The 72089-nt window shown below is 37.1% G+C and overlaps 1 protein-coding gene and 1 long non-coding RNA gene across 5 annotated transcripts; one reads left to right on the forward strand and one right to left on the reverse strand.

Annotated features, from left to right (window-relative positions):
- Positions 1-1814: 1814 nt before the first annotated feature.
- Positions 1815-14888, forward strand: LOC145113769 (uncharacterized). Its single transcript, XM_079049826.1, has 8 exons — positions 1815-1819; positions 1950-1970; positions 2057-2060; positions 2113-2183; positions 2272-2443; positions 2521-2724; positions 14286-14319; positions 14403-14888. Exons 1-8 carry the CDS (start codon positions 1815-1817, stop codon positions 14879-14881), a joined length of 990 nt encoding a protein of 329 aa, XP_078905952.1. The 3' UTR covers positions 14882-14888.
- A 388-nt stretch (positions 14889-15276) lies between these two features.
- Positions 15277-16654, reverse strand: LOC145117032 (uncharacterized). Of its 4 annotated transcripts, XR_013712463.1 has the most exons (5): positions 16451-16654; positions 16241-16331; positions 16030-16164; positions 15823-15950; positions 15277-15550 (listed from the first exon to the last, which is right to left on the reverse strand). It is a non-coding gene; the product is annotated as an uncharacterized LOC145117032 (long non-coding RNA). The 4 variants fall into 4 exon arrangements; XR_013712462.1 differs by having other exon boundaries at positions 15280-15550; positions 16030-16167; positions 16241-16654; XR_013712461.1 differs by having other exon boundaries at positions 15282-15550; positions 16241-16654.
- Positions 16655-72089: the final 55435 nt, after the last annotated feature.

Genomic DNA, 72089 nt, shown 5'->3' on the forward strand with positions numbered 1-72089 from the left:
ACCAAAGATACAAAATCACTATAACTAATTTACTCAGAAAATATCAAAGCGAATTCAGAAATACCTCCATGTGGACATACGTATTCCAGATTTGTTTCAATAACTTGTCATCTCCCACCGGTTACAAGACAAACCAAATATTCAATCATTTTTTAGAGAGATTTTAGAGAAATTTCCTAAACAAATAACAACTAAACTGATAATTTTCTACAAAAGTTTATATATAGTAACATTATTTCGTAGTCAAACCAATTGATTTCATAGTCAAATTAAAAAAAAATTAAAAAAAACGTAAAATCGCAGATGGAATACAGAGAACATCGCAGATGGACTGTGTCCATCTGCGATTTAAGCCTGAAAATGCCCTATATATAGAAAAAAAAATTTAAAATTAATCCACCTTCGAATGTACAAGTGGCTAAAGCACACTTGTGCTTTAGCCACTTGTACATTCGCAGATGGAATGTGCAAATCGTAGATGGACCATTCCCATCTGCGATTTTTGTGGCCATTTTTGCAATTTCGTTTTTTTTTGCCTATTTTCCGCAAAGTGATTAGGATAATTGGCTATTTTTGTCATTTTCTCTTATATCATCATATGGTCCCTGTGGTTTGGTTATATTGCGATCTTAGTACCTGGCAGACCGCAATTCTAAAACGATTGTATTGCCATTAGGGCTGTTCACTATTCGGATAAAACCAAATTATCCAATTAGATAATTTGGATTGGACTATTTGGTTCGTATATTCAGATTTTTGGATATGTTTTCAACAAAACCGAATTATTATTTTGGATTTCGGATTGGTTTGGTTTATAAAATAAAAACTGAATAGTCCAAAAAAACCGAATAAACATTTATTATTTATCTGTTTAAAATATATATCTATAGTTATTTATTAATTTTGTAATTTATTTTTTCAAATAGGTTCAAAATGTTTCACCCGATTAAAAAAACATTAATATGCATTTTCTCTCAAAAGTTTTCTATCTATAAAATATTTAACTATAATATATATTCTTATTAGTTGTTTATAAATTTCAAATCACAACTAAATAATTTGTTTTTGCTTCTTATGTAAAGTTGGGTAATATTATAATTATATGTCGTTTTAAAATATTTTGGTTTTAAAAACCGAATTATAAAAACCGATCCAACCGAATTGTAATTGGATCAGATCGGATCAGATTTGAATTTAGTTTACACTATTCGGATCCATGTTTTGAAAATCGAAATCAATTTTGATTTACTTGATTGGATCGGATCAAACAGATCCATCCAAACGAACACCCCTAATTGCCATTATGAGGGTGTTTGGATTAACTTTTAAAATGACTTTTACTTTTATCTTTTAGAAAAAGTCCAAAAAGATGTTTGGTTAAGTGAAAAGGACTTTTGTAAATGACTTTTCCAATAGAGTAAATTGAGCCTTTTTGAAAAGTCACGATTACGTGATTTTTTCCAACTTTTCAACAGCTAAAAATATTAAATTACCAATATACCCCCCATCTACCCTAATTAATTCTTCATTCACAGCATATTCCCTACTCTCTCGTTCTCTCTGTCACTTTCTTCTCTCTCGCATCTCGATCGTTCCTGCAACACCGGAGACCTGCAGCACCGACGACCTGCAGCACCGGCAACACCGACGACCTGCAACACTACAACATCGGGGTCTTCTTTCTCCATCTCTGATCAGGTTTGTTTTCTTTCCAGTCGATTTCCGATCTCCGATTTTCAGTAGCAAAGAAATGTAGTTTTTGAATTTTCCTTAAATTGTTATGTGATTTCTTCCTCCCGATTTCTGAAATCGATATGCTGTGATTTGTTCCTCCCGATTTCTGAAATTGATATGTTGTGAAATAGTGATTATTCTGTGAACTTGATGAAATATGGATTAATAATTAGTGATATTGATGAAATATGAAGCTGATGAAATTTTTTGTTCAGGGATGATATTTGTGTTAACAGGTAACCGATTTGTGAAATTGATATTCTGTGATATTCTATTTTTTCTGTTTTGATTAGAATTTTGATAAATTAATGAAATCATTTAGGAAGGTTAATGAAATTGGTTTGTTGTTTAAATGTTGATACTGTATGTAATTCACAGATAATGGATGAAAACAACACTACAATTGTTGATTGTGAAACATCTTTAAAAATGAAAAAACCAAAATTTGGGTGGGATAACCATAGCTTCATGGTGTTTATTGATTCGTGCTTGATTGAACAAAAAAAACGCCATAAACCCTGTACCTCCTTTGATAAGATTTGTGCAAGAATTTTTTAATCATTCGGGGGAAACGATTCACAGGCATTTCCATACAGTTTTGGAAGCCGTGCTAAAACTGAGTGCCGACATCATCAAGCCAGACGCAAACTATAATGATGATGTTCCCGAATATATATTAAATAAGCCTCGGTATTATCCAATGTTCAAGGTATTATCCAATGTTTATTTTCTTGGTAGTGAAACTTTAACAAATAATATATTTATGATATATTTTTGAATTTGAAGGATTGCATTGGTGCTATAGATGGGACACGCGTCAGGGCATCGGTTCCACAAAAATATGAAGTGAAGTACATTGGTCGAAAGGGATATGCAACACAAAATATAATGGTTGTTTATGATTTTAACATGTGCTTTACATTTGTCTGGGCCGGTTGGGAAGGGACTGCACATGATACAAGAATTTTCAATGAAGCCTTATGTAACGAAGTAAATTTTCAAAACAATTTTTCATTTTTCAAACATAACATTTCTCATTTAAATCATCCCAAATCACAAGTGTATCAAATGCTATCACGGTAAAACACATCCCAGAATCTCAAATACATAATTCTCTATCAGTGTATACAGATCATGTCGGCGCCTTCCCGCGATCCTCGCTAGTACTTGAAACACATATCACATAACATGGTAAGCATAAATGCTTAGTGAGTTCCCCAAAATACTACATACAACACATAAGCCACTCAAGGCTATAGCTCTACGAGACCTTCCGGTCAATGTGTCTCTCAGGGGGCCTTCCGGTCCTACAATCGGAGTAGACCTTCCGGTCCTACTCTGTCGACCTTCCGGTCCGTACCATATTGACCTTCCGGTCCATACACTGCTGACCTTCCGGTCCATATCCTGTTGACCTTCTGGTCCATATCATGTTGACCTTCCGGTCCATACCATGCTACTCATAACATACACAATATATACATATCACATAGCAACATATATCCCATACTCTTCATAGCACATAAGACCTTCCGGTCACACATAATTACCACTCTAGGTAAGGTATAGTGAGAAAACTCACCTCGTATGATGTCTAGTAAACTCTCGTGCTCGATATCCCTGATCTATCCCCCGCCTATCAAAATGATAATATCTCTAATCAATACTCTCCTTTTATCCTCACCTCTACAGAATGGGTAGAAGGCCATTCTTCCCCTCCATAGCCTCTCTTGAATCAGTTTGACCAAACCTTAAGGTCAACTGAAGTCAACTCCAGTCAACGGTCCAACTCTGACCAGACTCGCCGAGTGCACTTGTCATACCCCCGAACCAGACAGCGGAAACATCCGAGGGCTCACGTGACTTAAATTGAAATATCATCACAATGAATATACATGAAACATAACATAAACATCACCATGCATTAATACATTACAACTGACCTTGTTCACATCAAGTAAATTGTCTAAATATTACATATCCATAGCATAAATTGTTTGAGAGTTTCAAAACATAACATCCTAACACACTTGGTATTGTTCTTCAACTTATCTGTTACTTGAGAATACAAGTTATTTTGAAAACAGTCAACATATATAATGTTGGTGAGTTCATAATCAGGTTTGATATGAAAATGCTTTGTATTGTTTGTAAAACCCAGAAAATCCGATATTTTCTGAAATGGCAATTGTTTATACAAAAGGTGTGATGATCCATAAGTATATGCGTGAATGATCTCAAAACGTGTAAAAAAATGATATGTTTCCCCATGATAAATTCTTGCATTATAGTTATTGAAAGTACAAGTGGATAATGTTGTTTCCCCGGAAAACCCGATGTATTCCGATAAAATAGTATGATCGTTTTGTATTATTGTATCGTCACAACGAATGAATATGATTTCCCATGATTACTTAGATGGTATTGGATCTCTATGTGAGTCGTTATAACCATGCATGATAATGACTAGTTCGTCTGTCTTGGCATTCTAGCGAACGCCGGAATTGATCTTAAGATTTTGTCACCCTAGACTGGCCGAGTCTAACTGTAGGGAACAGCTTAGGTGTGGGGGAGTCACCCCCGTATAGATCTATACACAAACTCTCGCTCTCCCTCCAGGAGACTTTGATTATAACTACAGACTACGACCGACACTTATTGGTGTCGCCCGTTATTACTCACTTAATCCAAATGAATTTGAATAACCTTGATTAACTACCTGATTTTTGTTTACTTGAATAGAAGGTAAGCCTAACAGACGAAGAGAAGAGGACTACGAGGCCCTAGTAATCACGTATGTTATTTAAGGCTGTCGAGAATACGAAGGACGCGTTAGCCCATTTCGCATATGATTTATTTGGACCTTACTAGCAATGGTAATGGGCCACTGAGGCCCAATAGCATGTAAAAGTCATTGAGGGTCCCTTAGGCATGTAATTGGGTCACATGAGGCCCAATAAACATGTATTATTTATGTTAGGCCCAAAAGTCATGTTAATGGGTCACAAAGGCCCAATAAGCAGGATTTGAATTATTTAAGCCCAACCATTTGAATGTTTACTTGTTTTGTATAGTATTAGTGTTGCGAAGTTGTTTAATCGATATGTCGTAATAATCACCAAATTGTTTTATAACGATTCATAGATTTATAAAAATATATACTTTTCTATTTAAACCCATAAGTTATAAAATTTTGTATATTTTGACCCAATTATTTTAACATAATTGACCAAAAATATTAGTTTGACCAATTCAGCCCCTTATTTTGGTAAAGTTGGCAATTTTAGTCATTTTTATGAAAAAATGTCATATTAGGTCCTTGAACTATTTTTCTTGACATTTTTGACCCAAACACTTATTTAAATAATGTTTTAAGCCCAAAATTTAATTTTGGACAGTTTCAACCCCTTAGTTAAAAGATTTGCATTTAAATCCACACTTTTCGCAATTTTTACAATTTTGACCCAAAATCCAAAATCTTTGCATTTTTAGTCCCTTTTGATAAATAATGCCATTTTAACCCCTGAAATAGGTTCATTTACGTTTATAGCCCCTGTTTTGAGAAAACTTTCCATTTTAGCCCCCTTAAATTTGATTTTTCGCATATTTGGGCCTAAATATCCGAAAGCCCAAATTTTAGCCCATTAGGCTAAAATTTACATTTTTAGTCCTTTAAAAAGCATCATATTTATAAAAACTCTTATTTTAGCTGTTTTGACCTTTTGATCCTTGTAAAAACCGTGAATGACATCTTTTTCCCCATCTTTTGTTTATTTATCAAAAATAGTCCAATAACCAACTTTATGTTGTAGAATGCTTATTATAAACCTTGTATGGTAGTTTATCTTGACATGTTAAGTGAAATATATCCTAGATTACATATTTTTCCTTCTTGAACTATAGATATCGAAATATCTTTCATTTTTAGCACATATTCACCACATAAACACAAGAAATCACACATAACATACAAATACACATAGATCTACACATTTTACTGGTATTCTCCCCCATAAATCATATGAAAACCGAAAATAGAGGGGTATGAACTCACATTTGCTTGGTGTTGTCGGTTTTGAAGAAAGAAATGGAAGAGTTTGATCCTAGCAAGCCTTCGTGGGTGGATCTCGAACTTAGAGTTTTCTAGAATGATGATCATGAGTTTGTGTGAGTTTAGAAGAGATTCTTGATGAAATAAAGAGACTAGATTATGGATCCAAGCATCAACTTACCTAGGATGATGATTCTTCTGAAAGATCCTACTTGAAATGCTCAAGATCTTAGAAATTTTGATGAAGAAATGAGAGGTGTTCTTGAGAGAATAGTGAGTGTTTGAAAAATGAATTTGGTGTGGGTGTTGGGTGCTTTCGGCCGAGAAGAAGAAGGAAGGGAGGGAAGAGAAGTGAGGTGACATTGCATGGATGTCCACCATGCAATAACGAGGTGGCATCCTCACAAATTTTCCATAATTTCCCTTTTTGTTTTAATTCTTCTTCCATTCTTATCTCTTTTTTTTTTATTAAAAATGGGTCGATTTGGGCTAGGGAGAGAGGGGAGGAATCATCTTGGGCCCATTCTAAGTGTTGCTCCAAATTATGAGCATCATACATACTTTCAAGTTTTAGTTACAATGTTATCCTTGTTAATTGTTTACAAAGCATCAAAATTCCTAGTTGTGACAGCACTCGTGCGACTCGTCGGGTCCCATCGATTCTCAGTGAACTCAGGAAGACCCAGCTCGTCGAGTTAACCCCTAACTCGTCAAGCTATCGCATGATTCAACTCATCGGGACAAACCCTAAGCCACTCGTCGAGTCGGCTCATCAACTCGGCGAGTCTATTAAGACTCAACTTGCATTCAGATGATTTTAAGGCAGAATACTTCCTCAAACTCCAGATCCATACTCTAAGGGCTCATTTACCATGTGAAGTCATAAACTTTACGTCCATGCATGGCATTTTGGGTATGAAATGCCAAGAACATGATCTAAATGGGGTTTTCACTCATAAATACCATCAAGGCTGAATAAAGCAGGAACCTTTGGGTGCTAGAGACCTCCTAAGGTCCAGATACGGAGTTCAAGCCTCCTCATGAACCCCAAATCCTCAAAGTCCCAAAATGAAAGGAAAGAAGCCCTAATCTTCAAAATGAGAGATCTACTCAAATAAAAGGGAAAGGTTCGAACTTGATACCTCTAATAGAAGCTCTTGGACGTATAAGCAGTAGATATATCAGCCTCTTCTCAATCCTAGCTTGGAATCTTCCTTTCCTTCACCAAAATGTACTCACAAATCTCAAGTAAGGCTTAAGACTCTCTCACAAGCTCAAGGGGCGATTAGGGTTTCTTCTCAGTGAGGTGTGGCCGCAAATGAGGCTATAAGTGCCTTTAAATAGGTCCCAAACCCAGGGATCTAGGGTTTCCACTTACAGCGCCTACTCGGCGAGTATACTCTTGGACTCGTCGAGTAGTTCATTAAACTCACGTGGCCACCCCCGCTTCTACTCGACGAGTTATAGCACCAACTCGTCGAGTAGATCAATGATCCTCAAAAATAAATAATTAAAATAACATACCTAAAAATCCGGATGTTACAATTCTCCCCCACTAGGATCAGACTTCGCCCTCGAAGTCTTACTCTGCAAACAACCCTGGATGCTGCTCCCGCATCTCTATCTCCGGCTCCCAAGTCAGCTCGGACCCTCTCCGATGTTGCCACTGGACCTGAACCAGAGGCACATCCTTGTTCCTTAGAACCTTGATCTTCCGATCCAAGATCGCGATCGGCCTCTCAATGTAATTCAGGCTCGCATCCACCTGAATATCCTCTAGCGGCTCTACTTCCGTCTCATCGGCTATCCACTTCCTCAACTGGGATACGTGGAAGGTATCATGAATCTGGCTCAACTCCGGAGGTAGCTCTAAACGGTATGCTACCTTACCCACTCTCGCGGTCACCCTGAACGAACCAATGTATCGGGGCCCCAGCTTGCCCCTCTTCCTAAATCGGATCACTCCTTTCCAAGGAGATACCTTCAGGAGTACGAAATCTCCAACCTAGAACTCGAGCTCGGATTGCCGCCTATCCGCATAGCTCTTCTGGCGGCTCTGGGCTGTCAGCAACCTCTGTCTGACCTGCTGAATCTGCTCAGTCGTCTTAAGCACTATCTCAGTGTTACCCATCACTCGCTGTCCTACCTCTCCCCAACAGATGGGGGTCCTACACCTCCTCCCATATAACAGCTCGAAGGGAGGCATTCCAATACTCGAGTGGTGGCTGTTGTTGTATGAAAACTCAGCCAAAGGTAGGTATGTATCCCAACTTCCACCGAAGTCCATAACACATGCTCGAAGCATGTCCTCAAGCGTCTGAATCGTTCGCTCACTATGTCCATCCGTCTGGGGGTGGTAAGCACTGCTGAAGTGCAATCTCGTACCCAACTCCTCATGAAACTTCTTCCAGAACCTGGAAGTGAAACGTACATCTCGGTCGGACACAATCGAGATCAGCACTCCATGCCGCGACACCACCTCCCTCACATATATCTCTGCCAGCCTCTCTGTAGAAGACCTATCACTGATAGCAAGGAAGTGAACGCTCTTCGTCAGCCGATCCATAATCACCCAAATTGCATCAACACCTCTCGCGGTCCTCAGCAATTTGGTGATAAAATCCATAGAAATCTGTTCCCACTTCCACTGGGGAACCTCTAATGGCTGCAATTTGCCATGCGGACACTGGTGCTCGGCCTTAACCCGGCGACAGGTCAAGCACCTCTCTACTACCCATGCAACATCCCTCTTCATACAGGGCCACCAGTAATCTCTCTTCAGGTCCAAATACATCTTAGTGGCTAAGGGATGGATCGAGAACCTCGATCTATGCGCCTCCTCCATCAATATGCTACGAGCTCCGCCCGTATAAGGCACCCAAACCCGACCTCGAAAGGTCATAAGTCCTCGGCTATCAGTAACAAACTCGGATACCTGCCCAATCACCCGCTCTCTCTTGCGGTTTCCAGCCTCACAGCCTCTTCCTGGGCCTCTCGGATAATATCCAACACCGGAGTCATCACCGTCATCCTCATACATATATCTCGAATCGGAGCACTCTCCGCCCTGCGGCTCAGAGCATCGGCTACTACGTTAGCCTTGCCCAGGTGGTACAGGATCTCACAGTCGTAATCCTTTACCACATCCAACCATCTCCTCTGGCGCATATTCAGGTTGGGCTGATCCATCAGATACTTCAAACTTTTATGGTCCGTGTATATGGTACACCGAACCCCATACAAATAATGGCGCCATATCTTGAGGGCGAACACCACTGCCCCCAACTCCAAATCGTGGGTGGGATACCTCGTCTCATGAGGCTTCAGCTGCCTCGATACGTATGCTATCACGTGCCCTCTCTGCATAAGCACCGCTCCCAACCCTGATATAGACGCATCACAGTAAACCACAAAATCCTCCATTCCCTCCGGAAGGGCTAACACTGGGGCTTCGCATAATCTCTGGCGAAGCGTCTCAAACGAGGTCTGCTGCTCTGGACCCCAAGTAAAAGCAACGCCCTTCCGGGTCAATCTGGTGAGGGGAACGGAAATCTTGGAGAAATCCCTGATAAATCTCCGATAATAGCCGGCCAACCCCAGAAAACTCCTGATCTCGGTGGGGGATCTCGGCACCTCCCAACTCATGACAGCCTCAATCTTGGCCGGATCGACCAATATCCCATTCTGATTAACGAGATGTCCCAAGAACTGGACCTCTCGTAACCAGAAATCACACTTGGAGAATTTGGCATAAAGCCTCTCCGATCTCAATACTCCAAGGATCTCCCTCAGGTGCTCCTCATGCTGCTCTCTGGATCTCGAATACACTAGAATATCGTCGATGAATACAATCACTGATCGATCCAACATCGGCCTGCATACTCGGTTCATGAGGTCCATGAACATTGCTGGTGCATTGGTGAGCCCAAAAGGCATCACCACGAACTTGTAATGCCTATAACGAGTCCTAAACGCCGTCTTCTGAATATCCTCATCACGCACCCTCATCTGGTGAAATCCAGACCTCAAATCTATCTTGGAGAACCAAGAAGCTCCCTGAAACTGATTAAAACAAATCATCGATCCTCGGTAGTGGGTAACGGTTCTTGACCGTCAACTTGTTCAACTCCCGGTAATCAATGCACATCCGGTGTGAACCAACCTTTTTCTTGACAAAAAGGATCGGCGCTCCCCACGGCGAGCTACTCGGTCGGATGAATCCCTTTCCCAACAGCTCCTGAAGCTGCGAGGATAACTCCTGCATCTCCGCTGGCGCAAGGCGATAGGGTGCCTTGGCAATAGGCGCCACCCCCGGTACCAGATTGATGCGAAACTCCACCTGCCTCTCGGGAGGCACACCCGGCAACTCCTCGTGGAAAACATCCAGAAACTCTCGCACTATCAGAACCTCACCGACAGAACTCGGCCTCTCTGCGGCAACTCGTGTATCCATCACATAGGCTACAACCCCCTTACAACCCTGCTGTATACTCTGTCTCGCTCTGGCAGCCGAGCAATATGCCGACCCACATCGGGTACCTCGCCATATACTGTCAGCACTCCCCCACTAGGGTCTCGTATCGTCACCATCTGACGCTCGCAGTCTATAACAGCTCCAAATCGGCTCAACCAATCCATGCCTACAATGACACAAACGTCCCCCATCGCAATCGGGACCAGATCTATCGGGAACTCAACACCGAAGATCTCGAGTACACATTCTCGAATCACCTCAGTAGCATACACTGCTCGCTCGTCGGCTATAGAAACTCTTAGAGGTCGACTCAACGCCTCTCGTCGGATACTGATGTGCTGGCTAAACGTTAATGACACGAAAGATCGACTCGCACCCGAGTCAAATAACACTAAAGCAGGTACAGAACTCACAATAAAAGTACCTATACATACCACAATATAAGAACAATATCTCAACCTCAGTATAAGTAAATAAATGAATACATACCAGCCACGACGTCGGGCGCTGCGCGGACCTCCTCCGCTGTCAACTGAAAGGCTCTCCTGCGAGCCTTCGGTGCCTCGGCCTTCGCTGGCCGGGCCTTGGTAGCTCTGGCAGCAGGTGCAGATCCCTGTGCTAATCCCTGAAGCAGCTGTGGGCACTCGGCCTTCCGATGGCCAGTCTGGTTGCAATGAAAGCAAACCATAAATCCATTGGGGCAATCTTTGGCTATATGCCCCTCCTTGCCACATTTGTAGCAAGCACCTGCTCGACAAACTCCATCATGTCCCTTACCGCACTTCCCACAAGTGCGGCCCTTCTGGCCTCCAGATCTCGTATCGGCGGGCTTTTCCCGCTCGGCTGCCGGCTGAGACTGCACCGGCCGCCTGTCCATCCTCTGAGACTCGGCCTCCTCCCTGGCCTGAGTCTCTTGCTCAATCTCCCTCTTCCGAGCATTTTCTTGGAGCTCGGAAAATGTTCGGTACGTCGAGTTCGCCATGAACTCCCGAATGTCTCTCCTCAGTATTCTCAAATATCGACTCATGCGTGCCTGCTCAGTATACACGTGCTCAGGGCAGAACAACGCCCTCTCATGAAACATCTGCGTGATCACTGTCACAGACTCCGTCCCCTGCTTGAGGGACAAGAACTCCTGGGCCAAACGTTCCCTCTCCACCGGGGGAACATACTCGTCTCTGAACATAGTGGTGAACCTCTCCCAGGTCAACGCGGTAAGCTCTGTAGGAGTAAGATCTGTCGTCACAAACTTCCACCAGTCCTTCGCTCCCAAGCGAAGCTGGTTCAGTGCGAACCGTACTCTCAAATGTTCCGGATAGGAACAAGTGTAGAAACATCCCTTAATGTCAGAGATCCACCTCATCGCAGCTATCGGATCTTGTGTCCCATCAAACTCTGGTGGCTTCGTGTTGCTGAACTCCCGGTACAGCAACGAGTCACCCCCCTGTGGCCTAGCAGCGGCAACGGCTGCGGTGGCCGCAACAACAGCAACATCGGTAAGAGCAGCGTACTGCTCATCAAATGTCTCAATCAGCGTGGTCTTGATAGACCCAAACATCTCTGGTATCTCAGCTCGAATGGCTGCATCCACCTCATCATGAATCATCCTGCGAATTTCATCATCGCTAACACCGCTGCTCTCTGGAGTGTGGCGCGTACCCACCATGATGTCTCTAAAACACAACATAAAAGAATCAAAGACTAGTTCGAGTATACTCGTACTCGATCACCCAATCCTACTTGTTCCTTAGTATCCTAAGGATTCTTACTTGGACTGCTCACTGATCCGGTGTTTCCAGTAGTACGGGCCCTATACTACCTTCCACACCACATCAATATTCACCCCAAGTCCTCCTCCTATGATTCCAGTTCACAAGTACTCTACATCTCATCACACACATGCTACTTTCCAGTAGACCTCTCGTAAGCTCCTCTCTGCTACCTACTCACTCTCGTAGTAACTCATAGTAGCAGTAATCTCCTAGGCTAAGCATCACAAATCAGGCCACTCTAATCCTAGATATGAATACCTAGCCTACTCTAGCATGCATAGCATATCACATAATATCTCATAACACATAATGTAAGGGTATTTTGGGAAATCACCGTTCGGGCGTTGGCTGATCGTACACACTGCTCCGCTCTACTTTTCTCAAAACCTCTTACTCTTTTAGAAAAATTGTTTCTTTTATGAAAATTTTTCTCAAATTCTCAGTTTGAGTTCAGATACGCCCGAAGGTGCATCCGAATCCCTCAAACCAAGGCTCTGATACCACTTTGTAACGACGTAAATTTTCAAAACAATTTTTTATTTTTCAAACATAACATTTCTCATTTAAATCATCCCAAATCACAAGTGTATCAAATGTTATCACGGTAAAACACATCCCAAAATCTCAAATACATAATTCTCTATCAGTGTATACAGATCATGCCGGCGCCTTCCCGTGATCCTCTCTAGTACCTGAAACACATATCACATAACACGGTAAGCATAAATGCTTAGTGAGTTCCCCAAAATACTACATACAACACATAAGCCACTCAAGGCTATAGCTCTACGAGACCTTCCAGTCAATGTGTCTCAGGGGGCCTTCCGGTCCCACAATCGGAGTAGACCTTCCGGTCCTACTCTGTCGACCTTCCAGTCCGTACCATATTGACCTTCCGGTCCATACACTGCTGACCTTCCGGTCCATACCCTATTGACCTTCTGGTCCATATCATGTTGACCTTCCGGTCCATACCATGCTACTCATAACATACACAATATATACATATCACATAGCAACATATATCCCATACTCGTCATAGCACATAAGACCTTCCGGTCACACATAATTACCACTCTAGGTAAGGTATAGTGAGAAAACTCACCTCGTAGGATGTCTAGTAAACTCTCGTGCTCGATATCCCCGATTTATCCTTCGCCTATCAAAATGATAATATCTCTAATCAATACTCTCCTTTTATCCTCACCTCTACAAAATGGGTAGAAGGCCATTCTTCCCCTCTATAGCCTCTCTTGAATCAGTTTGACCAAACCCTAAGGTCAATTGAAGTCAACTCCAGTCAACGGTCCAACTCTGACCAGACTCGCCGAGTGCACTCGTACGACTTGTCGAGTCCCATCGATTCTCAGTGAACTCAGGAAGACCCAGCTAGTCGAGTTAACCCCTAACTCGTCGAGCTATCGCATGATTCAACTCATCGGGACAAACCCTAAGCTACTCGCCGAGTCGGGTCATCAACTCGGCGAGTCTATTAAGACTCAGCTTGCATTCAGACGATTTTAAGGCAAAATACTTCCTCAAACTCCAGATCCATACTCTAAGGGCTCATTTACCACGTAAAGTCATAAACTTTACGTCCATGCACGACATTTTGGGCATGAAATGCCAAGAACATGATCTAAATGGGGTTTTCACTCATAAATACCATCAAGGCTGAGTAAAGCAGGAACCTGTGGGTGCTAGAGACCTCCTAAGGTCCAGATCTGGAGTTCAAGCCTCCTCATGAACCCCAAATCCTCAAAGTCCCAAAATGAAAGGAAAGAAGCCCTAATCTTCAAAATGAGAGATCTACTCAAATAAAAGGGAAAGGTTCGAACTTGATACCTCTAATAGAAGCTCTTAGACGTATAAGCAGTAGATATATCAGCCTCTTCTCAATCCTAGCTTGGAATCTTCCTTTCCTTCACCAAAATGTACTCACAAATCTCAAGTAAGGATCAAGACTCTCTCACAAGCTCAAGGGGCGATTAGGGTTTCTTCTCAGTGAGGTGTGGCCGCAAATGAGGCTATAAGTGCCTTTAAATAGGTCCCAAACCCAGGGATCTAGGGTTTCCACTTACAGTGCCTACTCGACGAGTATACTCTTGGACTCGTCGAGTAGTTCATTAAACTCACGTGGCCACCCCGCTTCTACTCGACGAGTTATAGCACCAACTTGTCGAGTAGATCAATGATCCTCAAAAATAAATAATTAAAATAACATACCTGAAAATCCGGATGTTACACCTTACAGAGACCAGATCTTAATTTTCCCTATCCAACGGGTGGTTAGTATTTTTTTTTTGAAACACAAGTTTTATGTTTTTACTACTTGTTTGAAACGAATAATAAATGTTTGTTTTATTTACATGTAAATATTACGTTGTTGATGCCAGATATCCAAATACGAGAGGGTATCTTGCTCCATACAAAGACACAAATATTCGTTATCATTTACCAGATTTTCGACGTGGACACACAGCTGCTATTCGTGAACCTCGTGGACCGAAAGAGAAATTTAACTATCTTCACTCATCATTGCGAAATATCATTGAACGAACTTTTGGAGTGTGGAAAGCTAGGTGGGCGTTATTAAGAGACATGCATGTTAATTACAAGTACAAGAACCAAGTGAGAACGATGGCGATCCATAACTACATTAGAAAGGTTGGTAGGTCTGATGAAACGTTTAATAGGACACAACAAGAATCCTACAATCTCGTACGAGGTGATACCGGTAGTGATGTTTACGAAGAAGGTCCAAGTACACGTCGCACGAGCGATGATGATTTATATATGGCAGCGATACGGGATATTATTGCACAAGATATAATCACATTGCGAAGATGAATGTAATATTATCTATGATATTTTTTTAAAAATTATTACAATTTGTATGAACGTAATTTTAATATTGTCATAGTCTAATCCAAAAAGTCCTCTTATGAATTATTTACAATCTATATGAACGTAGTAATTTTAATATTGTTATGGTCTAATTCAAAAAATTAAAAATATTTTAAAAGAATTTTATATTTTATATTTTCTAATAAAATGTTTACAAAATTATAATATGTGTTTAAAAAAAATTAAGTATAAAATAATATATGTAAAGTAGTAAATCAATGTAAATATGTAAACATGTCATTTTTAGTCATTTTATATGTAAAAATTAAACCAAACACTTTAACTTTTGACTTTTTTCCTTCAAAAGTTAATCCAAACACATTTTAAAAAACAACTTTTGTAAAAAGTCTTTTTACAAAAAGGACTTTTGCCCCACAAAAGTTAATCCAAACACCCTCGTATTTACTTTTTAATTAATTTTTTTTGTTATTATTTAAAAGTTAAAAGAAAAGTAATGTCCCACAACGTAAAGAAAATGTCCAGTTCTTTCATTTCTCATATCCAGCCGCCAGCACCACTCATTCACTTACGTCGAAGAAGACAACAACCAAAATCAAATTTTGAAACCCAAAGCTCCACCCCTTGATGAGGTCGTCCAAACTGATTTAGGACCTGGGGCAAAAAATAAATAAATAAATAAATAAAAATAAATGCCCTTTAAGATAAAGAAAATATTATACTATTTAGATAACTAGAATTAATGTATGAAACTTTTTATTTTTTATACAATTTGTGTAACTCACAATGTCTTGCAAAATCTGGTGTTTACTTTTGACATTTTGTCGCAGTTCTTCGAACAAAGATCCAAAATTGTTAAAAGATAAAACGGGTTGGACCGGCAAAACTGTACATCTAAAGAGCTAAAAAAAGAAATAGCAACGTACGATTAAATTGTGTGTTTTCAATTACTTCATCTTGGATCTTTTGAAACTCTTCTCCATGTCCTTTGACTAAATGTAGGATTGTACATATAGAGCCTTGAAACAGTTGAACACCAGAAACATAATGCAGCCTACAGTAACAAGTTCGTCAAGATAGAGATTAATTTTATACATTGTATTCTAAATTTTTAAAACTTAAAATTTCATTACCGCATTTCATCAAACACTTCATATGCATGAAAAAGATTACAAAAAAAACTTGTATGGAATAGATGGTTTCATTGGACTTCATGTGCACTGATTTTTTTGGGAAAAAGAACTTCACTGCAATAGTTGATATCATTCCTTCTTGAATGAAATAGTGTTCAACAATTAGTGACTTGGTAAAGATCGATAAATTAGGGAAAAAAACAACACATACTTTCAAATTAATAGGACACAAGACGATGAAGTTTTTAACAATCAGGTGTTGACTTCATTCCTTCTCACATTCTCGGATACCAATTACACACCTAGAAATTGGAACTTCAAAATTAGATATCATACCTTTAGAATAGATCTTTAAAATCAAATTTTAGCTGTTAAAAAAAAGAACTTCAAAATCAGAAATCAGGAGATTTAAAATCGTAACTCGGTAGCTTCATTCATGCAATTAGATATCTTTAGAAATCGGATCCCTCATTTTCTTTTCTATTTGCAGATTTGCAGGTCTCTCACAAATGTGAAAAAATTATATTAGAAAGAAAGATTATGAAGTGATTGAATTTGTTTTTAAGAATTAAAAAGTCATTTCAGTCTATTTTCCTGCTTGCTTTCATCACGAGACACACACAAAAAAAACATACAACTACCAGATTCGAACAAGGGGCCTTTTTTTATTTATTCAAAATTTTGTGCGTCTTAACCATCTCAGCTAAAGTAATTTTGTTTTTCTTGGTGTGTTTTTCATTTTATATAATCTAAAACTATATATAGTTATTACAAATTTTGGGGGCCCGAGATTTGATGAGGCCCGGGGCGGTCGCCCAACTTGCCCTCCCTCTAAGGTCGGCCCTGTCTAAGATCATTGAGTTCTGCAAGCTCGACCTCCGACCACCAAACCGTAGATTCCAGTTGGGGAGTCAGTGTCAAAGTAAACGGGCACCACAAAAAAATTTCATAATATACAATAACAAGTAACCTAAATTATTTTAGGGTAGCCCAATTTTTTTTCTAGGGTATCAACGCAACATAAAACGAAATTTTTCGAAAATTTGAGGTGTATCCCAGATTACCCCGGGCTCTACATTAGATCCACCTATGTAGATCTTGTCATTGCCTTGGTTGTTTACCGGAAAATATAAAATCCAAATCAAGTTCTAAAAAACTTTTAATTGCAGTCAACAATCGAAAGACTTAAACATGAGAAATGATATGGGCCCGTTTACAAAAAAATTGAAACTATGTCCCTCTAATTTACATGATTTACAACCAAAATGGTATCCCTTCCGCTAATCGACTACATCCGACCTCACTCTAGTGAAGTCGAACGTCTGAAAAATGTGAATAAGCTCAATCCTAAAGCTTTCATAAAGAAACAGTTTGAGGCGAAATATGAAGGTATGTAGGTTGAACCGCTACTTACCCTATGCTCCACTCTTCACGATTGTGCCACCAAGAATGGGATGGTGTCATCGGTCCAATTAAGGTTGGTAGCAAATCTAAATGGTTGTTCACACTCTCTTTTTCACACTATGGTTATTAGGGATGAATTGGTGCAGTACCGTTCTTTTTTTTTTTTTTTTTCTAAACCATATATCGTACCAATTATAGCTGGTGTGTAAACTTTGCTACCATTACAATACAAAGTATAGTTGGTACCAACTTGTTTGACTACCAATAAGATTGGTCGATACATATTGGTAATGGTATATACCAACATGTATGTAGGTTATGAGAATTAGGTTTTTTTGTATTCTTGAGCATTGTAAAATGTGAATGGGGGGGTTTTGTGAATAAGTGTTTTGTAATTGTTGAGATTGAAATAACCATCCAAAAAATACTTATTAATTTCTTCATGACTTTAAAAAGTTAAAAAGTGGAGGAAAATGAGATACGCCGATATGAGTTTAAATTTTAAACATTACGGTAAATACTAAGGTGTAAAGTGGGTCCATCTGCATCTTATCAATAATTTACTTTATACAGTAATAACATAAAATAAATTTAAAAATAGAAAATGCTATTTTGGGCAATATAGTCCTTTTTAGACAGTTCGGGACAAATTTCAAAAAAATAAAACAATTAGATGGGAACCAAATGCAAGTTACGCTAAACCACAGGGACTATTAGTGTAATTTACTCTAGAAATAGTCGCGGGTAGTAAATCTAATCACATGGAATTATTTATTAATTTGTGATCTAACAAGTATAGAATATATTATTTTATTAATTGTGGCCACCGAGGCTGCTCATGTGAGTTAAGGCTATATTGACTTATTGATGGTTATCTAATTCGTTGCTGAGTCCATCCTATTGAAGACGGTCTTCAAGATCAAATGTTTGTACCAAATGGAGTTAATGTTCTATGTTGACTCATTGATGGTTATCTAATTCGCTGCTGACCCCATCGTATTGAAGACGGTCTTCAAGATCAAATGTTTATAAGAAATATTAGGCGAATTCTCATGAATATAGTAATCGACGGTATTTGATCTATCAAAGATCAAATGTTTATACCAAATTTTAGGCGAATTCTTATGGATTGTAAAAAAATTAAAATTATATAGTTAAAATAATAATTTTTAAGAAACGATTTAATGAATATACATGAAAACGAATTTCAGTAACAAATAAAACTTGTAGTTAACATATTCTTTGAGTAAATTACAGTTTTGGTCCCTGTGCTTTGGTCAAATTCGCACATTCAATCAAACCTTTGAAATTTTGACAAGATGCATCCCTGTGGTTTAAAGAAAATTGCACTGCACATCCTTAATCCATTTAAAAAGACAATTTTACCCTTAATTTTATATATTTCTTTTACTAATATATATATATATATATATATATATATATATATATATATATATATATATATATATATATATATAGGCTTAGATTATTGTGTTTTTACTAACTATTGTGTGCCAGAATGCACAGATCTGGACCACTAGATGGAACAGAATCAAATGTTATGATCTGAGAGTCTATGATATTACAATAGGGTAACATGTACCATATAATCACATAAATTTCAGCATAAGGGTATTTTTGTCAAATGACCTAAATTAAAAATGAAATTTTTTGGATTTTAAGGGATAATTAGATCTCTTATTTTTAAAATTTAGATTTTTTAAAATTAATTCAAATTTAATTCTAATATAGTTTTATATAATAACCGATTTTATTCTGTTAGAATGACAAAGTCAACCAGAAAATAGTAAAGATATTTTCGATTTTATTCTTACAGAATATGGTTATATTCAAGATATTTTTATAATTAACACGCTTAAAGAATTGTATGACATATTATCAAGAATAACATTTTCTAAAGAATATGGATTTTCTTTTTTAAGAATCACTAATTACATTAATTCGTAAAGAATAACACTATAAACAATTAATACTGCATTTATTCCGAAAATAAAATATGACTAGTAATGGTTCAAGAATTTCATTTATTCTTAAAGATTAAAACTAATAATGGTTAAAAAAGAAAAAAAACATCAAAATATAACGAAAACACTAATCCATTCTGAAAGAATATTATTGACAAAGTAACACTTTATACATTGTGGTAGGATACTGATAGAATACAATATCGTTCTCCATGTTTTCTTTCTTTTCCACATCAATGTTAACCTCTTCAAAACCTAAATTACCAAGAAAACATAATCAACTTTCAAATATTAAAAAATACAATGCAATCCTCAAATCAGTAAATAAGAAAATAAAGTGTATGAAGAAGTGTGAACTTGTTCAACCATTTTGATAGAATGTAATTCTCGAATCACCAATTTTTAATCGAAAAAATACTCCAAAAACATAAAATACACCAAATTAAAGAATTAAAATTTATCAAAAAAAAAGAAGATAAATAAATGGCAAACAAAGATTCTATAAGAACACATATACTTTATTCTAAGAGAATATTACTTGGAGTCTAATAGATATCAAGAAACATGTTTATTCTGCAAGAATGATACTGTAAAAAGTCTCCAAGAATGGTTTTGAATATTCTTAAAGAATTTGTATTATCAAGAGTATAAAATAACTAATCATTAGCAAATTAAATCATCATGTTTATGGAATAACTAATCATAAGCAAAGTCAACATAAAGAAAATAAACACCTCATTAGACCAACACCAATAAATACTTATCAGTGGACATCATGTTTATGGAATAACTAATAATAAACAAAGTCAAAATAGATAAATATAAAGACCTCATTAGGCCAACACCAGACCAGATTAACAAAACTAGATATTCTAATTTTCAAATGAGTATAAATACTTATCAATGGACATCATGTGCAAATGAATGGATGAAATATTTGATTCAAGCATTTTAACAAACAGTTGACGGGCAAAAATCAAATGCCTTCGTGAATCTTAGACGAACCAATTAGTTTTTTTTATTCCCATAAATTTTGAAGTTTGCTATATAACTATATCAAAAAACTAGATAGCAACCAATATTTCATATAATTCGATAAATAAAAAACAAGATAGCAGCCAATATTTCATATAATTCGATATGGAAAATACAATAGATAAGTAAACATAAATTAAAAGCTTCTTTTTTATGCGACAATATGATAAAAAGATGTCACCGGTATTCATATAACGGAAATACTAAGATACCACATAATTGATTTAAAACCTTGATTTCAAGCGATTCACATTAAGAAATATAATAAAATAAACAAAATATCATAATATTAGAAAACACGTTCAAAGTTGGAAATCCTAATAACAAACAAAAGTGCCGCTTGCTAGATCATTGTTTAATTTCCTGTTAATTAATATCCTTTCTAATACTATTCACTTAGAAGCATGATTTTTTTCTGTGATTATAGAACTCAAATCAAATAACATGTTTTTCTCAAACGAAATTCCATTGCAAAATTAGAAATCGAGTAAAAAACATACTAGGTCTAGGATTTGAAAAGAAACATCTGTTGTCCGACAGTTGTGGTGTTGGTGTACGACGACAACGGCGGACGGTGGAGAGTGGGGAAGAAGAAGCGGCAATGGTGATATGATATGAGTAATGATGATAAACGTGATGAGGGAGATTCATGGTTTATAGAGTTTTTAAACTGATTTCTCTAATTTTAAGGGATATTAAAGGTTTTAAATATTTACTATAATTAAGTGTGGTCAAAATCACTATTATACCCTTACTTATTTAATAAATAAATAAATAAATTGCTAATTTGTGATTGGTGCATTCACATACGTAATATTTGCTAAAAACATTTGTACCACACACACACACACACACACTCTCTCTCTCTCTCTCTCTCTATATATATATATATATATATATATATATATATATATATAATTTTTTAATTAATTTTATAATTTGCCGCTTATATTTTATTTTATTTATTTATATTTTTTATGATATATATATATATATATATATATATATATATATATATATATATATATATATATATATATATTACTTTATTCAAATATATTTTTAATGTTTTATGTATTTTGTTCGATTATATTTTTTTGACGTTTTGTTTGAATAATTTTTCTATTTTTTTTTATGTTTTGTTCGGATATATCTGTTAATGTTTTTTTGATTTTTTGTTTTTTTACATATTATTAAAACTTTTTATAGATACTTTTTATATAAAAATATAAAAAGGTTAGTTAAATGAGAATATGATTAACACGTATTAAGTATATAATTATTTATTTTAATAGTGTTATTGTATAGGCTAACCGAAATTCTAAATGAGTGTCAATGGCTTTGACTTCAATTTTTTTTAGTTTTATAATTTTTTTTTTACATTTTGTTCCGAATGGAAAATGCTAATCATAATTCATATAACTCAAACACATGTGTCAATGTTTTCGAGTTTATTTTTTTTTCATTTTTTTTTCATTTTTTAGTTACATGGTTTTCTGTGACAACCCGAAATTTCTATCTTGCAAAGCCATTCAATTCAATCAAATGTCAGACTTGTTTCTGCTATCTTTTAGTATTGTTAAAGGTCTGTTTAAGTGTTCTAAGTCTAGTACATTCAAGGATTGTGTGTAGGGATGTGTTAGCTAAAGTTCATTGAGTTGCAATCGAGTCAGAAACTCCATCACATGGAGTTTACGGCCGTAAACTAGAGCTTACGGCCGTAAACTCTTGTTTGGCCGTGAATAGGGATGTAAACGAGCCGAGCTGAGCCTAACTTGGCACTAATCGAGCCAAGCTCGTTTGAAGTTATAGAAGCTCAAGCTCGAGCTCAAGCCCATTTTGAGCATGGAGTGTGAAGCTTGGGATCGGCTCGTGTAGCATACAAAAAGCTTAGGATCGACTCGTTAAGGCTCGTTTATTTGTGAAGTCTAAATGAGCTTAGTTCAGCTCGAGATCGGCTCGTTAGTAACAAAGTTAATGCTCATTAAGGAGCTCGATTTATGAAGTTGAAAATCACACAAAAAAATACACATTAACCTTAAAACATACTTTATATTTAAGCTTATGTAACTTTAATATGATAATAATTAATTAATAATAATATATAAAATAAAATTATAGAATTTATATTTATACAAAAGCTCGTTAAGGCTCGCGAGCTTAAACGAGCACTTATGTGAAGGCTCAAGATTGGGCTCGTTAACTAACTTAGTTTTATTCTAGGCTTGAGCTTGGGATCAGACTCGTTAAGGCTCGGCTGGTTTCGAGCAATTATCGATCTGAACTCGAGTAGCTCACAAGTAGCTCGACTCATTTACATCCCTAGCCGTGAACTACCTCCTTAAGTATGATTTTCCTTCATTTTTCTTCACTTCTCACATCTCCAAGTCAAGAACACTCATTTCTCTCTCAAGTATCATCAAGAACACTTCCATTTCTCGTCAAATTTGTAAGTGATTCTTTCATTTATAAGTTGATATCCTTCTTGATCTAGTAAGACCCTATGATTTCATCCGTGAATTCATCTCTTTTGGGGGTTAGATCTTCAAGAACACCAAGACCACACACTAGTGTCTTTGGGCCGTAAACACCCTTCTCAAGCTTCCAAATCGTAAGTATCCTTTCCATATACAAGTTATCTATTAGAAGCTCTTGATTAGCATCCAAGAATCAACCATTTTAGCATGATCATCAAGAGTTTACGGCCGTAAACTCTTAATATGGCCGTAAACCCTTCATGTCATGGCCGTGAACACCAACTTGGTCGTGAACACACTCTTGTGTGGCCGTAAACACCTTTTGTACAATCATATGTGATTGTAACACTTCATTCCAAGTGTTTCCTAGTCCCTAAGGTTTTTCCCTAACATGATTAGTTGTTATATACACTTATTATATACATATATGTGCGATTATATGTTTAATAGGATCAAATTGTACTTCGGGACTCCTTTTGTGATCTCAAGCATCCTATATCTATCTTCCATTCGAGTCACTCACTACAAGTGAGTTCATACCCCTAACTTATCTTTTAAATTATTTTAAATGCTTTTATGGGGGGCGGGGGAATACAAGTAGAAAACCATATAGTTGTATAATCAAGATTTATAACTATCAAAACAAGAGATTTCTTATACTTCAAAACTGTGTTATCAAACAAACTATTTCAAATCATTCTATAAATTGACATCAAGTCATTAATAGCCATTCAAATGGTTAAAACTATTTTATATAATAAAACTCTTTATCGTTTTACAAAACTCTTTTAAACTTTTATATTGTCAAAATCATGTCTACTTAGATATAGTTATATAAATAAGGTTGAAAGGGCTTAGGACTGATAACTCGCTTTATTTCTTGTTCCTTGTTTGGTTGTGGACTTAGGGTATCGGTTGTTTGTCCGAGTGTCATTTAAATCTTAGTTATATATTATGTATATGTATGTAGATATAAAAGTACTTACATTCATTTTAACACCTTTGAGTAGCAAAGGTGTACAAACATGAACAGTCATTCAATTACTGAGTTTACTAGTAAACTATAATATGTATAGTTTAGGAGAACAATACTTACTATTTCTAGAACAATGAAACTTACAAGAGTCAGCTCATACATGAGTCAGTTCAAACATACAATAACAAAAATAGGAAGGAACATACGATAACAAGAACAGAAAGGAACATATAATAACAAGAAACAGAAAGGAATATACATCCTTTTACAAGAACAAAATAACATTTATGTGTAACTACTTCACGGCTTAGCAATATACTTGTTTGGTCACGTTTTGTAACCAGAGTCTCCTGGAGGGAGATCGGGCATTGTGTGTATAGATCTATACGGGACTGACAAGCCCGCATCCCAATTGTTTGCTACAGTTTGGCCGGCAAGGCCATGGGGTGACAAATGTCACATCAGTTTCGACGCCAGTAGGTCGTTGTGTTAAACACTTGTCAATCAGTATGGTTATAACCACATCACATTTTAACCTTAATTAAACAAATTGGTTTTAAGGTAGTTAGTGTTTCAGTAGTTACTTAATACAACATTACTGTACACTGTCATTTTCCCATTACATTCATATAGCGATCTTCTCACATAAAAAGTAATGTAAACTATTTTCTGGTAATAATAGTCATATATTTGGGAAAACACTCACTTTTACAGAAGAACAAACATACAGAACAATCGGGTCTTGGTAGAAGACTACTCACTATTTTAGTAGAAAGTATAAGATTTTCTAGGAAGTATACAAACTTTACATCAAACATTTCCAAACTTTACATCAAACATTTACAAACTTTACATCAAACATTTGCAAACTTTACATCAAACATTTACAAACTTTACAAACATTTTATTTAAACTTATACAAAGACTTGACACTAAAATACTTATGAACTGACCATGTTTAAGGCTGATCTACTCTTTCAAAATAATTTGTATTCTCAGGTCACCAGTAGACAGGTACACTGGACCAGGTTTTGAGAAGACGGAGCGTGTTCAAGACTCGTCTTTATTTTGATATATATATTTTTGGTGTCTTACAAATACATTAAGAACACACTTGTATTAACCATTTTATTAATGCAATGGATGATGTTGTTGCTTGTTTTACTATTGTGCATTGTTATGATACTGAACATGACGTCCTCCGCCCCCGAACGTTTCCGCCGTTCTGGTTTGGGGGTGTGACAGATTAGTATCAGAGCTTTTTTTTATAGTGAATCGAGTATATCAACCCATAAAAGATATACAACTACAAACACAACGGGATTAAAATACTCTGACCAAGAGTTTATACCTTTTTAAATAATAAAAATATTTAACTAAAGTATGCCTACAAGAATTCATACTAGTATTAGTGTCATACTCGAACAGAACAAAAGTATTGCGATTGTTGGACAGCACAATTAGGCTTGGGGACATATAATCAGATCTGGGAGTGATATAGCCTGATCAACTATATCTTTCCGAGAATTGATTAGCATGTGCCTAGGAATGGTTGTGGTGTTTCAACAAGTCTAAAAACTTACCAACACTACTACAATGAAACCTTTAGAACATAATATAAACTTAAAATACTATAGGAGTATTTTGTGTTACTATAATTACTTATTTGAGAACTAAAAGGTCTTTATTAGTAGGTCAATAGTTGAGGAGTGGATACACTAAGGTTATGTGTGACTAGGGTGTAATAGACTTAGAATATGTGATCTTTGCTTTATTTCCTGTTCCTTGTTTGGTTGTGGACTTAGAGTTAGGGTCACTTATTCGAAGGTCTATTCTGTTTTGGTTACATATAACTGGTATGCACTACGCAAGTATTGAAGTAACCGGTAAGGATCATCCTATAATTGTCTTAAGTAGTACGTCTAGTAACTATCTCTTTTATCCCTATTCTCGCGTAGATAACATGGCTGGATTCCATCTCCCCGACCACCCGTACCTTCCCAACCAAGGAAATGGTGGATGGCTCGATGCAGAGCCAAAAGAGAATAATGCAATTCCTTTAGATGATGACGTTGCAGAAAACTTCCCGGAGGATTCTGACTCCGAGCCGGAAGTCAACGATCTACCCTTAGTGGCTCCAATCCCAAATCCTAACGCTCGTCCGACTTTTCAAGGACCGACGCCTTCATGGGCTGAGAACTTGGGTAGGTGGAGCCGTGAGCAGGGTCAACCATTACCCTACAACGGAGACCGAAGCTTCTATAATCTGAGCGACGGAGGCTCAACAGACAAAATTCTTCCCATCTTGGTTCGTCGAGTGGCTTAGAATGTTGAGCTAGGGACGACATCTATTGAACAAACCGTGGAGCTAGATGCGGATACAAATGCCAATACGGATAGTATTCGCAATCTTGATGTTGCTCATGGGAGAGCTATGAGAGACAGTGAGTCTCTGCAGCATGAGCTAGCTGTAACCCAAGCTGAAGTCATAGAACTCCGAGCACGCCAGACAGTGTATGAACGACACCTTCTTGATGTGGAGCGTCAGCTGGCTAGATTAAGGGTTCATCCGAGGGGTGTCTATCGCCAGTAGGAGATGCTCTACTCATCCTTTCTTTTGGTTTAAGGAATAGCCTTCTTATCTATGCTCCATGTAGCACTTTTCCCTGTAAATTCCTGTTTATCTTAAGACCTTGAACTTTCAGTCTGTTAGGTCTTAGTACTGTCAAAAATTTCTTATTCTGGTTTGATGTAAGACCTACTCCTAGGTCATTTTCCTGAACTTGTTACATCTTTAATACCAGTAATATTGACTAACATCAATAAATCGGATCACGAAATCTCAATCGAGAGTGATTATTTCTCAAAATTCATAAGTCTATTTTATATAGACTCTATTATGAGCTACTTTCAAATCTTTTCGAAAGTTGGAACATGATATCCTCCAACCAAAGATAACTTAGTTCGAATGACACCCGCCTTATGACCATCCTAGGAACTTCCTTCTACACCTTACCAGGACTGCATCATAGGGATGTAGGTCGAATCATCGAGGACAGTATAACAAAACGAAAAAGTTACATTCACATAAATAACTAGGATACATCTAGAGGCAACCATAAACGCTCACGAACTCATTTTCTTATCATATAACAGAATCATGCCTCCGAAGAAACGAAACCAACCCGCTGGCAAAACACCAATCCTTCAGATGAATACGGCTACTTTTCAAGCTGCGGTCACAGCTGCCGTTACAACTGTTATGACTCACCTTAACGCTAACAACGCAAATGGTAGTGGAATTGTTATCGGCAATCCCAATCCAGGTGATAACCAAGTACAACAAGTGCCTACTCGCAACGATACTCCGAACCTCCAAATGAAGAACAAGAAACGGATGTTCTGGGATAAGAAGAAGGGCAAATCACCTCAAAAGTTAGCCAAGAGACAACAATCAGTGGCAGCCTCTGCGGCCACGATATCTATTACTCCTACTACCGTTTCTACTAGTATCCCGGTTACCCCTACCCCAGCAAGGCAGTATGCTGGAAATCTACCCAAGTGCAAAAGTGTAGCTTCCATCACCTGGGAGTCTGCCGAGTGATTCATTTCAAGAACTGCAACAGGAACAGGCACACTACCCGTTTCTGTAGAGTCCCAATACGACACATTATTTTGACCACCAATGTTGGAATCAGTCCAATATGCCACCTTTGTGGTGAAATAGGACATCTCAAAAGGGACTGTCCAACCGAGAAGAATAGTGGGGGATCAGGAGGAGTTTGACCCCAGAATGTGGGGAAGCATCAAAGAACCCTGCTATAATTTTGGTATGCTTCCAAACCCCATTAATTAATTATACATGACTGGTGTACACCGAACGGTTATAGAGAGACCTAGTAGGAGTCATTTCTTTAAAGTTCATTGTTTCAAATTATCAGATGCCTCGTTTAGTTGTAATTGTTAATTTTTGATAAAATAGGGTTCGTAGTAATCATACCAAGGTTAGTTCTTCGTCCTAGTCATCATTTCTGCTTCCAATTAACATAATTTCTGATCTGTCAAGAAGTTCCGACATCATCATCCGACAAGGTTTGGCTTGGTCCTTACCATGCAAAAATTTACGTGCTGTGTAAAAGAACTCTTCTCTTAATCAACCGTCAGATGAAATTCTTCCGATCCATAACACAAAACCCTTATATCATCTCTCACTTCAGAACTTAAGAAGTAACCATGCGAGGGGTACCGCGCCTTTGTAGCCTACCCAGTAGTTAATAGCCTTATAGCGAAAAACACCAAAGCAGTCTCAGAAGTCAGTAAACACCCGAAGTATACCCAATAGAGCTCCGAAAAAGACCACTTGTACCGCAGGTCAAGTTCAAGAATAGAGACTAAGAACTCATTGGGTTAATCAATCGCTGCTAAGTGTATACGCAAGGGTGGTATATAATTTAGACGTAACAAGATTTAGGATGTGTGATTCCGCCCTATCTCCTGTTCCTTGTCTGGTTGTGGACTTGGGGCAGAGCCACCCATCCGAACGTTTTGTCAATCTAAATTATATACGACTTGTATACACGAGGGGATAGTGGATGACCTAAGTATAAATCTTATCATGAACTTCAGAGCAAAATCCCGCAAGCTCACTACAAACCACCAGAGATACCTGAGAGGAAGTTGTAGCGGATTACAAAGAGCTTCATAATCGAGTTAACCAAGGCAACAAGTGGACTTGATTGCCATTTTGGGTGATCGTCGTTAGATCAGCCGAATCCGCACCCTTCCTATGATTTTAAGGAATCAGGCAAAACAAAGAAGTTAACTAGGACATGTGCCCGAGAAATTAGTTAGACTGCACGGTGTTCCAATATCTGTTATCTCTGTTTGAGATAGTAGAATCATCTCCCAGTTCAGGTAGCCACTTCAGAAATTTTTGGGAAACTAGGCCAGTCATGATGCATAGCCTACCATCCTTAAACCAACAGGCAGAATGAGAGAACGATTCAATCATTAGAAGTTGCGCGGAGATCATATGTGATAGAATTTGGAAGAACAAGAATACCCAATTATCAGCTAGTCGAGTCCTTGACCATGCTAGCATTTAAATTTGCTCCATTCGAAACCCGCTTTGGTCGCAAGTACAGATCCTCTCTGCACTGGATTAAAGTAGGCGACACGCAACTAGCTAGAGGTCCAATTTCCAGACAGCACCTTCGCTGGTCCGGAATTCATCAGAGAAACTACCGAGAAGAGAGTACAAATCCAGGAGCGATGTGAAGCTCCCAGAGTCAGGCAGAACAGCTAACGCCTTAGATAAGAGAAAACCCTTGGAAATTCCAGGTTAGTGACCTCGTCAGGTGAAGGTCTCATCCGGAGGGGCAGAATACGCTTCAGAAAGCTTGGAATGCTAAATCCAAGGTACGTAAGAGTGTTTGAGATTCTTACTAGACTTGATCCAGTATCTTATAGACCCCGACTACCTCGAAAATCCAATAACATACACCGTACTTTCCACGTCTCTAACTTGAAAACTGGTAGTCCGACGAGACCTTTGTTATTCCACTCGCTTTGATCGAGGTAAGCGAGAACCCCAACTTTGTGGAAGAATCCGTAGAAACCCTAGACAGCGTAGTCGTTAGGACTAAGCAGATCCCTATCCTCATCTTTTCTCTTAGTTTATCTATAATGACTTAAACTCTAATTTCAGGACGAAATTCCCTTTAACGGGGGGATGATGTGACAACCCGGAATTTCTATCTTGCAAAGACATTCAATTCAATCAAATGTCAGACTTGTTTCTACTATCTTTTAGCATTGTTAAAGGTCTATTTAAGTGTTCTAAGCCTAGTACATTCAAGGATTGTGTGTAGGGATGTGGTAGCTAAAGTTCATTGAGTTGCAATTGAGTCGGAAACTCTATCACATGGAGTTTACGGCCGTAAACTAGAGCTTACGGCCGTAAACTCTTGTTTGGACGTGAACTACCTCCTTAAGTATAATTTTCCTTCATTTTTCTTCACTTCTCACATCTCCAAGTCAAGAACACTCATTTCTCTCTCAAGTATCATCAAGAACACTTCCATTTCTCGTCAAATTTGTAAGTGATTCTTTCATTTATAAGTTGATATCCTTCTTGATCTAGTAAGACCCTATGCTTTCATCCGTGAATTCATCTCTTTTTGGGGTTAGATGTTCAAGAACACCAAGAACACACACTAGTGTCTTTGGGCCACAAACACCCTTTTCAAGCTTCCAAATCGTAAGTATCCTTTCCATATACTAGTTATCTATTAGAAGCTCTTGATTAGCATCCAAGAATCAACCATTTTAGCATGATCATCAAGAGTTTACGTCCATAAACTCTTCATATGGCCATAAACCCTTCATGTCATGGCCGTGAACACCAACTTGGCCGTGAACACACTCTTGTGTGGCCGTAAACACCTTTTGTACAATCATATGTGATTGTAACACTTCATTCCAAGTGTTTCCTAGTCCCTAAGGTTGTTCCCTAACAGGATTAGTTGTTAGATACACTAATTATATACATATATGTGGGATTATATGTCTAATAGGATCAAATTGTATTGTGGGACTCCTTTTGTGATCTCAAGCATCCTATATCTATCTTCCATTCGAGTCACTCACTACAAGTGAGTTCATACCCCTAACTTATCTTTTAAATTATTTTAAATGCTTTTATGGGGGGCGGGGGAATACAAGTAGAAAACCATATAGTTGTATAATCAAGATTTATAACTATCAAAACAAGAGATTTCTTATACTTCAAAACTGTGTTATCAAACAAACTATTTCAAATCATTCTATAAATTGACATCAAGTCATCAATAGCCATTCAAATGGTTAAAACTATTTTATATAATAAAACTCTTTATCGTTTTACAAAACTCTTTTAAACTTTTATATTGTCAAAATCATGTCTACTTAGATATAGTTATATAAATAAGGTTGAAAGGGCTTAGGACTGATAACTCGTTTTATTTCATGTTCCTTGTTTGGTTGTGGACTTAGGGTATCGGTTGTTTGTCCGAGTGTCGTTTAAATCTTAGTTATATATTATGTATATGTATGTAGATATAAAAGTACTTACAATAAGTTCAACACCTTTGGGTAGCAAAGGTGTACAAACATGAATAGTCATTCAATTACTGAGCTTACTAGTAAACTATAATAGGTATAATTTAGGAGAATAATACTTACTATTTCTAGAACAATGAAACTTACAAGAGTCAGTTCATACATGAGTCAGTTCAAACATACCAAAAAAAAACAGAAAGCAACATACGATAACAAGAACAGAAAGGAACATACAATAACAAGAAACAGAAAGGAACATACATCGTTTTACAAGAACAAAATAACATTTATGTGTAACTACTTCACGGCTTAGCAATATACTTGTTAGGTCACGTTTTGTAACCAGAGTCTCCTGGAGGGAGAGCGGGCATTGTGTGTATAGATCTATACGGGACTGACAAGCCCGCATCCCGACTTTTCGCTACAGTTTGGCCGACAAGGCCAATGGGTGACAAATGTCACATCAGTTTCGACGCCAGTAGGTCGTCGTGTTAAACACTTGTCAATCAGTATGGTTATAACCACATCACATTTTAACCTTAATTAAACAAATTGGTTTTAAGGTAGTTAGTGTTTCAGTAGTTAGTTAATACAACATTACTATACACTGTCATTTTCCCATTACATTCATATAGTGATATTCTCACATAAAAAGTAATGTAAACTATTTTCTGGTAATAATAGTCATATATTTGGGAAAACACTCACTTTTACAGAAGAACAAACATACAGAACAATCGAGTCTTGGCAGAAGACTACTCCCTATTTTAGTAGAAAATATAGGATTTTCTAGGAAGTATACAAACTTTACATCAAACATTTCCAAACTTTACATCAAATATTTACAAACTTTACATCAAACATTTACAAACTTTACAAACATTTTATTCAAACTTATACAAACACTTGACACTAAAATACTTATGAACTCACCATGTTTAAGGCTGATCTACTCTTTCAAAATAATTTGTATTCTCAGGTCACCAGTAGACAGGTACGCTGGACCAGGTTTTGAGAAGACGGAGTGTGTTCAAGACTCGTCTTTATTTTGATATGTATATTTTTGGTTTCTTACAAATACATTAAGAACACACTTGTATTAACTATTTTATTAATGCAATGGATGATGTTGTTGCTTGTTTTACTATTGTGCATTGTTATGATACTGAACATGACGTCCTCCGCCCCCGAACGTTTCCGCCGTTCTGGTTTGGTGGTGTGACATTTTCCATTTAGCCTTTATATAACTTGAAACTCGTTTTCGTATTTAAGTTAGCCTATCTATTAACCTTATTAAAAATATAATTTTATACCTAATCTAAGTTGATAATATTCACATTTAACGAACTTTTTTTTTTACCTTTTTTACAAAAAGTATAAACAAACAAAACGTCAAAAAAATTAAAATGTATTCAAACAACACGCCAAAAAACTAAAAAAATATATTAAAAAAACATCATAAAAATATTAATGAAAACAATGTAAAAAACATTTAAACTATGTAATTTTATATCAAAATTATATTGGCTTCGATCATATATAATGAATAACAAAAATATGACAAAAAAAAACTACAACTTTTGATGATTCTATAGACCTTTTTAAGTTGTGTAAATTATATAACAAACATATGTTGACATTCTATATATAACGAATAACAAATACTATGAACAAATAAGTACAACAACTAGCAAAATAAAACATACTACAACATCTACTATAATATTAGTATAAAAAAGTATATTAAACCCTTATACATCCTACAATATATATATATATATATATATATATATATATATATATATATATATATATATATATATATATATATATATATATATATATATATATAGAGAGAGAGAGAGAGAGAGAGAGAGAAGTAATGGGTTTTAGGCATAACAAAACAAACTTAAGCTCTTAAGTGTTCATACAACCTAAAACAATATCTATGTTTTCACAATTGAACCTATAACTATAACATCAAAATAAGAACCCTAGTAACCCTAGGTTATTTTCAAAAATCACATATAGAAGAAGGTTTACGTCACACCCCAAAACCGGAACGACGGAAACGTTCGAGGGTGGAGGACGTCATGCACAGTATCACAACAATGCATAGTAGTAAACAAGCAACAACATCATCCATTGCATTAATAATATAATTTCATACAAGTGTGCTCTGTCAAGTTTATAGACACCAAAAATATAAGAATCAAAATAAAAGATGAGTCTTGAACGAGCTCCATCTTCTCAAAAACCTGGCACCGGTACTTGTCTACTGGTGACCTGATAATACAAGTTATTTTGAAAGAGTTTATCAGCTTTAAAGCTGGTGAGATCATAAGTATATTAGTGTCTGAGTTTGTATGAAAGTGTTTGTAAGTATGTAATGTATAAGTTTGTAATTATTTGTAAATTGTTTGAACTCTCCTAGAAAACCCTATGTTTCCTACTAACAGTAGCCTTCTACCAAGGCATCTAGTGGTCGTGTGTGTGTCTCTTGTAAGAGTATGTATTTTCCCCAAATCTGACTATCATTAACCAAAAGTATAGTTTTTACATTACTGTTTATTGTGTGAAGATCACAAAGTGAATGCAATGGGAAAATGAAATAGTACTGTAGTGTTGTATTAAGTAACTGCTAATGTACTAACTACCTTAAACCAATTGTTAATTTAAAGTACCATGTGATCGGCCTGTACCATACTACCGAGTATAAACACGACGATGTAAGACGTCGGAAGAAATGACGTTTGGCACCCGTAGACTTGCAAGTCCCACTGTAGCGAGCAGCAAGGTGTAGGATAGTCAATCCAGTATAGATCTATACACAAACTCAACGCTCTCCATTTAAGGAGATTCTGGATACAAACCGAGCCATGACATGTGATGCCATGCCCCGTTACGTGGCTCACATAACTGTAAAAGTATTCTTGTATATGTATCGTGTGTACTAGCTGTATTGTGTGTTCTCTCTCTGTCTAGTATGTATGTATGTTCTCTCTGTCTTTCAGAATAGAATGTTCCCTAGTATAATGTATAGTATGTACTAGCTGTATTGTAATGTATAGTATGAACCGACTCCTTGTATGTTTCGTTGTTCTAGTAATAGTATTAGTAACTTCCTAAACTATGCCTATTATAGTTTACTAGTAATGCTGTTTGTATGTATGAACATGTTTGTATACCTTTGCTACCCAAAGGCATTGAATAGAAAGAAGGAAATTTTATATCTATATACATATACATAATATATAACTAGGATTCAAACGACCTTCGGACAAATAACCGATACTTTAAGTCCACAACCAAACGAGGAACAGGAGGTAAGGTGGGCTATCAGTCCTAAGTCCTTTCAATCCTACTTATATAACTATATCTACATAGATACACATTTAACAGAATATAAGTTTAAAGGAGTTTAATAAAAGTAATTGACATGTAAAAGAGTTTGTAAAACAGTTTGAAGTAAAACAGTTTGAAGTAAAACAGTTTGAAAAGTAAGAAATCCACTTGTCTGGTAGTTATTAATCACATGTGATTGATATAATAACTATAATTGTTCAACTTGTATCCCCCCATAAAAGCATTTAAAATAATTTAAAAGGTTTATTAAGGGGTATGAACTCACCTGTAGTGAGTGGTTTGGATGAACGGATGGTATAGGATGCTAAGTGTCAAGTGAAGACTTGAACACACACAAGGAACCTAGTTAACATATAATAACACATATATGTATCCAATTAGTCATTTAACAACTAATTTATCAAGTTAAGACACCCTAGGACATGAAAAACACCTTGATTCAAGTGTTATAAGTACTAAGGATTGCATCTAAGGGTTGTAGGGCCTTGCATTTGAGTTTAGGGTCCAAGGGTAAACTCTTTTGGAGTTTACGGTTTTGGGACCAACTCCTTTGGAGTTTACGGTCGTAAACCCATGAGTTTACGGCCGTAAACTCATGGTACTTCTACCATTTTGTGTTTTGAAGCTTATAAGTCATAAAGAAGCATTCCTACTTCATGTCTAAGCCTTAGGAAGTGATTGTGGCATCATTTCACCCCTTTGTAGAGTTTACGGCCCATGGACCATTTCTCCATGAGTTTACGGCCGTAAACTCTAATGGTCCTTGACGTTTTCGATGTTTAAGGTCCTATACACTTCAATGATATGATCTAGACTAGTAACCAAGGCTTGGTAAGGGACTAGGGCACACAATGGCCCTTTCATTAGGGTTTACGGTTCAAGAACATGCTTGGACCGTAAACACCTTTGGTCTTGTGTTTCTTTGTGTTTTCTAGTTGATTAAGATGTGTAACAAGCCTTATAACACACTAGGGTAAGAGTACTTACTATGTAGAAGCTTGAAAGGGTGTTACAAGTCCAAGAACACTAGTGTGTGTTCTTGGTGAAACTAAGAACACTTGAAGATCTACACAAATGGAATGATTTCATGGATGGAATCATGTAAGATCACTAGATTAAGTAAGATATCAACTAATTAGGGCAAGAAACACTTACAAAGTTGAAGATCAAGAAGGAAAATCGGATGATACTTGAGAGGATCTTGAGTTCTAGTTCTTGAAAGTGTGAAAAAGTGGTAAAAATGGCTAAGTGCCATATTTATACCCCTTGGGGTTTACGGCCGTAAACACCATGTTTAGGCCGTAAACTCCAAACTCTTGGATTTTTGAGACTTTATTGTTGCACAATAAACCCTAGGGTATCCTCTCTCCTGTTATCTCTTGAAGTACTAAGCTTTAAAACACTCAAATTGACTCCAAAAAGCTAAAAATTAGCAGAGGCAGTTTTGACTTGTATTGAAGTGAATGATTGTATAGAATAGAAATTTTGGGTTGTCACAGTTTAGGGTTACATAAATTTTAGTTGTTATTGTAAACAACTAGAAATCCTCTTGTTGATCTTTTGGAAGCAAGCACCACAAGCGTCGTGCCTCCAATTGTTCACAATCAAGCTAGCAAGAGGAAAACTATAGAGAGAGGAGAAGAGAGCAAATATTTCATCCAAGGCCTAGAGAGGGAGGGGATGGACAAAATCAAGGGCTTGGGAGGCCTTTATATAGCTCAGGAATCTTGGGGCCAAACCTAACGTTTAAGGGATAAACCCTAGATTCCTTTGCTTGGTGACCAAGCAACCCGATCCCTTATCCAAAGGGTCTTGAACGAAAATGCTAGGCCTTCCCTAGAAGTTTTCGTCCACCTCGTCTAATGAGGTCCTAGAGCCTTCCTTCCTCAACTTTCAATAAATAACTAAAGAGTCCCTGTACTTTTAATTAACCTAATTAATCCCAAAATTATTTCTAATTAATTTCTGATTAATTAATTAAATAATATGATTTCTAATTAATATATTATTTTCATAATACATTAATAAACCATTTAATTAATTTATTTTTCACATAATAATATAATCTCTCTCTGTCACTCTCTCTCTCTCTCTCTCTAAAAGTCATCCTGTTTAATTGCTAGGTTTGAGGGAACTCAAAAGGACTGTGCTACTATCAATTCATGTATATACGAATTTTAGGTATGGGCTTAGATACCTAATACAATAGTCTCCTACTTGGATAAGTCTATAACTATGATTTCCAGTATAAATTCTGAATCGATCAGCAAATTGTAGCTTCCAAAAGCCGTTGTCGAACTTTGATCTAGTCCGTTGTATGAGACATGGAACAAAATCAATCTCATTGTCTAATACTTTGTTTCCCGATTTCTGACTTGTAATGAGTTAAAACTTCAAATCAAACACATCAATTTAGTCCTGGCCGGGCCCGACACTATAAGTCCACACCAAATCAGCGAGGGACCCAAAGATATCGCTTTTCCTATTAGGGAAAAAAGGAACAAATAAAAATTGACTTATATGCTTGTACCTTTTACTCATCAAATCATGCACAACAACACATTATATAACATCAAGTTACTGATGCGTTTACGCATTATCAATGCACAACTGACTTGTAAACCACAACTCATATATCTCTGTTTAAAGATTATAAGATATTATCGTCTCATACTTGCTCGTGATAAATTACATGAAGTAATTCTCTGAGCGTGGGTTAATCCAATACTTAAATCTCCATTTCTATGTACTCATGAACATCGTAGTAATACCATTGTTATGTCTAAAACTCTTTAGAGAAACTACAATTCAATTCGAGACAATCTTTATTCATTACTTACTTCCAAAAGTATGATTGACCGTGGACTTTTGAATAAGCGAATTATCCGGGAAGTAAAACATGCAAAATGAAACACAATAATATACAATTTAAAAAGGTAATAAAGAAACTCATAAATAATTCTTTATTATTTAATTACCAAAATTCAATTACATTTACTTTGTTACAAGTTTCAAACTAACTATCTAACTACTAAAACTAATATCATCTCTTAGACCAATGCTCCTAGCATGCTGAACGTGTTTAAATCTACTCAAACCCTTTGTGAGTGTATCTATAGGATTCTCTTTAGATGATACCCTCTTCACTACGAGGTGAACTTCTTCTACCCTATGTCTGATGAAATGGTATTTTCTGTCGATATATCTTGATCTTCCATGGTCTCTTGTTTCCTTTGTCAAGGCAACCACTCCATCATTATCACATACAATTTCCATTGGCTCCATGATGGCTGGCACAACTCCAAGATCTCCGATGAAGTTTTTCAACCAAATTGCCTCCTTTGATGCTTCACTTTATGCTATGTACTCTGATTCACAGGTAGAATCAGCCACTGTCTCTTGCTTGGAACTTTTCCAAGTAACTTGCTCCTCCATTTAAGGTAAACACCAAGTCGGATTGAGAATGAAAGTTGTATCTGTCCGTTTGAAAGTTGGCATCACTATACCTAGTTACTCTCAATGTATCACTGCCACCAAGTACTACGACCCATTCCTTAGTCCTTCGCATATACTTGAGAATATTTTTAACTTCTATCAAATAAGTGTTACCTGGATTTCCTTGATAACGACTGGCCATGCTCAAAGCAAAGGACACATCAGGGCGAGTACATGTCATATCATACATGATCGATCCAATGGCGGAGTCATAAGGAATCCAACTCATTTTTGCTATCTATGCATCGGTACTCAGACTCTGTGTCTTACTCAGTTTGGTATTACTCTGGATTGGCAGTTCTACTTCTTGGAATTCTCCATACTAAAATGTTTTAGCACCTTTTCCAAGTATGTACTTTGACTAAGTCCAATTAGTCTTTTACTAATGTCTCTCAGAATCCTTATCCCTAGAATATAAGCAGTTTCTTCTAGATCCTTCATAGAGAAACACTTTCCAAGCCAAGACTTCACCTCTTGCGAAGTCGGAATGTCGCTTCCTATAAGAAGTATGTCATCAAAATACAATACTAGGAAGGTCACTATACTCTCACTAGCCTTGACATATACATATGACTCATCTTCACTTCTAGAGAAGACAAACTCCTTAACCATCTCGTCAAAGAAAAGATTCCATCTGTGAGATGCTTGTTTGAATCCATAGATTGATTTCTCAGGCTTACACACTATATTTGGATACTTTGCATCTACAAAAACCTCTGCCTGACGTATGTAAACATCCTCAACCAACTTCCCATTAAGGAAAGCGGTTTTGACATCCATTTCCTATATTTCATAGTCATGAAATGAAGCTATGGCTAGCATTATACTAATAGATTTTATCTTAGCCACTGGTGAGAATGTCTTATCATAGTCAATCCCTGGGATTTGAGTAAAGCCCTTCGCAACCAGCCGAGCCGTGAAAGTGTGTACCTTTCCATCCATGTTGGTCTTCTTCTTGAAGATCCATTTGCACCCAACTGTCTTACGAGCTGATACATTATCAACTAAATTCCAAACTTCGTTGTCATACATGGACTTGATCTCATTGTCCATTGCCTCTTTCCATTTGGCTCCCTCAGGGCCTGCCATTTATTCCTTGTAGTTAGCAGGTTCATCCAAGTTTACCAGTGTACTATCACTGATAAACGTATCACCATCCGTAGTAATATGGAAACCATTGAACTCAGGTGGAATTCTAACTCTACCGGAACTCAGGTGCAAAGTATCCAAATAGAGTGTATAATCTTGAAAAATCAATCTATCGATTGAAACAAGCTTTTCTTAGATAGAATGTAACATCCATAAAAATCTATTAAATTTAAACTTTTCAAAAAAACCCTTTTTCTAAAGAAGTGTTTACAAAGACCATTGTTCCCAAAATATTACTTTAAAAATCAAAATCACTTTCAACATAGTTTTCAAAACATTTACATTATCTGAGTTTCCCACAAATCATAAGTCCAAAACGCGAGGATGTGTATGGTCACGCCTTCACCTAGATACGATCCACTAAAGTACCTGGAACCATAAACCAAACTGTAAGCACGAAGCTTAGTGAATTCCCCCAACTCACATCTGTCTTGCTCCTGAGCCCACAACATAATTCTGGCTTGCCCTTAGGGCCCACAACTTATGTCTGGCTTGCTCCCTGTACCGATCAGTCATCGATTTGAAATATCAATGTTTGGTCCTCAGTACGAGTTTGGCGTACCAACTGGGTCCTCATCTCGTATCTGGAATACTATTGAGGACTCAATATGAGTCTGGCATGCCCTACCCGACCCTCAGCTCATATCTGGATTGCTCCAATACCCTCAAGCCCTTAGTACGAGTCTGACATACCCGTATCTGGAATGCTATTGAGCCATCAGTATGAGTCTGACATGCCCTACCCGACCTTCAGTTCATATTTGGAATTCCTGAGGGTTTGTTGGCTACAACACAAAACAGTACAACCTCAACCCAACACAATATACTGACAGATAACCAACATACGCATATAATCATGCAGATAGAATCATAGGTAGTCCTACAGATCTACTAGACTAGCATATAAAGAACTAGCATACTTATTCATATCTATTCCATACTTGGCATATCAACAATATTAGGTTATCAAACAAAAGGGCCGGCCTTGGTGCCTTCGACCCGAAAGTACAGTAAGGAAAACTCACCTCGTAAAGTCGAATCATACTGAAAAACCTCCGACTACTAGCTCACGAAAAACCCGAACTTCTAAAGCTTCCCAAGAAGATGATAATCCCAGATCTACAAGCTTGCTTCCTTCCTTGACTCCTTTGATGCACTAACTTCTCCTTTAGGCTCCCACAAATCATACTATAATCTAAAGATGCTTACTATGGGGGGGGGGGGGGGGTTAGGGCTCTCTCAAAATGGCTAAAGGACTAGGAGGCTGAAAGAGTGAGTCAAAATGACCCATAATGGTGCTTAAATACTCCATAAACCCTAAAAGTTAGGGTTTCACCCGGACACACGTACGCCCAACATACATATGTGTATGCCCAGCATACTAAGCACGCCCTAGTACACTTAGCGTACTCACATGTACGCCTAGCGTACTACTCATGTTCCCATAATCACCATTTTGCCACTAGGGATTCCCTTGGCCACTTCTTTCTAATCCAAGGACCAAAAATGACATAAATAAAACCCAAGGGATGAATTTGAATTTACTTGAAAGTTGGGGTGTTACAACTCTCCCCCACTTAAATTCGATTTCATCCTCGAAATCATTCCTTACCATCCCCAGCAAGCCCGACATCCTGAGGGGCACAACCATGACCATGAACATACAACAACCTCCCAAAGGCGACTAAACCCAAAAGAAATATTTTCAACCCGAAGAAGACGAATCTGTAATCCCATGCATCAAAACAACGCTGCCTTATATGAAACCTCAAGACTCAAAATAGGCCCGACTCCCGACAGACCACCTTTACTGAACCAATGCTAAATCCATGACACTTATCCATTAAACTATATATTCAACTCCTGATGATAACATTTCCATAAATACAATGAGATACAGAAAATGAATTTCCTTAATTGTCGGAACGATACGCGACTGCTATAATTCTGAAAACCCCATGACCTTCCCGACCTTCACTGATAGAACCATCCCAGAGCACAAACACATGAACTAAGTCTTAACCCTCCAGTTGATGCCTTTGACATACCGATTCCTTAACTCACATCTCCCTGATTTACAATCCTTACACGAATGCACTCACGATTCTCAATGCAAGTTCCCACCATAAGCCATCCCGAAATGGCCATCCATAAATTTTTTCATAAGTTCTTCTCTAAGGCTGATGAGCGTCCATCCATGAATCCACCCCAAGTCCCTGACTGAAGATACCACAAAACATGCAGAAAAGATCCTCAAAACAAGTCGATAGCGATCCTCTCCTAATACGAATCCGTATGATGTACCAAAACCTTAAAATAACCTTTGACTCTCTGCCATGCCATTACCAACCTCCGAACCGACGAGAAAAGATGATCAACCAAGAATTTCCGCATTCATCCAATCGCTAACAACAACTTGCGAACAAACGGAAATAGGATGCATACATTCCACAGATACATTCTGATACCTAACTGATACCCCCAACAACCCTTGAACGCTCCATATCCAACCCAACTGATTTATGGGTCTTCCGATCCTCCATCAACGCGTCAAAACTGAGAGTATCACAAACAGATGAAATGAATAATCATGTCCATTAGGCCCATAGCCTATGACTGGAATACCCCTACCAGGTCCTCAACATGGGTCTGGATTGCCTCCGAGCCCACAACATGAGTCTGGAATGCCCTCCCTGGCCCTCAGCCCATGACTGGAATGCTCCCGATCTCATACCAACCTTGTCGACATTACATCGCTTCCCCAAAACTCTGGGCCTAAAGATACCCGCCTCATTTCATTGCCTTGAAGGGACCTAATCAACGTCCCACAAAAGACCGAATGCGCACAACAATGATGCAACCCTACTACACACGATTCACTTATAGAACAAGTTGCTACCCAAGCAAACCTTACGAAACCATGGTCGTACACGACCCGAGGATAGGATAATGGTCGAATTCTTGATCCAATTCGAAGGCTATAACCCAACCGAACCATGCACATATGTCGAACCAAACCCCAATGCTACCTTGCACAACCCATACATACAGACAAAGAATTACCGCCATGCACATTCTTAGGGCACCCCTAACCTCATGATTGATCGAAACAAGATCCCATACTTGATTGAAACTGAACAGATTCTACCAATACGAAACTAACTCGAGAAAACTTCCAAGGCGATTCCGAAAGTTCCCAAAACCCAAGTCTGCTACGAACCATAATTCCACTGCACCATTGAGGGTAAACATTCCCCAAGACCGAGGGAACATAAACACATTGCACAGGAGGGTAGCTAACATATTCCTTGATCTTTAACTGTCACCACTTAAATCCTTCGGAGAATTCCTGCTGAATGACGAACTCAATGACCAATGGTCTAGGACACCTTGACACCTAAACTAGAGGACCACAACCCACTGGAGCTGAACAAACCTTCTTCTGGAAAGGGGGTTCACCGATCAACATATGCCCAACAAATCTGAAAATAGCAATCCGAACAACGAGTGGACAAAACCCTCAATGGATGACGCTCAACCTAAGAATCCCAATTCTCCCCCACTAAGAACTCGAACCACCACCCACTGGTGGTGAAACCAAAATATAACACAACCGGCCCAGCCATATACCACCATACTTAACCATGGAATGAATAACATACGCAAATAAGTCCTCCAGATACGGATCAAACGAACCCCAAGAGAAACCTGGATTCCAGCTGAAGACCTTTGAATTTCCCCGATATAACCACTTTCAAAGCATAAGCAACTATTGATTTACGATCCGGACATACCTTCCTTGCTCGTAATCCAAATATAATCTGACACCTGGCTTTCCCATCTCCCAAAAATGCGGTCCCTTTCTCACATCGATAAGGTACTCATGCCACATCAATCCATTTGCATACACCAGCGTTGACATAATGTCCCCCAACCACTGCTACCAGCAGACCCCAAGCTGAGAATCCAACCTAATTCGTGAGGTCACAAGGCTCCCCACTCCTTATAACCTAGAAAGACTGAAGGGCAAGATCCTTTTCACAGATAACGACAATCCAATCTAACAATCCACCAGTTAAATCCCAGCTACGATTTCCAAGCCGACCATATCAACCACTTCTTCCGCGAGTCTCGAGGCCCGAGGTACGACCTCTAAAAAACCCTCGAGACTCCCAATCAACATACTCATCTGGGTCTGAACCACTCGACCCACAACAATATCATCATAGGGACCTGAACAAACACAAAACCCATCCTCGCCTGAGCAGCCCAAGCCAAAACATCGACATATACAAAACTACTGCCACGAACCATGGTATCCAACCATGCTGTCTCCCCTGACCAGTCCTTAGAATCCCTGAAATCTTCCTTGAATCGAGTATGGATCCTGTGCTTTCAGTAGTACGGGCCGAATACTACCTTCCACACCTATCCATATTTTCCTCAAGAATCATCTCGGGTCCTCTAAAACCTAGTCACAAAATACTCGTGAAACTTGCTCAACAGCAAACAACTGCACTAAAATACTGCCTAGGGTATCCTAGGGTTCCACACTTCTCTGCCATCAGCTGCTGAAGAATTCCTCACAATGTCAATTAGCTATTCCATGAATACAGTCACATGCAACAAAGCTCAGATAATCCTTCGAGTAATAGACTCATCCCTACAACGGTTGGACTCAAACGAGAGCTGCACAGCAGGGTCAAATCCATCGCTCTGAGATTATCCAACCTTTTTCATATGTGACTTGACATATTCACTTAATAGCTAACTCACATCACTCATGAGTTCCACAAAGCACAAAGCACAAAGCAAGCAACATTTGTGTAGAGGAGCCGACTAGCACTAAAATGCAATAAAATCTGACAGATCCTCCTACAAAATCCTTGATCTCAAACTCCCAACACCTCGGTTGCACCTTCGCCATGCTCTCACTTTCCCTAGAGTGGCTAATAATTCCTCGTGCTGACCCGCTAAACACTGCTCCCACCCCTGAAACTTCCACCAACCTCGCAGCACTCGTGTATGCTAGCCATATATAACACCGGATCCTATAGACAGTCGAATACCTAATCCTACCCTAAGCCATTCATCAAACAAGAACATGAAGTAAGGCCAAACCAAATATTCTCACGCTATAAAATCTAGGTATGTACAACTATGATGCATACACTAAGCAACTACAATAATGATGTCAATTTCATATACAGAAGAATCCTAGGCTATCAGGCATCATATAATAAGACAATTCTATCATGCAATTCCTAGAGATCCCTAGCCTGTTACTAGCATACTGTTCTAACATAACATAACATAATCTCAAATAATTGTGTGGTATTTTGGGGTCAACTTATTGGCTCCGGCTAATCGTACACATCGCTTCTTCCTTGATTATTTTTGAAAACCATTTGAAAATTGCTTTAAAAACCTTTTTCCTTAGTTTGAGACTGGATTCACACGAGTATTCCTCTAATTCACTCAAACCAAGGCTCTTATACCAACTTGTAACATCCATAAAAATCCAGTAAATTTAAACTTTTCAAAACAACCCCTTTTCTGAAGAAGTGTTTACAAAGACCATTGTTCCCAAAACATTACTTTAAAAATCAGAATCACTTTCAACATAGTTTTCAAAACATTTACATTATCAGAGTTTCCCAGAAATCATAAGTCCAAAACGCGAGGATGTGTACGGTTAAGACTTCACCTAGACATGATCCATTGAAGTACCTGAAACCATAAACCAAACTGTAAGCACGAAGCTTAGTGAGTTCCCGCAAAATACCAGTCACACAAGCGATCACATATATAAAATAATAGCATGTAATGGGTCCATATCTAAAACACTGAATTACCCATGAGCCCACAGTGTAAATCTGGCTTGCTCCTGAGCCCACAACATAACTTTGGCTTGCCCTCGGGGCCCACATCTTATGTCTGGCTTGCTCCCTGTACCAATCAGTCATCGATCTAAAATATCAACGTTTAGTTCTCAGTACGAGTTTGGCATACCAACCGGGTCCTCAACTCGTATATGGAATGCTATTAAGCCCTCAGTATGAGTCTGGCATGCCCTACACGGCCCTCAGCTCATATTTGGATTGCTCCAAGACCCTCAAGACCTCAGTACGAGTCTGACATACCAACCGGGTCCTCAACTCGTATCTAGAATGCTATTAAGCCCTCACTATGAGTCTGGAATGCCCTACCCGGCCCTCAGCTCATATGTGGAATGCCCCAGGGTTTGTTGGCTTCAACACAAAATAGTACAACCTCAACCCAACACAATATACTGATAGATAACCAACATATGCATATAATCATGAAGACATAATCATAGGTAGTTCTACAGATCTACCAGACTAGCATATAAAGAACCAGCATACTCATGCATATCTATTCATTACTTTGCATATCAACAATATTAGGTCATCAACCAAAAGGGTTGGCCTTGGTGCCTTCGACCAGAAAGTACAGTGACGAAAACTCACCTCACAAAGACGAATCATACTGAAAACCTCTGACTGCTGACTCACGAAAAACCCGAACTTCTAAAGCTTGCCAACAAGATGATAATCCCAGATCTACAAGCTTGTTTCCTTCCTTGAAACCTTTGATGCACTAACTTCTCTTTTTGGCTCACAAAAATCATATTATAAGCTCAAGAAGCTCACTATCGGGGGGGGGGGGGGGTTAGGGTTCTCTCAAAAGGCTAAATGACTAGGAGGCTGAAAGAGCGAGTCAAAATGACCCATAATGGTGCTTAAATACTCCACAATCCCTAAAAGTTAAGGTTTCACCCGAACACACGTACGCCCAACATACTAGGGCATGCCCTAGTACGCTTAGCGTACTCACATTTATGCCCAACGTACTACTCATGTTCCCATAATCACCATTTTTCCATTAAGGGTTCCCTTGGCCACTTCTTTCCAATCCAAGGACCAAAAATGACATAAAGAAAACCCAAGGGATGAATTTGAATTTACTTGAAAGTTGGGGTGTTACATGGAATCTTTTCTTTGACGAGAAGGTCAAAGAGTTTGGCTTCTTTAGAAGTGAAGATGATTCTTGCGTATATGTCAAAGCTAGTGGGATCATAGTAACCTTCCTGGTATTATATGTTGATGACTTACTTCTTATAAGAAACTTTTGATATGAAGGATCTGGGAGAGGCTGCTTATATTCTAGGGATAAGGATTTTGAGAGACATGAGTAAGAGACTAACTGGACTTAGTCAAAGTACATACTTGGAAAAGGTGAGAAAGCATTTTAGTATGGAGAATTTCAAGAAAGGAGAACTACCGCTACAAAGTAATACCAAACGAAGTAAGACTCAGAGCCTGAGTACTAATTCAGAGATAGCAGAAATGAGTAGAGTTCCATATGCTTCTGCAGTTGGATCTATCATGTATGCTATGACATGTACTCGCCAAGATGTAGCTTTTGCTTTCAGCATGGTCAGTAATTATTAGGGAAATCCAGGTAGAGCTCACTGGATAGAAGTTAAGAATATTCTCAAGTATCTGCGAAGGACTAAGGACATAGTCCTTGTGCGTGGAGGTAGTGATATGTTGAGAGTAACTGGGTATAGTGACGTCAACTTTCAAACACACAGAGATAACTTCCGTTCTCAATCTGGCTGGGTGTTTACCCTAAATGGAGTCTGTTTTGTTGAAAATATTCATTAAAGACCTTGGAGTTGTTCCAGACATAAAGGAGCCAATGTAAATTTTCCGTGATAATGAAGGGGCATTTGCCTTAACAAAGGAGCCAAGAGATCATGGCAGATGAAGACATATCAACAGAAAATACCATTTCATCAAACATATAGTAGAAGAAGGTCACCTCGTCGTGAAGAGGGTATCATCAGAAGAGAATCCTGCAGATCCCCTCACAAACGGTTCGAGTAGGGTCAAGCACGTTCAGCATGCTAGGAGCATTGGTCTGAAAGATGATATTAGTTTTAGTAGTTAGATAGTTATTTTGAAACTTCTAATAGAATAAATGTAATTAACTTTTGGTGATTAAATAATGGAGATTTATTTATGAGTTAGATTACTACCTTCTATCTATTGTTTCTCTTGTGTTTCATTTTGCAAGTTTTACTTGCAGAATAATTGAATTATTCAAACATCTACAGTCAATCATACTTTTGGAAGTGAGTAGTAAATTATAACTGTCATGAATTGAATTGTTAATTGTATAAAGAGTTTTAGACATAACAATGGTATTGATGCAATATTCATGAGTACTTTGAAATAGAGATTTAAGTATTGAATTAACCCACGCTCAGAGAATTACTTCATGGAATTTATCACGAGTAATTCTAAGACGATAATATCATATAATCTTTCAACGGATATATATGAGTTGTAGTTTACTAGTTGGTTGTGCGTTGATGATACGTAAATGCATCAGTAACTTGAGGTTATAAAACGTAGAGTAAGTTACAGTTTTGGTGCCTATGGTTTGGCTAAATTCGCATATTTAGTCCAACATTTGAAAATTTGACAAGATGCATCCCTAGGGTTTAAAGAATCTGCAATGCACATCCTTAATCCACTTAAAAAGACCATTTAGCCTTACTTATATATATATATATATATATATATATATATATATATATATATATATATATATAATTGTTTAATTTTTTTTTATATTTTGCTGCTTATATTTTATTTTATGATTTACATATTTTTTTAAAATTTTATTCGAATATATTTTTAATGTTTTTTATATTTTGTTCGTTTATATTTTTTTGACGTTTTATTTGAATAACTTATTTATTTATTTATTTATTTTTATGTTTTGTTCGAATATATCTTTTATTGTTTTTTTGATCTTTTTTTTTATATATATTTGTAAAGCTTTTTATGAATATTTTGTATAAAAAAATATAAAAAGGCTAGTTAAATGAGAATATGATTAACGCATCTTAGGTAAATAATTATTTATTTTAACAGGGTTATTGTATAGGCTAACCGAAATTCAAAACGAGTGTCAATGGCTACGAGTTCAATCTTTTTAGTTTTAGAAAAAAAATCATTTCGTTTCGAGTTCATTTTTTTATTTTAAAAATTTTATTCGTGTTCGAGTTATATGGTTTTCCATTTAGCCTTTATATAACTTGAAACTCCTTTTCGAATTTCAGTTAGTCTATTGTTAATCTTAATAAAAATATAACCCCATCCCTAATCTAAATTAATAATATTCACATTTAGCGAATTTTTTTTTACATTTTTTACAAAAAGTATAAACAAACTAAATGTCAAAAAAATTAAAATGTATTCAAACAACATTCAAAAAAACTAAAAAAAAATATTCAAAAAAACAACATAAAAATATAAACGAAAAGAATATGTGAAAAACATTTTTTGGTGTGTTCTTTGAATATATTGTGGAATGTTTTTACATTTTTTCGTATATATATTTATGATGTTCTTTTAAATAATTTTTTTTTTAGTTTTTTGGCGTGTCGTTTGAATACATTTTTTTTGACGTTTTGTTTGTTTATACTTTTTTTAAAAAACGTAAAAAAAAGTTCGTTAAATGTGAATATTATTAACTTAGATTAGGTATAAAAATATATTTTTAATAAGATTAATACATAGCCTAACTAAAATGCGAAAATGGGTTTCAAGTTATATAAAGGCTAATTGGAAAACTATATAACTCGAAAACGAACAAAATTTCTAAAAAAAAAAAAAAAAACAAAATGAACTCGAAAACTTTGACACATGTCTTTGAGTTATATGGATTTTGATTAGAATTTTCCATTCGGAACGAAATGTAAAAAATTATAAAACTAAAAAAACTGAATTCGAAGACACTGACACTCGTTTTGAATTTCGGTTAGCCTATACAATAACCCTATTAAAAATAATAATTATATATCTAATATGTGTTAATCATATTCTCATTTAAGCAACCGTTTTATATTTTTTATACACAAAATATTTATAAAAACTATAAAAATATATAAAAAAAAACAAAAGATTAAAAAAAACATTAAAAGATATATTCGAACAAAACATAAAAAAAAACACTAGAAAAATTATTGAAATAAAACGTCAAAAAAATAAACGAACTAAATACAAAAAACATTAAAAATATATTCGATTAAAATTTAATATATATATATATATATATATATATATATATATATATATATATATATATATATATATATATATATAATCTTAAAAAATATAAACAAATAAAATAAAATGTAGTGCAATTTCTTTAAACCACAGAGATACATCTTGTCAAAATTTCAAAGTTTGGACTTAATGTGCGAATTTGACCAAACCACATGGATCAAAAATATAATTTACTCTAAAACGTATTGTTGTGCATGATTTGATGAGTAAATGGTGCAAGCATATAAGCCAATGATTATCTGTTCTTAGATTCCACATCAATTTAGAATTTGGTTGATTGTTTTTCTGCTTATGGCATTATATAAATCAATTGTGTTGTTTTGATTCTTTTGCTGCTTGTGGGATTGTAGTTGTAACCTAGATTCCCCATGAATTTAGAATTTGGTTGATAATGTATCATGTCGTAAAACAGTTGGGTGCGAATGGATCTTCAAGAAGTAGACTAACATGGATGGAAAGGTACACACTTTCAAGGCTTGATTGGTTACGAAGGGCTTTAGTCAAACCCCAGGGGTTGACTATGATGAGACCTTCTCGCCATAGCTGCATTTCATGACTATGAAATTTGGCATATGGATGTCAAAACAGCTTTCCTTAATGGGAAGTTGGTTGTCGATGTTTACATGAGTCAGTCAGAGGGTTTTGCAGATGCAAAGTATCCAAATAGAGTGTGTAAGCTTGAGAAATGAATCTACGGATTGAAACAAGCTTCACGCAGATGGAATCTTTGCTTTGACGAGAATGTCAAAGAGTTTGGCTTATCTAGAAGTGAAGATGAATCTTGTGTATATGTCAAAGCTAGTGGGAGTATAGTAACCTTCCTGATATAGTGTATTGATGACATACTTCTTATAGGAAACGACATTCTAACTTTGCAAGAGGTTAAGTCCTGCCTTGGAAAGTGTTTCGCTATGAAGGATTTGGGAGAGGCTGCTTATATTCTAGGGATAAGGATATTGAGAGACAGGAGTAAAAGACTAGTTATACTTAGTCAAAGTACATACTTGGAAAGGGTGCTCAAACATTTTAGCATGGAGAATTCCAAGAAAGGAGAACTACCTATATAAAGAAATACCAAACTGAGTAAGACTCAGAGCCCGAGTACCGATGCATAGATAGCAAGAATGAGTGGATTTCTATATGCTTCTACTGTTAAATCTATCATGTATGCTATGACAGGTACTCGTCCTGATGTGGCTTTTGCTTTGAGCATGGTCAGTCCTTTTCAAGCAAGTCAAGGTAGTGGTCATTGGATATCAGTTAAGCATATTATCAAGTATATGCGAAGAACTAAGGAGTGGGTACGTGTGCTTGGTGGTAGTGATACGTTGAGAGTAACTAGGTATAGTGATGCCAACATTCAATCAGGCAGAGACAACTTCCGTTCTCAATATGGCTGCGTGTTTACCTAAAATGGAGGAGCGGTAACCTGGAAAAGTTCCAAACAAGAGATGGTAGCAGATTCTACCTGTGAATCAGAGTACATAGCAGTGAGTGAAGCATCAAAGGAGGAAATTCGGTTAATGAACTTCATCGAAGACCTTTGAGTTGTTCCAGCCATCAAGGAGTCAATGGAAATTTTTTGTGATAATGAAGGAGTGGTTGCCTTAACTAAGGAACCAAGAGATCATGGCAGATCAAGACATATCGACAGAAAATACCATTTCATCAGACATAGGGTAGAAGAAGGTCACCTCGTCGTGAAGAGGGTATCATCAGAAGAGAATCCTGCAGATCCCCTCACAAAGGGTCTGAGTAGGGTGAAACACGTTCTGCATGCTAGGAGCATTGGTCTGAAAGATGATATTAGTTTTAGTAGTTAGATAATTAGTTGAAATTTGTAACAAGGTAAACGTAATTGACTTTTGGTGATTAAATAATAAAGAATTATTTATGAGTTTGTTTACTACCTTTTGTTACTTATATATTATTGTGTTTCATTTTGCATGTTTTACTTCCCGAATAATTCGATTATTTAAAACTCCACACTCAATCATACTTTTAGAAGTAAGTAGTGAATTAAGACTGTGATGAATTGAATTGTAGATTGTCTAAAGAGTTTTAGACATAACAATGGTATTGCTACAATGTTCATGAGTACTTTGAAATGGAGATTTAAGTATTGGATTAACCCACGCTGATAGAATTACTTCATGGATCACGAGTAATTATGAGATAATAACATCTTATAATTTTGAAACACAGATATATGAGTTGCAGTTTACATATCAGTTGTGTGTAGATGATACGAAAAGACATTAGTAACTTGATGTTATAAAACGTATTGTTGTGAATGATTTGATAAGTAAATGGCGTAGACATATATGTCAAAGTTTATTCGTTCCTTTTTCCTTAATGGTAAAAGCGATATCTTTTGGGCCCCTCAGTGATTTGGTGTTGACTTATAGTGTCGGGGCCGTCCACGACTTAATTGATGTGTTTGATTAGAAGTTCTATGTCATTAAAAATCAGAAATCAGGAAAAAATGTATTGGACAATTAGATTGATTCTATTCCATGTTTCATGTCCGAATGATATCTTGAAGAACGGAGGATTATATGATCACTTATCTTAGGACATGTAACTGACTCGGTTAGAGTTCGACAATGGATTTTGGAAGTTATAATTTTTCGATAAGTTTAGAAGTTATACTGGCAATTATAGTTACAAGATTATCCAAGTGGGAGACTGTTGGATTAGGTGTCTAAGCCCATAACTATAATTGGTATAAACTTGAATTGATAGTATCACAGTCCTTTTGGGTTGCCCTCAAACCTAGCAATTGACAGGATGTTTTTTAAGAGAGAGATTGATTTATTATTTGATTAATAAATTGAAATAAATAATTAGTTAATATATATTGGAAATAATATATTAATTGGAAATAGTAATATTTAATTAATATTTAATAAGAAATTAATTGGAATAAATTTAGTGATTAAAAGAATTAATTGAAAGTCTAGGGACTGAAGTGCAGTTGTTCAATAGTTGAACAAGAGACATTCTAGAACCCTCCTTGAGGCTATGGACGGTTGTAAAGAGCCATTCGGGTTTCTAGAGTTCTCCTTGGTGGATAATTAGGAAGCTGGATAATTATCCAGTTCAAGATAATATTATCTTATTGGGTTTGAGCTTATCCAAGGTTTCCTGACTGCATTATATAATGGCCCCTAGTGCTATGATTTTCGTCCACTCATACCTTAGAGAGTATAAGCTGAAGTTCTTATCTTCTTCCTACTCTGCCCTCAATATCCTTCTTGCTTGTGTTGGGTGCGAACCACTAGAGCCACGACGCTTGTGGTGCTTGCTTCCAAAAGATCAACAAAAAGGGTTTCTTGATTGTTTGCTTACACAATTAATAAGGTATGTATTTCATCTTATGAATTCAAATTTAGACAAGAAGTTTTGTAGTTTTGATAGTTCATAGTATGTTGCCTTTACGTGAAAGACATAGATCCTTCATAGGTTGCATGTGCCCTAATCATTTAATTGTTAAATGTTTTTCCGCTTAGTGCATAGAATTTTTGTAACCTATGTTTTCCATCACTAGTATATTCTAAATTTCCTTCATCGGTTGACTCCTGAATCCGTTGAAGGTCAATTGTACTCCCATTTCATCTTCGTATATGAGCTCTCTCTCGCGAAAGACTCCTCTTCGTGCTACAAAGACCACGTTATCACTAGGTCTGTTGAACAAATATCCAAAGGACTTTTGTGGGTAACCAATGAAAAAATCACCTTTCACAAGATCCAATGAAATGTGATTTTTTCATCTTCCCTAAAAGAAAAGATCCGCATTCATCATATGTTCTTTAGTTAAATGATTCCAACACTCCATCTTTTTGGAATTTGGCGATGCATTTCTTGTTAATGTGCCCAAGACAACAATGCTACAAGCATGCCTTGTCTAAACCATTAGACGAATCAATATGAAATACACTATTACCTAATATATCAACACAAATCAGAGTTTCATACACACCATTACAAGGTAAAGCTTCAAACATAAAGATATCATTCTTATAAACCAAAATCGATCCATTCATATCATTAAACGAATATCAAAAACCTTATCTAAATACTGCATGAAAAGAAATAACATTTCGTGCCATTTCTGACGAATAGCAACAATTAACCAAGTCTAATCTAACATAATTACTAAGCATAAGAGTATAAATACCAATCTTGGTAACAGGAGAAGGCCGCCTATTTTCCTTGGTTAGATTAATCTTTCCATGCTCCACCTCTTCACTTTCTCTTAGTCCTTGGAATTCAGAACAAATGTGAAAACCACATCCTGTATCAAGGACCCAAGAACAAGTAGGTTGTGAGTTATTTGTTTCAATAGTGTAAATACATGCTAACGATGGATTCACTTTGCCATCCTTGATGTCCTGCAAGTACTTAAGGAAGATTCATTTCTAAGGGCCCTTATCATTGCAATAAAAGCAATTGACCTCTTTGGGATTACTCGCATGAGGGATATCAAAATTAGGTTGTGCTTTTAGGACATTGCTAGACGATCCAGTATAGGCCTTACTCTTCTAGTTATGCTTAGAATCATCTTTCCTTTTCTTCCCTTTGTTTTTCCTAATGGCAAGGACAACAATAGGGGTATCACTTTTCTTCATCCCTGACTCTGCTATCTACAAAATGTTGTGGACTTCGACCAATGTGGTTTCATTGTTGTTCAAATTATAAGTCAATATGAACTTATCATAACAAGGTGTAAATGAGTTAAGGACCATGTCAATGGCCAACTCCTCATGGAAATTCATATTGAGTTTTTCTAGGTGCTCCACGTATCTTTGCATTCTTTGCATGTGCTTGCAGACTGACTCTCATTCCTTTAACTTGCATGCCATAAGAGCTTTGACGACTTTATACTTTTCTTGACGATCTCTCTTGTAATACTTTTCAACAAGATCTAATTTCATCTCATATGGTATCACACCTCCCCCCCCCACGGCCGCCGGCGGAAACCTCGAGGTGTGCGGCGTAAGTCAGTAATCACAATTATTGAACATACGTTGAACAGTACAAATATAATCTTCTATTATTACCGGAATAGAAATTACATTGACAATGACTATTGCTAAATCATGACACACGCCTAACAATCTAGCATTTACAAAGGTATAATACAAATAACGAAGGGTCTTCCGAGCGAACACTTCTGACCTGCTAAATAACATGAGAATACATGCATTAAGATGCGTCAACAAAATTGTTGGCGAGTTCTATAGGTTTTGACAGAAAATATTTTTATAACCAAAAGTGTGTTATAAAATTTAGCTGGTTGGCTAGCTTTTATAAATGTTCACATTTCTATCAAAAGTATAAAACAAGTGAGTTATAAAAGTGTATATGGTCTCATTTAGAAACGTCATACGTTCAAATCCAAAAGTACAAAATTTGTCAAAATATATATAAGTAAGTCAGACTTATATCAAAAATGCATTTTTATGTAAAATTTTTGAATATCTAATTATATAAAAATAAGATACGTTACCCTTTGTGAGAATATAAAATAACCAACTTTATTATTGAAGTTCATACAAGAAATGATATAGTTTATATGTAGAACTCACAAGTTTTGAATTTATGAATTTTGTAAAATCTTGTTGTGGCATTGATTAAGTGTTAACTACTTAATTTGAGAATCGATACTTAACCAGTGGGGTAGACTCCTCCCACATAAATGTTATATTCTCGTATAAAAACAAATGGTTTATAAAAATAACTTATTTACTGTAAGTTATTAAAACTTAATCAAGCATGTCATACTATTAATTAAGTACACTTAATTTATGGAATTGACACTTATCATTTTGAGTCCTAAACTATCTCATTACATACAGTCTCTTTCAACTAGAATAAGTGAACAAAAACCGCGTATAAAACCAATATCGATTCTATACGGTAACGAAACAAAACTGAGATCTTATAATGAACTCATAACCGAATTCGTGACACTACACTTTTTGCACCGGCTCCATAGTAGCACATGCTAAAGTCATTCACCTCGTTATATCATGTGGTAATGTTCAATGAAAGTTTAACGCTAACGCCTGAATTCGTCTCGTCAGACGAGGTTGTAACTAGAAACCCCAAGCGGGCGGTCGAACCGTATAAGATCAATAGTATGACACTTATACCTTCTGTTAGTCGTTCCTTTCAGATTAACGATTATTAAAAATAGAGGTTTTTCACCAAGACACACAGTCTTAGTATACCCGACAACATATCCCAAATGGCTTAGGAAACGAACCTAACTCATATGGCCTTTAGAAACAACGTGACACCAATAGAGAGACCCTGGAGTGTTGGATCCTAACAATGTGTCTAGGCATCCAAGTCCTAAACTTCCCATTATAAGATTGTTGAATATTTATGATTCTGTTGTTTAGGAATAATATTTGATTGAAGTCTTTTAGTATTGAGATACACAAGACTTAATGGATTTCCAAATTTTTATTGTCTGTTAGGACGAAAGTTGGGCAGCATAACAACCGCTTTTATATCATTTTCCAGGTTTCAACCAACGTGAAACCAACAATTTCCATAGTATTTATACTTCACGTGATTAATACTATACAATATTTCGCAAATAACGACTCTTAAGTCGTGAAGTCGATCATGTTATTCATTGCAATAAAATCCATAACTTAGTAAATTAGTTATATTTTTATAATTGATATAAAAATATATTAATGGATTTTCCATTAATTTTTATATCACCTTATATATTAAAAGTTAAATTTAATAATTTTAACTAATAATTATATAATATCATAAACTTGGTCTTTCCATCAAATATGACAATGTACTTTCTTTTTATACGCGAATAATATTTTTCGTCATTTTTATATCTTTCCATGCTTCCATGGGATAATTTAACTTATACATACAAGACCATCATTTTTGTGAATTATAATATCAATTTGGTGACAACCCGAAACTTTTTCCGTTTCCGTTATACGATTTCCGTTAACGGAAACATTTACCGTCGAGATGGCTAACGGAAAGAAAGAGAGCACTAACGACATATACATAGGTTGTACCCTTATACTAGACAATCATTCCTTTCCCACCGATGTTATGCCAATTTCCATAAAGAGCTTCGATGTCATAATCGACATGAATTGGTTGAGCCCCAATCGTGCTGATATTCTTTGTTACGAGAAAGCTATCCGTCTCAATCTTCCCTCTGTCAAAGCCCTCACTATTTACGGTGATAAACTCAGTTCGAACCTTCGTATCAATTCATGCATCAAAGCCCAGAAACATCTGCGAAAGGAGTGTCATGCGTTCCTAGCTCATGTCGTTGACGAAACGCAAAAAGTTAAAGACCTCGAGAGCATCCCCGAAGTCGGTAACTTTCCTGATGTCTTCTCCGAAGATCTTCCAGGAATTCCTCCCGAGCGCCAAGTCGAGTTTCGCATCGACTTAATCCCCAGAGCTACTCCTGTCGCTAAATCTCCATATTGTCTGGTGCCGGCAGAAATGCAGGAGTTATCCAGCCAGCTCAATGAGCTGACCAGCAAGGGATTTATAAGACCGAGTTCCTCACCCTGGGGAGCCCCGATCTTATTCGTGAAAAAGAAAGATGGATCTTTTCGGATGTGCATTGATTATCGAGAACTGAACAAGCTTACCATCAAGAACCGTTATCCCTTACCCAGAATCGACGATCTCTTCGATCAACTTCAGGGAGCCAGTTACTTCTCAAAAATAGACCCAAGATCAGGGTACCATCAGTTGTGAGTTCATGAGAATGATGTTCCCAAGACAGTATTCCGAACTCGTTATGGACACTACGAGTTTGTAGTAATGCCCTTCGGTCTAACCAATGCACCCGCGGTATTCATGGATCTGATGAATCGGGTGTGCTGCCCTTTCCTCGACAACTTTGTAATCGTGTTCATTGATGATATACTTGTCTACTCTCAGAGCGAGGAAGATCATAGACAACACTTGAGACAGGTGTTGGAAACACTAAGGGCGGAGAAACTCTATGCAAAGTTTTCAAAGTGCGAATTCTGGATCAGAAAGGTAACCTTCCTTGGTCACGTGGTTAGCGAGGAAGGCATACATGTGGATCCTTCGAAGATCAAAGCCATTGAGAATTGGTCAGCACCGAAGACGCCCACATAAATCCGCCAATTCTTGGGTCTCGCTGGCTATTATCGCAGGTTTATCCAGAACTTCTCTAAAATCGCTAAGCCTCTAACCACCCTGACACAGAAAGGTGTAACCTTTAGTTGGGGAGAAAAGCAAGGCACTGCGTTTCAAACCTTGAAGCAGGCCCTATGAAGTGCACCTATCCTGTCCCTGCGCGAAGGGACGGAAGACTTCGTTGTCTACTGTGATGCATCCAACCAGGGCCTAGGCTGTGTGCTCATGCAGCAAGGAAATGTTATTGCCTATGCCTCGAGACAGCTGAAAACACACGAAGTCAATTACACAACTCATGATCTAGAATTGGGAGCAGTAGTCTTCGCTTTAAAGATCTGGAGACATTATCTCTACGGAACCAAGTGCACTGTCTTCACCGACCATAAAAGCCTACAACATATCTTTGATCAGAAAGAGTTGAACATGAGACAGCGGCGATGGGAAGAGCTACTCATTGATTACGAGTGCGAAATACGCTATCATCCCGGCGAGGCCAATGTGGTAGCGGATTCCCTCAGCCGAAAGGAGTATTCAGGTCGTAGGGTGAAGGCACTGGCCATGACCATCCATTCCCAATTATCCGCACAGATCAGAGAGGCTCAGTTGGAAGCCTTAAAACTAGAAAACATGTCGAGTGAAGCCTTGAGAGGAATGGAAAAGAACTTAGAGGTCAAGGGAGATGGAGTTTACTATTTCATGAACTGGATCTGGACCCCGAAGTACGGTGGTTACAGGGAGGTTGTCATGAATGAATCTCACAAGACTAGATACTCCGTTCACCCAGGTTCAGATAAGATGTATCTGGATCTCAAACAAATCTACTGGTGGCCGAACATGAAAGCAGAAATCGCTACCTTCGTGGGCAAGTGCATGACTTGCGCCAAGGTGAAGGTAGAATATCAAAAGCCCTCAGGTCTACTTCAACAGCCAGAAATACCTAAGTAGAAGTGGGAAAGGATTATGATGGATTTCATCACTAAGTTACCCAGATCTCCGAGTGGGCACGACGCAATCTGGGTAATCGTCGATCGACTGACTAAATCCGCCCACTTCCTACCAATCAAAGAAAACTTCAAAATGGAGAGACTGACACGAATCTACATTCGAGATATAGTCCGCCTTCATGGTGTGCATGTATCAATCATCTTCGATTGAGATAGCAGGTTTACCTCAAGATTTTGGCAGTCACTACAAAAGGCTCTTGGAACTAAGCTGGATATGAGCACAGCTTATCATCCACAGACAGATGAGCAGAGTGAGAGGACCATTCATACATTGGAAGATATGTTGAGAGCCTGCGTTATCTACTTTGGCGTGTCGTGGGACACTCACTTACCCTTGGTCGAATTTTCCTACAACAACAGCTACCATACCAACATCAAGGTTGCGCCGTTCGAAGCCCTTTATGGCCGCAAGTGCAGATCCCCTCTGTGCTGGGCTGAGGTGGGTGACACGCAGCTAGTCAAGGGTCAAGTCCCTGATAGCACTCTCACGGGCCCTGAAATTATCCGAGAAACTACTGAAAAGATCGTACAAATCCGGGAACGATTAAAAGCTTCAAGAGATAGACAAAAGAGCTACGCCGATAAGAGACGAAAACCCTTGGAATTCCAGGTTGGTGACCGTGTTCTTTTGAAGGTCTCACCCTCGAAAGGCATGATACGCTTCAGAAAGCATGGAAAGCTGAATCCAAGTTACATTGGACCATTCGAGATCCTCGCTAGGATCGGTCCCATAGCATACAAACTCAGTTTACCCCGAGAACTTAGCAACGTACATCCCGTCTTCCACGTGTCGAACCTAAAGAAGTGTCTGTCCGATGAGACACTTGTGATTCCCCTCGACGAGATTGAACTAGAAAAAATCTTGCACTTTGTGGAAGAAACCGTAGAAATCATGGATCGGGAAGTCAAACGAACAAAACAAAGTCGCATCCCGATAGTGAAGGTTCGCTGGAATGCCAATCGGGGGCCTGAATTCACTTGGGAGCACGAAGATTCAATGAAACAGAAGTACCGTCATCTATTTCCGAGTCCATGATTTGTAATTTGTGTCTGAATTTCAGAACGAAATTCCCTCTAACGTGGGGATGATGTGACAACCCGAAACTTTTTCCGTTTCCGTTATACGATTTCCGTTAATAAAATTTGAATTTTATTAATTTTCCGTCAACTTCTTGGTTTAGAAAATCATCTAGTTTTATATATAATTAAATTTATATACGAGTCAGAACCGAAATCGCGTGAAAACCCGAATATCTCGAAAAATCAAACAATTTCCGGCCTAAGTGAGTTTACGGCCGTACACCCGTTTACGGCCAGCAAAGGGTGGACCCCCACCACCGACCACGAAGACCTCTATATATATGAGACCCCCACCCTCATTCTGACCTTCTTCGCCGCAAACTCTCTCCTCCTACCTCTAAAACTCTTGATCGTAAACTCCTAAAACACCTTTATTTTTACGGAAAATCATCGAGAAGCACCATTTGGAGTCATTTCGGAGCATCTAGAGCACATTTCACGTTGAAATCAACATCTATGTTCTTGATTTTACGGCCGTACACACTTCATATCTTCAAAGGCCGTAAACCCTGTTCTTGAGTTTACGACCGTAAACTCATCGAGTCTTCAAAGGCCGTAAACCCCAGTTCACGGCCGTAAACTGCCTGTCGACCGTAAACCACCCTTCACGGTCGTAAACCATTGTTCACGGCCGTACACGCCTCCTAAGTGGTGAAAAACCCGTTCCCTCAATTCAATCAAGTCCCGGTAACATCTCTTAACCGAGCACAAGTGTTTTTCTAACACTTTATCTAACGAAATCGCTAATTTAGATACATATACATACTTATTTGATATTAGGATTCCGTTAAGTGCCACGTACAACAACTCAAGGATCTTCATTTCCAGTCGACGTTTTCACACAACAACAGTGAGTTCATACCCCTACACTTTTACAAATTTTTTTAATGTTTTTAAGGGGGGGGGGGATACAAGCCAAACATAAATGATTTTATCGAGTTTTAAACTTATGAAATTAATACAGTCAATGATTCCCACGCTTTATAAAATAGTTAGATATTTTATCCCTTCTGTATTATGCTGAGCATAAGGGACGTTTTCAACGTACAAGTTTAACAACATAGTTTTCAGATTCATATAAGGTTATACATATACAAACACACAAACTATAATAGGTATAGTTTGGGAATTCATAAAAGGTTATACATATACAAACACACAAATTATAATAGGTATAGTTTGGGAATTCATACAAGGTTATACATTTACATACGGTTTTTCCCTGTATTACTACTTGTAAAGTCGTTAATCTAGTTGGAGACACGTCCTTGGGCGCTTACAAACATAACTAAGTGGAGGACTACTCTTATGAACCAGAGTCTCCTCGAGGGAGAACATGATTTTTGTGTATAGATCTATACAGGACCGACTATCCCGCACCTTGTTGCTAGCTACAGTAGGACCGGCAGGTCTACGGGTGACAAAGTCATAAAGGATACGGGTGCCCGATTTGCGCCATATCAAGTTTAGTATGGTCATAAAACTCGCAATGTAGATAATAATGACATTTTTACGTAGTAATATATTCTACATGGTTTCTTTACAAGAAATAAAACATATTATACATATTGGTAGTAGCCAGAGTTTTCACATAAAGGGATTTTCATTCAAAACAACACTTATACAATTCAGTTGGTGGTAATCAGACTTGTAAACTAATATGTTTTACACTACTACAAAACACAGTATCAAATACATATGTTAGAAAATATCGGATTTTCTTGGAAAGCATACAAACATTTTCAGATTCAAAGACAAGTCTTCACTACAAAAACATACTTATGAACTCACCAGCTTTATGCTGATACTCTTTCAAAACTGCTTGTATTCTTAGGAAATCAGTAGACAGATATCTCGCACATATTTTGAGAAGAAAGAGCGTATAGAGTCACGTCTTCCTATTTTGATCTTAATTTTGATGTATACAAACTATGTTTGAAACATATGTAAACCTTTTTCGTATATGTATTCAATGTTTGGTTGTGTTTACTATGATTGCTATGATACAATTGTTGTGATACTACACATGACGTCCTCCACCCCCGAACGTTTCCGCCGTTCCGGTTTGGGGGTGTGACAACTTGTATTATTATAGCAATCTACTTATAATCTTGTGATTTTTCGTAATAATTATATTCATATTTCGCATATGGTATAAATATATCGTTTTTTCACAATTTACTTTAACTTAATAGATTTACTGGTGATTTATCACATTTTTAGATTGCTATTTCATAAACATTTGACCAATAATAAAGAATGATGCTATTTTGTATATAAAACTTGAAAATCATCAAACTTTAATAGACGCACATATATTCTCCCCAAAATATTAAAACAGTAAAAGATGGACCGTAGAAACTCACATTTGATGCATGATCTCGATCCATGTTCGTTTTGGCGAAACTTTTCGTGAATAACCGCAAAATAACCGTTCTTGGACTTTCAAATTTCATGGCACATGAAGACATATCGACAGAAAATACCATTTCATAGACATAGAGTAGAAGAAGGTCACCTCGTCGTGAAAAGGGTATCATCATAATAGAATCCTGCAGATCCCCTCACAAATGGTCCGAGTAGGGTCAAGCACGTTCAACATGCTAGGAGCATTGGCCTGAAAGATGATATTAGTTTTAGTAGTTAGATAATTATTTTGAAACTTGTAATAGAATAAATGTAATTAACTTTTGGTGATTAAATAATGGAGATTTATTTATGAGTTAGATTACTACCTTCTATCTATTGTTTCTCTTGTGTTTCATTTTACATGTTTTACTTCCAGAATAATTGAATTATTCAAACATCTACAGTCGATCATACTTTTGGAAGTGAGTAGTAAATTAAAACTGTCATGAATTGAATTATTGATTGTATGAAGAGTTTTACACATAACAATGGTATTGATGCAATATTCATGAGTATTTTGAAAGAGAGATTTAAGTATTTGATTAAGCCACGCTCAGAGAATTTCTTCATGGAATTTATCACGAGTAATTCTAAGACGATAATATCTTATAATCTTTCAATGAAGATATATGAGTTGTAGTTTACAAGTTGGTTGTGCGTTGATGATAAGTAAATGCATCAGTAACTTGAGGTTATAAAACGTAGAGTAAGATACAGTTTTGGTCCCTATGGTTTGGTTAAATTCGCATATTTAGTCCAATATTTGAAAATTTGACAAGATGCATCCCTAGGGTTTAAAGAAACTGCACTGCACATCCTTAATCCACTTAAAAAGACCATTTAGCCCTATATATATATATATATATATATATATATATATATATATATATATATATATATATATATATATATATATATATATGTGTGTGTGTGTAAAGCTTTTTATGAATATTTTTTGTATAAAAAATATAAAAAGGCTAGTTAAATGAGAATATGATTAACACATATTAGGTAAATAATAATTTGTTTTAACAGGGTTATTGTATAGACTAACCGAAATTTAAAACGAGTTTCAATGGCTTCGAGTTCAATCTTTTTAGTTTTAGAAAAAAAAATCATCTCGTTCCGAATGGAAAATGCTAATCAGAATTCATAAAACTTAAACACATGTGTCAATGTTTTCGAGTTCATTTTTTTTATTTTAAAATTTTTGTTCGTGTTCGAGTTATATGGTTTTCCAATTAGCTTTTATATAACTTGAAACTCCTTTTCGAATTTCAGTTAGTCTATTATTAATCTTAATTAAAATATAACTCTATAGCTAATCTAAATTAATAATATTCACATTTAGCGAACTTTTTTTTTTTACATTTTTTACAAAAAGTATAAACAAACAAAACGTCAAAAAAATTAAAATGTATTAAAAAAAACATCATAAAAATATAAACGAAAAAATATGTGAAAAACATTTTTTGGTGTGTTGTTTGAATATATTGTTTAATGTTTTTTACATTTTTTCGTTTATATATTTATGATGATTTTTTAAATAACTTTTTTTAATTTTTTGGCGTGTCGTTTGAATACATTTAAAATTTTTTTTTTGTTTTGTTTGTTTATACTTTTTTTTAAAAAACGTAAAAAAAAGTTCGTTAAATGTGAATATTATTAACTTAGATTAGGTATAAAAATATATTTTTAATAAGATTAATACATAGGCTAACTAAAATACGAAAACGGGTTTCAAGTTATATAAAGGCTAATTGGAAAACAATATAACTCGAAAACGAACAAAATTTCTAAAAATAAAAAAACAAAAGGAACTCGAAAACTTTGACACATGACTTTGAGTTATATGAATTCTGATTAGAATTTTCCATTCGGAACGAAATGTAAAAAAATTATAAAACTAAAAAAACTGAATTCGAAGCCATTGACACTCGTTTTGAATTTTGGTTAGCCTATACAATAACCCAATTAAAAATAATAATTATATACCTAATATGTGTTAATCATATTCTCATTTAACCAACCGTTTTATATTTTTTATACACAAAATATTTATTAAAATCTTTAAAAATATATAAAAAACAAAAGATTATAAAAAAACATTAAAAGATATATTCGAACAAAACATAAAAAAAAAACACTAGAAAAAGTATCGAAATAAAACGTCAAAAAATATAAACGAACTAAATATAAAAAACACTAAAAATATATTCGAATAAAATTTAAAAAAATATATAAATATAAATCTTAAAAAATGTAAATAAATAAAATAAAATGTAAGCCGCAAAATATAAAAAAATTAAACAATTATATATATATATATATATATATATATATATATACACACACACACATACACACACACACACACACACATATATATATATATATATATATATATATATATATATATATATATATATATATATATATATATATATATATATATATAAGAAAAAGAATTATATAAAATTAAGGGTATATTGGTTTTTTTAAGTGGATTAAGGATGTGTAATGCAATTTCTTTAAACCACATAGATACATCTTGTCAAAATTTCAAAGTTTGGACTTAATGTGCGAATTTGACCAAACCACATGGATCAAAACCATAATTTACTCTAAAACGTATTGTTATGCATGATTTGATGAGTAAATGGTGCACGCATATAAGCCAACGATTATCTGTTCCTATATTCCCCATCAATTTAGAATTTGGTTGATTGTTTTTCTGCTTATGGCATTGAATAAATCAATTGTGTTGTTTTGATTGTTTTTCTGCTTATGGGATTGTAGGTTAACCTAGATTCCCCATGAATTTAGAAGTTGGTTGATAATGTATCAGGTCGTAAAACAGTTGGGTGCAAATGGATCTTCAAGAAGAAGACTAACATGGATGGAAAGTTACACGCTTTCATGACTTGATTGGTTGCGAAGTGCTTTACTCAAACCCCAGGGGTTGACTATGATGAGACCTTCTCACCATAGCTGTGTTTCATAACTATGAAATTTGGCATATGGATGTCAAAACCGCTTTCCTTAATGGGAAGTTGGCTGTGGATGTTTACATGAGTCAGTCAGAGGGTTTTGCAGATGCAAAATATCCAAATAGAGTGTGTAAGCTTGAGAAATGAATCTACGGATTGAAACAAGCTTCACGCAGATGGAATCCTTGCTTTGACTCGAAGGTCAAAGAGTTTGGCTTCTCTAGAAGTGAAGATGAATCTTGTGTATATGTCAAAGCTAGTGGGAGTATAGTAACCTTCCTGATATAGTGTATTGATGACATACTTCTTATAGGAAACGACATTCTAACTTTGCAAGAGGTTAAGTCCTGCCTTGGAAAGTGTTTCGCTATGAAGGATTTGGGAGTGGCTGCTTATATTCTAAGGATAAGGATTTTGAGAGACAGGAGTAAAAGACTAATTATACTTAGTCAAAGTACATACTTAGAAAGGGTGCTCAAACGTTTTAGCATGGAGAATTCCAAGAAAGGAGAACTGCCTATATAGAGTAATACCAAACTGAGTAAGACTCAGAGCCCAAGTACCGATCCAGAGATAGCAAGAATGAGTGGATTTCCATATGATTCTACAGTTAAATCTATCATGTATGCTATGACATGTACTCGTCCTGATGTGGATTTTGCTTTGAGCATTGTCAGTCCTTTTCAAGGAAATCAAGGTAGTGGTCATTGGATATCAGTTAAGCATATTCTCAAGTATATGTAAAGAACTAAGGAGTGGGTACGTGTGCTTTATGGCAGTGATACGTTGAGAGTAACTAGGTATAGTGATGCCAACATTCAAACAGGCAGAGACAACTTCCGTTCTCAATATGGCTGCGTGTTTACCTTAAATGGAGGAGCGGTAACCTGGAAAAGTTCCAAACAAGAGACGGTAGCTGATTCTACATTTGAATCAGAGTACATAGCAGTGAGTGCAGAATCAAAGGAGGCAATTCGGTTGATGAACTTCATCGAAGACCTTGGAGTTGTTCCAGCCATCAAGGAGTCAATGGAAATTTTTTGTGATAATGAAGGAGTGATTGCCTTAACTAAGGAACCAAGAGATCATGGCAGATCAAGACATATCGACAGAAAATACCATTTCACCAGACATAGGGTAGAAGAAGGTCACCTCGTCGTGAAGTGGGTATCATCAGAAGAGAATCCTGCAGATCCCCTCACAAAGGGTCTGAGTAGGGTGAAACACGTTCTGCATGCTAGGAGCATTGGTCTGAAAGATATATTAGTTTTAGTAGTTAGATAATTAGTTGAAACTTGTAACAAGGTAAACGTAATTGACTTTTGGTGATTAAATAATAGAGAATTATTTATGAGTTTTGAAACACCCAAAAATTTCGAACAAATTAAAATTTCAAAACATATAACAGGAGGAGCTGTACGATCATGCCTTCGCCTTGCTACGATCCCCTGATGTACCTGAAACAATAAACTGAAACTGTAAGCCCGAAAGCTTAGTGAGTTACCCCCGAAATACCGATACACATACAGTCCACATAACCATGTCAACAATAACATATCATGACAAACTGAACAGAACAGCACATAACGGGTCCACAGCCCAACAGACTGTAATACCCACGAGCCCACAGTACGAGTCTCCCTTAGCCCGTAACTGGAATGCTCCCGAGCCCACAGTACGAGTCTCCCTTAGCCCGTAACTGGATTGCTCCCGAGCCCACCGTACGAGTCTCCCTTAGCCCGTAACGGGAGTGCTCCTAGGGTTTGTTGGCTACCGCACGAAGCAGTACAACCTCAACCCATTCCATATAACAAACACATATCATAACCACTGAGCATGCAATAATCACATAACAACACATGTAGTCCTACAGATCTACCTAACTGACATAACCACTAGCATGCAACGCTATCTAATACTCAACATAACCACTGCTAGGATAACCTATCCAATGGGTCAGCCTTGGTGCCTTAGACCCCTTAGTATAGTGAGGATAACTCACCTCGCAAATGTCGACCCGGAAGATAAAACCCAACTCTCGAATCACTTGGCACATGCTCCACCACCTAATACCATAGCACAATATACTCATAAGTCCTTAACCTTATAAGGTACTCCATAACCCACCAGTCAACCCCTGGTCAAAGTCAAAGTCCTCAGTTAAGGTCAACAGTCCATGTTGACCCCAACTCGCCGAGTACCCTCGGCTACTCGCCGAGTTCCTCGAAGCACATTCCACTCGCCGAGTCATCGGGGTGACTCGTCGAGTTCCTTCAATTCTCGTTCAAACTTTAAGGTCACCCGTCGAGTTCCCTCCTTGCCACTCGACGGATACACACGCATACATATCCTAGAGAAAACTCATCCGACTCGCCGAGATGTTCTTCAACTCGTCGAGTCTTATGGTGATCTTCATCGGACTCACCAAGTTGTTCATCCAACTCGTCGAGTTCACGACCATCTTCATGTGACTCGCCTAGTCAACCTTGCGACTCGCCGAGTCCATTCAGTCCTTTTTCCATACAGACTTGTTTTGAGCCATGCAGCGGCTCCAAATCACAGATCCAAGCTTCTAGGGCATGCTTTTCACGTAAAGTTGCAAACTTTACGTGCATGCATAGCTACAAAAGGTTCTAAATGCCAAATCTAAGCTCTTAATGGGGCTTCATGTCCAAGAGGGACCTCAAACACGACCAATACAGCAACTTTATGATTCTAAAACTTAAAGAGGGTCCAGATCTGAAGTTACAACTTCAGATCTAGCCCATAGCCCACCTTATCAACCTCAAAATCCATGAAAAACCCCCAAAACTCAACAAAAGGAAAAAAGGAAGTAAGGATGGCAACTTGATACTTCCAAGGGATGCTAGCTGAGGTAATTTCTGCTTCCCACACCTTCCTTGCTTCAATTCCTTTGCACTTCTAGCTTTTCTCCTCTAGCCAACCTTCTTTCCAAGCTTAGGACACACTAAAATGGAATACCACACGAATTAGGGTTTTTAAGGAGCTCTTAAAGACTGCAAAGAGGTCAAAGGAGGCTGAGGCTCCTTTAAATAGAGGTGCAAACCCTGGGATTTAGGGTTTCATCTGCCAGCTCCTACTCGCTGAGTCCCAATATGGACTCGTCGAGTAGGTGACTTAACATGCAATCCCACCCCGCTGCTACTCGACGAGTAGGTCAACCGACTCGTCGAGTAGAGCTTCATCCAATAACTCTTATTTAAATGATACCTGAGAATCGGGGCGTTACAACTCTCCCCCACTTGAACTAGACTTCGCCCTCGAAGTCCGTCGGAATAAACAATGTCGGGTAATGCTCGCGCATCTCCGCTTCCGGCTCCCATGTCCACTCGGATCCCCTCCGATGTTCCCACTGTACCTTTACCAAAGGTATTTCCTTGTTCCGAAGAATCTTCTTCCTCCTTTCCAAAATAGCCACAGGCCTCTCCACATAGTTTAGGCGCTCATCGACCTGAATGTCATCCAACGATACTACTGCCTCCTGGTCCATAATGCACTTTCGCAGCTGCGAAACGTGGAAAGTGCTGTGTATCCGACTAAGCTCCACCGGCAGCTCTAGCCTGTAAGCCACCTTGCCAACCCTGACAATGATCCTGAACGACCCAATATATTGGGGGCCTATTTTTCCCCTCTTCCTGAAGCGAATCACGCCTTTCCAGGGTGAGACCTTCAGGAGTACCATGTCACCCACCTGAAATTCCAACTCAGATCGGCATCTGTCGGCATAACTCTTCTGCCGACTTTGAGCGGTCTGCAAACGCTGTCTAACCTGCTGGATCTTTTCGGTAGTCTGCAAGACTACCTCCGTACTACCTATCACTCTGTGTCCAACTTCACCCCAACAGACCGGGGTGCGACATCTCCGCCTGTACAACAGCTCGAATGGCGGGGCGCCAAGGCTAGAATGATACCTGTTGTTGTAGGAGAACTCCGCAAGCGGTAGGTGAGAATCCCAACTTCCACCGAAATCAATGACACACGCCCTCAACATGTCCTCGAGGGTCTGAATAGTCCGTTCGCTCTGGCCGTCTGTCTGCCGGTGGAATGCTGTGCTGAAGTGCAACCGCATGCCCAGCTCCTCGTGAAACTTTTGCCAGAAGCGGGAGGTAAACCTGACATCCCGATCAGAGACAATTGAAACAGGAACCCCATGGCGAGACACGATCTCGCGAACGTACAATTCGGCCAATTTTTCGGCCGATGAGCTCTCCCGTATAGCCAAGAAGTGGGCGCTCTTGGTCAATCGATCCACGATGAACCATATAGCATCAAACCCCTTTGCCATCCTGCCTTGGAAAGTGTTTCGCTATGAAGGATTTGGGAGTGGCTGCTTATATTCTAAGGATAAGGATTTTGAGAGACAGGAGTAAAAGACTAATTATACTTAGTCAAAGTACATACTTGGAAAGGGTGCTCAAACGTTTTAGCATGGAGAATTCCAAGAAAGGAGAACTGCCTATATAGAGTAATACCAAACTGAGTAAGACTCAGAGCCCGAGTACCGATGCAGAGATAGCAAGAATGAGTAGATTTCCATATGATTGTACAGTTAAATCTATCATGTATGCTATGACATGTACTCGTCCTGATGTGGCTTTTGCTTTGAGCATTGTCAGTCCTTTTCAAAGAAATCAAGGTAGTGGTCATTGGATATCAGTTAAGCATATTCTCAAGTATATGTAAAGAACTAAGGAGTGGGTACGTGTGCTTTGTGGCAGTGATACAATGAGAGTAACTAGGTATAGTGATGCCAACATTCAAACAGGCAGAGACAACTTCCGTTCTCAATATGGCAGTGTGTTTACCTTAAATGGAGGAGCGGTAACCTGGAAAAGTTCCAAACAAGAGATGGTAGCTGATTCTACCTGTGAATCAGAGTACATAGCAGTGAGTGAAGCATCAAAGGAGGCATTTCGGTTGATGAAATTCATCGAAGACCTTGGAGTTGTTCCAGCCATCAAGGAGTCAATGGAAATTTTTTGTGATAATGAAGGAGTGGTTGCCTTAACTAAGGAACCAAGAGATCATGGCAGATCAAGACATATCGACAGAAAATACCATTTCATCAGACATAGGGTAGAAGAAGGTCACCTCGTCGTGAAGAGGGTATCATCAGAAGAGAATCCTACAAATCCCCTCACAAAGGGTCTGAGTAGGGTGAAACACGTTCTGCATGCTAGGAGCATTGGTCTGAAAGATGATATTAGTTTTAGTAGTTAGATAATTAGTTGAAATTTGTAACAAGGTAAACGTAATTGACTTTTGGTGATTAAATAATAGAGAATTATTTATGAGTTTGTTTACTACCTTTTGTTACTTATATATTATTGTGTTTCATTTTGCATGTTTTACTTCCCGAATAATTCGATTATTTAAAACTCCACACTCAATCATACTTTTAGAAGTAAGTAGTGAATTAAGACTGTGATGAATTGAATTGTAGATTGTCTAAAGAGTTTTAGACATAACAATGGTATTGCTACAATGTTCATGAGTACTTTGAAATGGAGATTTAAGTATTGGATTAACCCACACTGATAGAATTACTTCATGGATCACGAGTAATTATGAGATAATAACATCTTATAATTTTGAAACACAGATATATGAGTTGCAGTTTACATATCAGTTGTGCGTAGATGATACGAAAAGGCATTAGTAACTTGATGTTATAAAACGTATTGTTGTGCATGATTTGATGAGTAATGGCGTAGACATATATGTCAAAGTTTATTTGTTCCTTTTGCCTTAACAGGAAAAGCGATATCTTTTGGGCCCCTCAATGATTTGGTGTTGACTTATAGTGTCGGGGCCGTCCACGACTTAATTGATGTGTTCGATTAGAAGTTCTATGTCATTAAAAATCAAAAATCGGGAAAAAATGTATTGTACAATGAGATTGATTCTATTCCATGTTTCATGTACGAATGATATCTTAAAGAACAGAGGATTATATGGTGACTTATCTTAAGACATGTAACTGACTCGGTTAGAGTTCGACAATGGATTTTGGAAGCTACAATTTGCTGATAAGTTTAGAAGTTATACTGGCAATTATAGTTACAAAATTATCCAAGTGGGAGACTGTTGGATTAGGTGTCTAAGCCCATAACTATAATTGGTATAAACTTGAATTGATAGTATCACAGTCCTTTTGGGTTGCCCTCAAACCTAGCAATTGACAGGATGTTTTTTGAGAGAGAGATTGATTTATTATTTGATTAATAAATTGAAATAAATAATTTGTTAATATATTATGGAAATAATATATTAATTGGAAATAGTAATATTTATTTAATATTTAATCAGAAATTAATTGGAATAAATTTAGCGATTAAAAGAATTAATTGAAAGTCCAGGGACTGAAGTGCAGTTGTTCAATAGTTGAACAAGAGACATTCTAGAACCCTCGTTGAGTCTATGGACGATTGTAAGGAGCCATTAGGTTTTCTAGAGTTCTCCTTGGTGGATAATTAGGAAGCTGGATAATTACCCAGTTCAAGATAATATTATTTTATTGGGTTTGAGCTTATCCAAGGTTTCCTGACTATATTATATAATGGCCCCTAGTGCTATGATTTTCGTCCACTCATACCTTAGAGAGTATAAGCCAAAGTTCTGATCTTCTTCCTCCTTTCCCCTCAATATCCTTCTTGCTTGTGTTGGGTGTGAACCACTAGAGCCACGACGCTTGTGGTACTTGCTTCCAAAAGATCAACAAAAAGGGTTTCTTGATTGTTTGCTTACACAATTAATAAGGTATCTATTTCATCTTATGAATTCAAATTTAGACAAGAAGTTTTGTAGTTTTGATAGTTCATAGTATGTTGCCTTTACGTGAAAGACGTATATCCTTCATAGGTTGCATGTGCCCTAATCATTTAATTGTTGAATGTTTTTCCGCTTAGTGCATAGAATTTTTGTAACCTATGTTTTCCATCTCTAGTATATTCTAATGTTCCTTCATCGGTTGACTCTTGAATCTATTGAAGGTCAATTGTACTCCCATTTTCATCTTTGTATATGAGCTCTCTCTGGCGAAAGACTCCTCTTCGTGCTACAAAGACCACGTTATCACTAGGTCCGTTGAACAAATATCCAAAGGACTTTTGTGGGTAACCAATGAAAAAATCACCTTTCACAAGATCCAATGAAATGTGATTTTTTTCAGCTTCCCTAAAGAAAAGATTCGCAATCATCATATGGCCTTAAGTTAAATGATTCCAA

This window comes from Lactuca virosa, chromosome 5 (assembly GCF_052849685.1).
Source record: "Lactuca virosa cultivar CGN04683 chromosome 5, Lactuca_virosa_CGN04683_v6, whole genome shotgun sequence".
In the NCBI taxonomy this organism is placed as follows: Eukaryota; Viridiplantae; Streptophyta; class Magnoliopsida; order Asterales; family Asteraceae; genus Lactuca; species Lactuca virosa.

Bases quoted from the DNA above. Each gene is read 5' to 3' on its own strand.
- LOC145113769 (XM_079049826.1), top strand. The intron at 2,444-2,520 runs GTATTATCCAAT...TTGAATTTGAAG, and splicing joins GGTATTATCCAATGTTCAAG to GATTGCATTGGTGCTATAGA. The intron at 14,320-14,402 runs GTTAGTATTTTT...TTTTATTTACAT, and splicing joins TTTTCCCTATCCAACGGGTG to GTAAATATTACGTTGTTGAT.